Below are 72,089 nucleotides of genomic sequence, written 5' to 3'. Positions count from 1 at the left end.
TTAATCAAAAAAAATATCATTATCTAATTTATTACTATAAACATGTTCAATACGAAGTTTAAACAAACCATCATCTAAATACCCCTTGCCAATAAATGTTCCAGAATGTAAAATAACAACTTTATTACATTTAAAATTAAACTCATAACCCTCTCTAACTAGACATGAACCACTTAAAATATTCCTTCTAACTACAAACACATGGTGCACTATGTGTAAAGATAGAACACGTTCTGAAGGAAACTTCAGGTCCATGCGTCCAATTCCCAACACCTTTGCAGTCGTGGAGTTGCCCATAGTCACAGATCTGCCTGCAGCAGCCTGGTAAGAGACAAAGACGAACTTATTAGCACAAACGTGCACATTTGAACTAGTGTCAATCAACCACTCAGTTGGCTCATAAACATGGTAGATTTGTGGGCTAACAGAAACATATCCAGTACTGGTCCCAACGACCTCAGTCACCATGTTGACTTGAGGCGTACTATTTGTAGTCCCATGAGCCTTGGTCTTTTTGGAAGGACATTCCTTGGCCCAGTGCCCAACCCGTGCACAGTTCCAGCAAGGTTTGTTTTTTGTCTTTTTCTGGATTTTGGCCTTAGGTTTAAATTGGTTTTTCATTGCAGCTTTAGCCTTTTGTCCCTTGCCTTTAAATGATCTAGTCATCATATTCACTTTAGGTTGTTCAGTTGGCATCACAACCTATTTCTGACAACTATGCTCTTCCTCAATGGTTATGACTACCATAAGATCATCCAGGGAGATCTTTCTTCTATGGTGCTTTAGAGACATGCCAAAGTCTACCCAAGACTTAGGAAATTTTTCCACGATGGTCATTACTTGAAACTTCTCAGGAAGTTTCATATCAGCCTCAGCCAAACTATGAAGCAACAACAGAAACTTGTGTGTTTGTTCAGTGACCGACTTGCCCTCAACCATCTGATATTTCAGAAACTTGGCAATCAAATACTTCTCAAGACCTTGGTCTTCGATATTGTACTTTTTATCAAGTTGATCACATAGGGTTTTTGCAGTGGTAAAGGAGGAACAATATACGTCAAACAAAGTGTTGGACAGGGCCAACATAATGCAACTACGACATATACCATCCTTTTCTTTCCACTCTACAGCCGAATTGACATCGGCAGGATCAAGATCAGACTAAGAAACGGAAGAGCATTTGAGTTCTAGAACAGATAACATGCCTATAGTCGTGAACTAGATTTTCATGCATTGTTACCAGCGCTTGAAATTCTAGTCGGCAAATTTTTTAGGCTTACCAGACATGCCTACTTTCGGTATAAAACCCGATGAAATTGACGTGCTTAGAATTTTCTCTAAGACAATTAGAATAAAAAATAGTATCATGTTGTAAAACGAATTTACAAATAACATGATATGCAAATAAAACATTTGATTCAAATTGTAACAGGGTTCAAGCATGTCATATATAGTTTTAAACCAAAATCCAGACAAGATCAACAGATCAAACATATGCATTAAACAGAATAAAAACAACAAAGAAAATATATTATTCTGCAAAAGGCTAAGGCATATAAAAAATACTCTCTTTAGAGAAGATTTGCCCCCACATATGGTGCAAAAAGGTCTGGCGTCCTTCCCCCAGAATACAGTAGCCTCAGCGATCTGTATCGATGCACTCTGATGGTAGATCACCCTTCGAAGACAGCCTCAGTGAACGACTGATGCAAAACTTCCCTTTCTGGGAAACACCCACAGGGAAAACATGAGAGAAAGAGAGAGAGAGAGAGAGAGAGAGAGAGAACAAGGAGAGAAAAAACAAAAATGTGAGTCACTTGCGTCTTTGTTTGTATAAACGTGGCCCTCTAACCACATTTTATAACCCCCGAACGGGTACTAAAACGTGGAAGAGACCTGTTACCGTTACCAATTGTGAAATAATGTGACCTGTCAACAGAACGATCCGTTAACCATTTACAAAGTAATGTAACCCGTTACCATTTCTCTTTTCCCATTATTTAATCCAAATGAAAACAATAAATGCTGGACAAAAAGAACATTGGACTTAGAATGGATATGACCTTAAAGGGCCAATTACCCAAACTCAGCCTGGCGCAGCATGGCGTGACAAGCGTGTGTGTGTATGGTAGGCATCCCATCCCCTTGTTCTTTGGAACAAGTGATAGAATCTCCATGTAAGTTATAAATCCTATAACCTTTTTGAGATTCTTCAATATGGGACTATTCCACATCATCAAAGTCCAAAAGTACTCCATAAAGGAGTGGTCCCCAATTGTTTTCTTTATTTTAATTAACTTATCATCTCTTCTTACATCCAACAGTAACTTCTCTTAAGAATACAATTTATTGTTGTACTAAGCAGATAGAAAGCCTGCTACTGCTAATCTTCTAAATTCCCTTTCTCATGCTATTTTAGGGGAATCATGGTCTAGTCCTTGTGCTTTGCCTGATTTCATACAACAAAAAGCTCATCTCTGTTGGGCGAAATTGGTCAAGGATTTCATGCCCAATGGTGTTGATGATAGCTGGAACAATATGAATAAACCTGTCATTTTAAAGGTAATATGGATCATCGAGTTTTTAAATGTCCTTTCTCTCCACTGGTTTTTGGTTTTCAGGATGTTATCTTCTCATAAAATCAACTTTTCCTTTCCTTGAGGTTGTAACAAAAACAATGCTAGAGCAACATTCATAGAGGGAATAGTGAGCTTGGTGAATGCCAAAATCCACTTACATTATCACAATATAATTTTCTCCAATCCCATGATCCATCTACTTGTTTTCTGTCATTGTTATTCAATGCGTGGTACTGAGAGCCACTGGTTAATTTCTTCATATGCCAACCAAAATATTTGTTTTATATGTTTCTTAATTCGTTTGACATTTAATCATTATTCAGATGAATTTTAATGCTTGCACAAGTTCTTTTTTCTTTTTTTTATTTCTCTTTTCTTGACAGACCAATTATTTATAGGTTTATGGGATGCTGATGGCAAAGTCTACATACGAAGGAATGAAGTTCGGCTAATGAAAAGAGACACCCTTTTGTTCTCACAAGTGTTGGTTACATTGGCAACCGATATTGTGCAACATAGACTGAGGACAATGGTACTTTCCTTGGTATGTAAGGCACGTGTCATAATTACCAGTTCTATAAATTCTATTTTATTTTATTTAGTAATGACATTAGAAGAAGGTAGTGTTTTGTCTCATAGACTTATGACTTCTCATAATTCTTAATTTGTAAAATTTTAAAAAAATTAAAATGTTTGGTAATCGATCTTTTTTCAGAGTTGAAAATGATAGCTTAGCAAAAATAGCAGTTTATAAAGACCAAGTCACCAAACCCTAGGCAAATTACAGACAAGATTTCTACCAAATGAATTGGGTCCTCAAATGTCTTGGATTTGGATCCGTATTTTTACACATCCATTAAAATCATGAAGATTCAAAACAAAGTTTTATACTGAAACAAAGTTATACAAAAGTCTTCTTACAAAAAGTCAATATGTGCTCAGGAACGAACAACAGAAAGAATAGATTATTGATAATGTTATGTCATCGCGTCTACTCATCACCTAGATCCCATAAAATGGTTTAAACTCATGAAAGTCTAGTAGGTACAACAATGTTAAACAAAAAGAATAAGACTAATACAAATATTTATCATGCTACAAAACATTAGATCATATGCGAATAAATGAACCACGAATTTGTATAGACGAGGTATCATTTCTGTTTTGAATAAGCAGGGTGTACATCACAACTTTGTTTTGATATTTACATACATGTGGGGACTCACATGATGAAATCGTAGAAACAACTGAGACCATTTGAGGGTTTATTAGTTCATAACTCGAATGGCTAGCTCAGTTTGATCCAAATGAGATGATTTTAGAGACCGAGAGAGAATTCCCTAGAGGCAGGAAATAAATGGAGGATACATCTTAACTTTTATAGAAGTTGTAAAATCTACTACCTAGGATAATAATTGGTAGCCATGACTCCTAGCTCCACTGATTGAAAACGTCGAGTCATTGTCACTCGAGGAGCATAATTACTAACATCGTCTATCAGAGCTTGTATCTCCTATCCTCTCTCTTGATAGAACTCAAGGATGAATGGGTGTGTCGAATCTTTTTTTATCCAACAACTAATTCGCCATGCTTTGTTTTTTTAAACTGAATCGAGCATCATGTCTGTGAAGGTGATCAAAGTATTTGTACGTAATTTTCCTACAGTACTGTGCATTATTGCACAATGAGGTTTGTCATAAACTTTAATTCATTTATTGGCATATGAGCATGTCTTGCATGTTTGATAGTACCACTGGGATGAGAATTAAACTAGTTTATCATAAAAGAATTAAATCAAAAAATTTGAGAATTCATGATTTCCTGAAACCTCATGTCAGAGGCATATTCATGTCATTTTTGAATGAAAAATGGAAGGACTTGACGTAAGTATGACTAAAGTCTACGTAGTTGAAGTCTTGTGTTTGTCCGTTTGAAGAGAAGACTCAGTTGTGAATACCTGGGTTGTGACAGTCTCATCTTATTTAAAGTTCAAACCAGGTAGAAATAGTATTTCAAAGAACACTCTGACATTTGAATGATGTCCAATGCATATGAATGAGGAATCTTTGATGCATGTGAGTATTATAGACCTATTTTATATGTTGGATAGACATCACATATGAACTTCGAATATCTCGCGCATGCGAATGTAAAATACTTGTTTTATTTTGTGAAACGCCGGAGGCATGCAAACTTAGAACTTCACATGTGAGCACTTTTGAAATCGAATTCAAGCAGAAGTATGCAAAACTGTGACTTTAAATAAATGCTCGCATAATTTAAAGTAAGCAGGAGTACACAAAACTGTGAATGAATGAGTAATTTAAATAGAGCAAGAGTATGCAAAACTGCGTACTCTGAATAATTATATATGTATATATAATTACATATATAATAAAGCAGTGTTCACCGAAAAGCTCATTATAAATAAAATGAAAGTATGGAAAACTATGTACTTTAAAATAGAACAAGAATACGCAAAATTGTGTACTATGAATAATTATATATGTATATATAATTACATGTATAACAAAGCAACCTCTGCCAAAAGACCATCGATAATAAAGTACTTTAAATAAATGCATAATTTAAAGAAAGATAAAGTATGCAAAACTATGTACTTGAAGTAAATACATATGTATATATGTATATATACATATAATAATACTATATTTATATTTGATGTAAATATAAATACATATATTTAAATGTTTAATCGCCATCATCGCATGTGTTTTTTTTACCTAAGAGAGACTGAATGTTTGACGATTCTGAATGTAGGTGCTTGTTTGCTCGTGCTTCAATATTCATGTCGGGGGTACAAAATCACGTAAATCAGAAGATTTTATTGAACTGTGAAAAGACAAAGGTTAAAAACCCATTTTTGGCAAAAGAGGCAACCATCGCATTGTAGGGGTCAAACCCAAACCTAGTTCGAGTCATCGGGACTGAGCCGGACTCGCTTTAAAACAAAGACTCGAGCTTGGCTCAGTATTAGCGGACTGAGTTAAACTCGGTTTATGAGTCTCAACCCTAAGATTGAGCCGAACCCGAAAGAAAAGGGAAGGGGGCTTGGCTTGGCTGGGACTCAACCATGTCAGGCTTGGTTCAGTCTGAGTTGAGCCCACCCCAAGAGGGAGGTCCGGGCCCAAGTGGTCGAGCCGAGTCAGATAGCAAGCTGAACCAGGTCGGTTCAAAAGATGACAAGGGGGGGGGGGGGGGCTTGATCGAGCCATCACAGTGACAATGGACCAAGTTGAGTTCGGTTTCAATGGAGTCAGACTTGGTCCAAGGCTGGGTAGGGTGACTGAGCTCAGCTTGGCCTTGGTCTAGCTCAAGGCAGCAAGAGCAGATATTGATGCTCGAGAGGGGCAGAGGATCGGGAAGGCACGACGACACATATGGCACCGCCATGAGGTGGGATCCTGACTCCACTGCATCCCAGGGTGGTGACCAAGCCGGAGAGAGAGGGGTAAGATAGAGGGTGCCACGATAGCGCAGGCATCGCCACCACCCCTCTGCCATGGGCCAAAGCCCCTGCCCGCCACAGGCGGCACGACAAGGGGGGCTAGAAACCTGATCTCAGCTCAGGCTAGCCTTTACTGGCAGAAAGGACCCTTAGAAGAGGGGGGTACCGTGGAAGGGCGGCAGAGGCACCCAAGCTTGTATGGCCTCTGACCGATCCCTTCCGTCTGGCCGGTGGCAGCAGTAGCTGGTTTGATCTCCAATTGAACACAACTTAACCCTTTTATATTATATCTTTTATATATATATATATATATATATATATATATATAGAGAGAGAGAGAGAGAGAGTATAAGTGGTTTGGATTTGGATATTAATCCAAATTCATTTCAAAAAAACCTATTTCTAAGTTTTGAATATGGAATTGAGATCGAATTGGATCCAATTCCAATTTCAAGCACGTGTTTTGTTCTTTGTTGGATTGGGTCCGAATAGGCCCAAACCCTATATTATTTTATGCGAAACACATTTTGGGTCTTGTTTCGATCTCACATCCAAACACAAGCATTCACATTTATATATAATACGGTTTTCACATGCTTGAGAATCGATCCAAATTTTTTGATCCAATTTTGGACTTATAAAGTTTATCAGTATGAATCTCATTCAGATCCAATTGGTTTTGGGGACTGGATCCTTCTAACAAATCCAATTTTTTTATTTTAAAGGTTTTGAATGATCCAGATCTCTTTAGATATTTGGATCTAAATTATTTTGTACCCGGACCGGGTCCACTAAAATGGATTCGAGTCATTGTTATGAGGTTACATAGATTCATATTATTCACTGGATCAAAATTTGTTTAAAGCAGGAGCTTCAGTGGATCCTTCACATTTTAAGTGTACAGCTGGAACTGGGTTTCAGGGGGATTGATCCTCGTGAGTCCCCTATCAAGATCCAGATCTATAATGTGTATGTATAATCTAAATACCCTTATAACATCCAAAAGTTCATTAATTATTCATGGTCGATGAATTTCTTATAGAAATACCAGGAATAATCTATTATCTTTTCTGAAATCCCAGAAAATTCACAAAATTTACATCATATCCCTCTTAAAAGATTTTTGTCCTCAAAATTATAAACGCTAGGACAATTCAAACAAGCCAGGGTATTTTTTCTTTATGTTTGATTCCAGTTCCCAAGTATATTCCTCGATCTCATGATATTGCCATCGAACCTTGACTAGAGGAATAATTTTTGTCCTCAACACTTGTTTTCGTGAGTCTATGATCTCCACCAATCTTTCTTTAATCGTTAGATCCTCTTGAATGTTCATGTTCTCATGTTGAATAATGTGTGATAAGTCATGAATATATTTTCTTAACATGGATATGTGAAAGACATGAATTTGCACATACTGAGCAGGTAGCACTATACGGTAGGTTGTCTTACTGATTCGATTCAGGATCTCAAACGGTCCATTGAATCTAGGACTTAGCTTCCTTTTTTTCTGAATCGAAAAACACTCTTGCTCGGGGATACTTTGACAAACACCCTATCTTCGACAACAAAAGTGAGTTCTCTACGCCATTGATCGGCATAGCTCTTTTGTTAACTGTGAGCAGTCCACGGTCTTTCTCAGGTTATTTGAATTTGTTGAGTATAGTGCTGCAATATAATTGGTGAGTCTATCGTTTACTCGTCAACTTCATTTTAATAGACAAGTGATCGACAAGGTCTCCCATATAATACTTCATACGAAGCCATCCAAATACTAACATGATAGTTGTTGTAGGCGAACTTGGCAAGAATTGTATGTGAATCCCAATTGCCCTTTCAGTCTATCATACATGCTCAAAGCATGTCCTCCAGAGTATGTATCGTTTATTCAAATTGTCCATCGATTTGAAAAAAAAAACTGTATTGAATTTTAACTTGGCACACAGGGCTTGTTATAATTGTCTCCAGAATCGAAAGGTGAAGTGAGGGTCACGATCAAAGATGATTGAGACTAATACTCCATGTAACCTAATGATTTCTTTGACATATAGGTCTGTCGAACTTTTCAACATTTGATTGATATGAATCTGTAGGAAATAAGCAAATTTGGTGAGTCTATCAATGATCACCCAAATTGTGTCGTGTTAATTTCAAGATTTTGGTAAACCTACAATGAAGTTCATGGTGATGTCCTCACACTTCTATAATGAAATTTCTATATGTTTGTGATCATCACAAAATTTTTCCTTTCTTGTGGTTTCTCTCTCTTTCTTCTCTTTTTTCTTTCTGACCTCTATTTCTCCTTTTTGAGAGGAGAAATAAGAAGACAGAAAAGAAGAGAGAAGAGAAAAGAAAAGAGAAGAGGAAGAAACTCTTTTGCGGGGTCTCACTTGACCTTGATTTGAAAATATTTAGAAATTTAACTCACCTCCGTTTTGAAAATTTGCGGGAAAATGGAGAGACGAGATTCGCTCGTCGGTATAAGGTTCGATCGTTCCCGGCGCCTTTACCAGAGGTAATCGAACCAAGGATCAAATTTATGTCTTTTTGCTTTGCCTAAATATTATCTAAGGATTTATCCTAGAGATCTAAATGCACAAAGAATCATGCTTGTGCAATACAAGGATGTATGCTCTTTTGAAAGATGTTTTGAAAATTTCTAAGTATTCTGAGATGAACTTGATAATGGAGTGAAGAAATGGTTGAATCTAACTTAGAACTTGAGATAGATCAGGGATTTGAGGTTCTAAGTCTTTGAAATAATCAGAGCTAGGAAAAATAAATCTTTGAATTTGGAAAGAGAATGATTTTTTAAAAAAAAGGAAAAGAAAGGAAATTTCAAAGTTTAGAAGATGGACTTTGAACTTGGATTTAGAAGAAGAGATAGAATGAAATTAAATTGAATTTAAGATTTGAAATCAGGATGGATTTGAGAGACCCAAATGGTTCAGATGAGGTCTGAAATTAGAATTGGATTTGAAATCTAGAATTGAGAATGAAGTTGAATTCTGGATCCTGAATAGAATTGGATCCAAGATCGGAAATCCAAGATGGGATTAGATTCTGAATCCTAAAATGGATTTTGGATCTTAAAATGGGTTTAGAATCTAAAATCTGAGATCCAAGATAGAGTTGGACTCTGGATCCTAAGATGGATTTTGGATATGAAGTCTGAGATCCAAAGTGGAATTGGATTCTGGATCCTAAAATGAAATTTGGATCTGAAGTCTGAGATCCAAAGTGGAATTGAATTCTGAATCTTATAATGGATTTGGATCTGAAGTCTGAGATCCAATGTGGAATTGGGTTCTCGATCCTAAAATAGAATTGGATCTGAAGTCTGAGATCCAAAGTGGAATTGGGTTCTGGATCCTAAAATGAATTTGGATCTGAAATCTGAGATCCAAGATGGAAGTTGATTTTTGGATCCTAAAATGGAATTGGATCTGAAGTCTGAGATCCAAAGTGGAGATTTATACTTGAAAATCTAGGTCCAAGTTGGGATTAGGATCTAACTTTGGATTGGGATTCTAAAAGTCCGAATGGGACTTTTTGAAGATGGATCTGGATTTTGAAAACCCAGATTAAATATAAAGTTTAAGAAGGGTTAAGTTTTGAGATTCAGAATCAAACTCAAGCCTTGATTTTGAATTTTGAGAAAGATAAACTTGGTTTTGAATTTGAAATCAGAAGATGAATCAGAGATTTCAAAGTTGATATTGAACTTTGGAATTTTGAGATATTGAATTAAGTTTAAATTTGAATTTTGAATCTTGAAAATGAATTTGGAATTTGATTTGGAAATTGAATTTTGAGTATACAAATGAATTTCAAAGTCAGATTGGATTTTTTGAATTTAAAGTTTGAATTGGGAATCAGAAGATGAATCAGGAATTTCAAAGTTAAATTGAACTTTGAAATTTGATTTGAATTAGAATTAGAATTTTGGATATACAAATGAATTTCAAAGTCAAATTGGACTTCGAATTTGAAGTTAGAATCTGAAAATGATATTTGAATTTACAAGAATTGAAAATTGATTTGAGAAGTGAAGAAGACATCTCAAGGAAATCACTTGGATTTATGAAATGGGATTTTGAAAATATGATGCAATTCTATCCTAAATGATGAATGAATTTAAAAAAAATTTGAAATTGGATTTTGAAAACCATATTTCATTCTTTACATGAATTGAAAATAAGATTGAAAATATAATACATCTTTGACTATGGTCATTGAATGTATTATATAATAATCTATATTTAAATTCAAGTGAAGAATAAAACATATTTTGGTGCTTTTATAGAGTTTAAAATGAAATTAACTCTCAATATATCCTGATTATGGTCATTGATATATATTTTGAGTTAATTTTAAGTTAAACTCTAATAAAAGAAGGAAATATTTGAAAAATATGATGATTTTTTAAAAGGATCCAGTGTGGATCCAATGTTTTTTTATAAAAGATAAAAATCCTAAGTTTTGTTTACATCATGACTATGGCCATTGATGTAAATCATCAACTTAGGATTAATTACCTCTTATGAAATGGTGCACGTGCCATTCATGTTCCCGTTTATGAGATTTTGAAATAAAAGACAAAATGAGATGAAAATGAGCAATTTCTAAGATATGTATGCTCATACATTCTAATTTAATGTAGGAATGAAAATATTCTCATTTATGGTCTAACTATTACATCATTTGGATGGGAATTTGAGATATCAGAATTCCTAACTTAAGAGAGAAATCAACATTCTCTGGATATTCCTGCAAAACCAAGTTAAAAGAGGCAAACATGGAAAAGAAATGTTATATTAAAATTAGCATATATATGATTAGACCTAAGTTAATGAATGAGTATATACAGCTCTAACTAAGGGTGGCATATATACTAAAATGGGGAATGCACACGAATTTACCCAAGGCGGTATATAGATAATGTACTTAAAGTAGGGGGATTTATACTGATGAGACAACACACATGCATCTTAGTAAGATATTTAGTATATCTACTATGTATTGGAATGTTTATGATGCATCTTAAATAATGCAGGGCTTAGATATGTACATGACATGGTAAAGTATATGAACAAGTCATGAAATGGAATAAGGGGGACATGCTGCTGTAAATGTAATATGAGAAATGATTTTACAGATAATGGGAATGAAGAGGCCACAACAACCAGTGGGTTGTTATGCTAGGCAATTACAAGGAGCCAACACAGGTAGTATATAGCAGGAAATATACACAGTGAATAGGAGGCACTATATATAAAAAAACTATAGTCAGATGGGGAAGGAATACACTGGATGCTGAAAATGCATTTTGTAAGGTTAGCCTAACCGATAAATGTGTGTGCTTAAGTGAAGGAATGGAGTGACAGTGCATGTTATGGCAGGTTTGCAATGATGGACAGTGACTTTTGCAGTATGTGCAAAAGAGGATGTGATGGAAGCTGTTACAAATATGCAGCAGGAGGCAATTAGTATAACTAACTGTTGTGCTGGAGATGGGGTAATGAGCTGGGTAGTAAGTTGCAGCTGTAATGGAGATCAACATATATTAATCTAATATCATTCAGAAAATGCAGGTGGCTGGGAGAATCTCACATACACCCATTCAGATTTTTAGACCAATCCATAGCAGAATGGTATATCCTATGGACGGCAACATTAAAAGCTACTGCAAATGACTTACAACAGGCTGATTTGCTACAGAAGAATGATGGGTTGCTTAGCAGCTAATTGATCCATAGTGAGTCGATTTCCCCTAGCGAATATACACCTGTAAACCGACTTCTGCATATTGATTCAAAAGGGTAGCCATTAACAGTAGATTAATTCAAATCATGGGGAAGGACATAACTATACAGGACCCAGTTTTTACAGGGATTTATCAGCCATACGTGGCATTGCAATTGCAGCATAGGCTGCAAGATGTCAAGATTTATCATGGAACCTCCTCCAGAACACCAAAAGAAATTTTGCACTGGAGTCATATAGCAGTAGATGAGATAATTCTATCGCATCATGTTTCGCAGAGACTGCCCTCTGATGAAGGGTGATAAGTTGCTTTATGTGCTGAAGTGATAGATCGCTGGAGGCATATATAGACGTAGCAGGGTTAGGAAAAGGTTGAGCAACAGGACCCAAATTCGATTTATTTGACGCAAATCCAGCAGACTCTTTAGCAAACGTGATTCAATAGGTATTCATTCAATGAATACAAATCGTTAATCGCCTCAAGCTAGGGGCTAAATCCTACTGTATCATGCCCTCCTTCAGAAACGTGGATCATTGTGGAGCTCAAAGTGACACAGGATTCATTATGCCAGCGAAATGGATGAGGAATACTTGTGCAACATAGCAAATTACCACAATAGTGAAATATATCGAGTCTAACAGGTAGCCCCAAAATGAAAACAAGAAGTCTATAGAATGATGACTGAAACATAGTCCAATTGCCAAAGGAAATCAGGTATAAGACATAATAGAAAATAGTATTGAATGTAAATTGAAGTCGTGGAAGCATAGTGATCCAACTTATAATGAAGAAATATTGATAAAAACTTTGGAAATTGAAATGTATGAACTAGCAAATAGATAACATAAATGTATCCCATAGAGGGGCTAAAGTTTTATTGCAATACACAATTCGACACTGCTATGAGCAGGTCGTTAGTGTGTATATTGCTTTTGCAAAAAAAAAAATGGGAAAAAACAGGCAAAAGGATCTAAAGAAAGGAGACAGAGGTAGACCCATAGAGGGAAAGTGGAAGGAAGAGGTGACTTACCGTGATAGAGATGATCGACCTTCTTTGGCTTTGTAACTGAGATTCAACGGAGGAGGGAGGAGACAAATCTCTGGAGTTCTGAAAGAAAAGCATTGATCTCTTGTGTTGCAATGTGATGCCCTTTTGTTAGCCGATCAAGAGGGGAATTTATCCTCTGTAGTCGATCCTAGGAAAAGACATGGCTCTTTCGAACTAGAGCGGAAGATCGAAAGGGGGAAATGCAATGGAATGTGATGATTATGGATGACATGATGGCCATTACAAAGAATATTATACAAAACCAAAAGTAAGACGATGATTTTGAATTGAGGAAAAGCAAATTTGCGATAAGGAACAAACGGGGACACGATGAATAACCACATTTGACTAATATATTGTAAATTTAAACAAAGAGTCAGCCCGAAAAGAAATAGCAAACGTGTGATGGTGTTATACAATTTTCTGTAGCCTCAAAATGTAATAAGCATTTGAAACAGAGGCGATATTTTTGTTGCAACGTAGATACCATCGAGGCTGCAATAAGCAGATCGGTGATATACGATTGGTTTTAGTGAGAAGAAAAAAAAAGGAACGAAAGAGGAAAAAGCATAGAAAAGCGGAGGATATGATACTTACCTGTGGTTTTCTGAACCACGATCGACCTTTGGTCACTCCAAGGGGAAGCACCGGGAATATGAAAAATAAAAGAAAAGTAGGAAAAGGAATCGAGGAGAAGGGAGGCAATGGGAAGGTGAAGGTGGATGAAGTTGACAGATGGAAAATGGATTGAATGGATGCTCGATGGCGTTTCTGGATGGGCTGAAGACCCCTGCGCCTCCTATTTTATAACAGGAGGCCGTTACACTTTTTACAAGGGAGGTCCAAAAAAATATTTAAAAACTTTAAAAAGTGGTTCTCTTTTAAGGATTTTCTGAAAAGATGGTTTTTTAAGAAAGAAACTTTAAAAAAAGGGGTTTCTAAAACCCATTTTTTTTTGTATTTTTCTTTTTCCCTTATTATTATATTTTTACTCGTTTGTCTTTGCATTTATATATATATTTATATGTATATATACATTTGATGTTTTTGATATAAAACTCTAAAAACTAAAGGGTTTTAAATTAATTTGGCAAAATTTAAAAATAGTTTATCAAAGAAGTATTTTCTGAGAAATTGAGTTCATTTTTTGAAATTTTCTTCATAAGATGGGTTCGGATCCAGGTTTTGAGAAAATGTTCGAGTTTTGAACCTCGAATTGAGAAATATAACGTGATGGATCCAAACGGATACCAGACAAACTATCTGAGCCTTTCAAAAGGTTATTTTGATAATTTTGAGAATTTGTTTTAAAAATTGGATGACAAGGCTCAGATTTGGATCTTGACAATGGATCTGAATCCGCAATCAAGTCAGATATATAAAATGAATTTAATTTCAGTAAAACTTTGAGAAATGGATTGGAATTTTAAAAAGTGACTCAATTGCTCAAAAAATGATATGAGGGGCAAAAAAAGGGAATATTTAAAAGATTTTAAAAAATTTGGGGCGTTCACATATGCCCCTCTGTGCTATTAAGCCGGTTAAAAGCCGAGCTTAGTGACAAAGATAACACTCCAAATTTTGAAAATGCCCGAGTCAGCAGGCCTGAACTGGGTGTGGAAGAATTTATTTGAAAGACATGGCTTTTCAGACTTAAAAACCTTATCCTGAATGACTTTGGGGAGACGAAATCCTCGAAAATGATATGACTAGATAACAAGAGTGAGGAAATCGTGATGGGACTTTGGGGATTCAGAAATGATGAAAGATAAGCATTTTGATCAAGTCTCATGGGTGAGACAAGATCAGCCTTTGGGATGACTTAGGTTTATCCCTTAACCTGGATGGGACAAAGATATATCAAGATAATTTGGATGGGGAAAGGAATATATGAGGATCTTGATAGGACATTTTTGAGAAAATGTCTCGTGAGATGAAGCTCAAGTAGGATCCTATCCTGGGTGGATATACAAAGCATGGATTCCTCGACGAGAAGAACCATGATGGGACTGAGAGGAGAACACCTCGTCTAAACGAGGAACCTCGTCGAAACGAGATTCAGGTTTAACCAAAACCTGAAAAAGGAAGATACCTCGATGGGCGAGGTTCATGATTAACCCTTAACCTGAAGGGGATGACCAACTGGAATCCTCGGATGAAGAAACCATAATGGGACCTTTGGAGTTTGGACGAACAAATCCGAAAGGGGTTTGCGAAAGGAGGAAGATGGGGTTCCCTAAAGCTTGAAACATGGATGATCTTGGGCGTCTCATTGCTGAGACTAAAATAGCTTTTGAAATCAATTATTTCTCCCAGAAAGTACAGGTTTTACCCTTAACCTGAGCGGGTACGACCATACGGAATTCTCGAATGGAGAAACCGCAATGGGACAGGAGAGATACTTCAGCTTAATGAGGCAACTCTTTTGGGATTGTGAGAGATGATAAAATGAGGAGATGTAAGACAATTCTTTCAAAAAAATGAACAATGAATAAGGTAACAGGAGGCAAATCTTTCGATGGTGTGAAAGATGAATAAGGCGATCCTTTTATCAAGGAGACGAATCTCTCGATCAAAGCGAAAGATGAGGAGGGCAATCCTTTTAGAAAGGATAAAGTGAATCTTTCGATCAAAGCGAAAGATGAATAAAGCGACCCTTTAACAAGGAGAAGGAGAATCTCTTGACAAGGCGAAAGATGGAATAAGGTGATTTTTTTAGTGGGGAGAAGGCAAGAGTGAAATATGAAGATGACAATCCTTTTAGCAAGAAGAAGGAGAATCTTTTGATCAAAGCGAAAGATGAATAAGGCGATCCTGTTTGACAGGAGAAGACAAATCTTTTGACAAGGCGAAAACATGAGGAAGGCAAGCAAATCTTTTGGCGATGTAAAAGATGAATAAGGCAATCCTTTTATCAAGGAGAAGGCGAATCTCTCGATCAAAGCGAAAGACAGAGAAAATAATCCTTTTATCAAGGAGAAGGCAAATCTTTTGATCAAAGTGAAAGATGGAGAAGGCGATCCTTTTATCAAGGTGCAGGCGAATCTTTCGATCAATGCGAAAGATGGAGAAGGCGATCCTTTTATCAAGGTGCAGGCGAATCTTTCGATCAATGCGAAAGACGGAGAAGGCGATCCTTTAATCAAGGAGAAAGACAAATCTTTTGACAACGCAAAAGATGAATAAGGCAATCCTTTTGGAAAGGAGAAGGCAAGTCTCTCGACAAAGTGAAAGACGGAGAAGGCAATCCTTTCATCAAGGAGAAGGCAAATCTTTCGATCAAAGCGAAAGACGGAGAAGGCAATCCTTTTATTCAAGGAGAAGGCGAATCTTTCGATCAAAGCGAAAGATGGAGAAGGCAATCCTTTTTATCAAGAAGAAGGTGAATCTTTCGATCAAAGCGAAAGACAGAGAAGGCAACTCTTATGAAAGAGGGGAAGGCAATTCTTTCGACTATGCGAAAGAAGGAAAAGGCAACACCCAGATGTATCAAAAAGAGATGTTAAGTTATTATTTCGTATCAGGAAAGCTGGAAAATTTTGCCAAAATGATAAAATTTATAGCTGATTCAAGATAATTTTTAAGGTAAGCACTTTTAAAAGAGGTTCCCTCTTCCATCTAGAGTATTACCCCCAACTGGGTTAACTCTATAGAGTCCAGAATCAAAGTCAAATTATTGTTGTTGATTTTCTTCAAGGAGGCTATCAATTTCCTTGATATGAAAAGAGAGAAAATATTCTTAGCTTCATAAAAGATATTGATAGAAAATTTTCACATAGATAAAGAAGATTCTTGACAGTTTGGGCAGTTTGATATCCTGGGCATTTTCCCATGATGATCTTTTTGCACTCTTTTGAGTCATGGAGCTTTCTTGGGCTTTTTACATCATCCTTCATTTTGGAGATGTCCTGACTTTTCTCTCTTTTTCGAGGAAGGGTACGTCACAAACTTCTTCATCTTGGAGATGTTCCGATCCTTCTTTTCTTTCTCAGGACTTAGGCTTGATGACACAGGTTCTAAAAAGGTCTTTAGATGTTAGCAGAAATCAAATATCTTTTAGGGTTTGTCGGTAAGTTCATCACACTCGCTTTCATCTCGACGATGATCTGAACTTTCTCTGAAAGGATCCTTCACAAACTCCTTCATCTCGGAGATGATCCAAATCTTCTTTGGCCCCGGAGATCTAACTCGCCTATTCGTCTTCATCTTGACGACAATTGAGAGATTCCTTTTGCGAATATTTGATTGCAGCTCAAATGACTGAGGAGATATGGATTGGGTAGGTTCTCTTTACTGCCCAGGATATTTTCACTATCTTACTGCCAAAGGATAATCTTTAAGAATACGCCAATAGCTATAATCAGTATCAGCTCACTTATGGCTTTTCAATGTCATTGAATTTTCCTTCGCCTGTTATATCGAAGATTTTTCTTCATCCTCTTGGTTGACCAACATAAAATTTGAAGTTTGAGTCTTTCTTCACAAAAGCTTCATCCTTTTGGAAGGAATACTAAGGAGATTTGAGGAAATTCTTTATGTAATAAAAGTTTGAGATCAACAACTATTTTATGGCGATTTGGCAAGATATTCTTGAAATCTTTGATGACGAAACTTTGCTTAACATCGAGTTTTGATATATCAGTGGGATTCTGGAAAAAAATCCAACACGAGGTTGAATTCTGAAGGTAAATATAAATTTAAAGTTCTGAAGGCAAGATTGGCATAAAACTGGATTTTGAAGGTAAGCCTAATTCAAAAGTGGGTTTTGAAAGACCAACTGAATCATGACTCAGATCTTTACAAGGAAAGCTGGAAGATTTGAGTCAAAACCCGAGCCTTCAAAGGAAAGCTAGGAAGTTTGGTTTCTAAGGAGAGAAAATTCAGGTCGAAACCCAAATCTTCAAAGGAAAACTAGACTATTTCAGATTTTTTTGAAGGAAAGAAAATTTGAGTCGAAACTTTAAAATTCAAAGGAAAGCTGGATTGTTCGAGTCAGGGCTCGAATCTTAAAGGAAAACTGGGAAGTTCAGATTTTTGAAGGAAAGAAAACTCGAGTTAAAACTCAAATCTTCGAAGGAAAGCAGGAAAGTTCGAGTCAGGGCTCGAATCTCAAAGGAAAACTGGGATGCTTTAGATCTTGAGGGAAAGAAGACTCGAGTTAAAACTCAAATCTTCAAAGGAAAGCGGGAAAGTTCGAGTCAGGGCTCGAATTTCAAAGGAGAGTTGATGAGAAGGAATAAAAATTGATGAAAGATGGACAAAATTTAAGAAAAAATGAGGAAATATTGTAACCTGAAGGCTTGAAATTGAGATTTAAATAACCCAAAGGTCAAAATTGGATTTAGAGCTTTTTGATTTTTGGTAAATGGTTAGTGGAAAGACTAAACCTGAGAGGCTAACTTATCGGTCAACCAGACACTAGCACGAGCGCTAGGCTTACCTGTACGAGTACTGGATTTTTCAAAAAAATGCCCCAGTATAAGTACTGGGTTTTCTGACGGAGATTTTTTAAAAAAAAAGGGAACACCGACATTCTTAAGATACTTGAGAATTGAGCGAGAATGATTGTCGGTATTTTCAGGATTTTCTCTCATTTTGAAGAGGAAATAGAATAGACATTTGATGAGAATTTAGAAAAAAATGATTCGGGTTTATCCCTTAACCTGAAAGGGGAAAAAAAATAAAATTTATAAATCGAAAGTACACAAAACTGTGTACTTTAAATAAATGCATAATTTAAAGTAGGACAAGAATATGCAAAGCTACATACTCTGAATAATTATATACATATATATAATTACATGTATAACAATGCAACATCCACCAAAAGACCATCGTAAATAAAGTGAAAGTATGCAAATTGCATAATTTAAATAAATACATAATTTAAAGAAAGCTAAAGTACACAAAACTACATACTTATAGTAAATGCATACATACATATATATATATATATAAATATATATATATATAATACTATATTTATATTTGATGTAAATATAAATACATATATTTAAAAATGTTCAATCGCCATCATCGCATGCATTTTTTCCCAATCTCAAAGATAATATGAATGTTTGACGATTTCAAGCATAGGTGCTTACTTGGTTGTGCCTCGATATTCATGTCGAGGGTATGAATTCACGCAAATCAGAAGATTGTTTATGGAATCTAGCATACTGCAACAAACAATATGGAATCTAAACTTGAATTCTAGCATACTGCAATGAACAATACGTAATCTAAACTTCAAGTTTTTCTTAAGGTAGTTCCTTTTTGGATAGTCAGATCAATTTACTACTTGTTGCTTTTCCCTTATGCCTTATGGTGATTCTGTAACTGGAAGCAAATTTCAGAAATTTGCTGAAAAAATAGCTTCATAACATCTTAAAATCCGTGAAAGAATTTGGTGGGGATATAATATGATAAATTTTGTGTTCATGAACCCAAAATAAGGTACTCGCACTTAATAGGTAAACATTATTTAGAAATGCAATAAGCAATTTTACTTCACTTTATATTTTCTTGGGCTTCAAAGTTTGAAAACATGGTAATGTTTGATGCAATATAGAAACCAAGAATGAAGATATATCTTTGAAATTTTGCTTAAAAAAAATAAATGATGAAAGATTTTAATTATTCTACCTTAAAGTGTGGGGGTGCCTTGCAAAGGTATTTGTCCCATAGCACAACAGGAAAAAGTTGGGTCCTAAAATCATAGATGTTGTCTTTTTGGGTTATGTAGAGAACAATTATGCCTACAAGTTTTTAGTAATTAAGTCTGAAGTATCTGACATAGATGTAAACTCTATTGTTGAGTTTCGAGAAGCTACATTCTTTGAGGATGTATTTTTCATGAAAGTTGGTGTACCTCAAGACCTTTCTTCTTTAGATATACCTTCAATTTTTGTTTCCCTTCCCGAACATGTGGAAAGAATGACAGATGTGGGGGTTGAGCAATTTTGTTCCCACTCTAGACTAATTGAGTCTGAGGAAGTGGTTGAACCAAGAAGAAGCAAGAGACCTCGGATTACCAAGGATTTGGGAAGCGATTATATCACTTACCTTATCGAGGATGAGCCTCCCACTTTTCGAGATGATATGGCTTCACCTGAAGCAAGACATTAGAAAAAAGCCATAAAGAGTGAAATGAACTTCATTGTCTCTAATGGCACTTGGGAACTGGTTGACTTCCCTCGTGGTAGTTCCACTATTGGTTGCAAATGGATCTTTAAGAAGAAGTTGAAACCAGATGGATCTATTGATAAATACAAGATGAGACTGATTGCCAAGGGGTTCAAACAAAAGAAGGGAGTAGATTATTTTGACACATATTCTCCGGTTACCCAAATGACCACAGTTAGGGTGCTTATTGCACTGACTTCCATTTATGATCTCTCGATCCATAAAATGGACGTGAAGACTGCCTTTTTACATGACGATCTTGAAGAAGAGATCTATATGAATCAACCTGAGGGTTATGTGACTTCTGGTAATGAAAATAAAGTTTGTAGACTTGTTAAGTCATTATATGGACTGAAAAACGCCCCTAAACAATGGCATGAGAAGTTTGATAATATTATTTTATTATTTAACTTTGTTGTCAATGAATCTGATAAATGTGTTTATTGCAAAGTTAAAAGTGATGCATGTATTATTTTATGCCTGTATGTAGATGATATTTTATTGTTTGGTTCCAATATAAGAATTGTGAATAAGACGAAGTCATTTCTTAGTAATAAATTTGATATGAAGGATATGGGTGTTGCAAATGTGATCTTAGGCTTAAAGTTGACTCGTTTAGCTAATGGTGTAGCTATTTCCCAATCTCATTATGTTGATAAAGTACTTGAGAAATTTGGCTATAACCAAGAAAGATCTATAGCAACTTCATATGACCCTTCTACTCATCTCTATAAGAATACGACTGGTGTCCCTGTATCTCAATTAAGATATTCCCAGATTATTGAAAGTTTGATATATCTTGCAAATTGCATGAGACCGGATATTTCGTTCTTCGCGACAAAATTAAGTAGATACACAAGTTGTCCAAATCACACTCATTGAAAGACATTGACATGGTACTTAGATACCTGAAATGAACAATTTCCTTGAGTTTGCATTACAAGAGATTCCCTGCCTTTCTTGAGAGATATAGTGATGCGAGTTGGATAGCCATGAACTCTGAAAGTTATGGCGTAATAGAATATGTATTTACCTTTGGTGGCGGCGCAGTCGCCTGGAGATCAGTAAAGCAGACCATCTTGTCACGATCTACTTTTGAGGTTGAGCTCTGTGCTTTAGATATCACAAGAATGAAAGCTGAGTGGTTAAAGAGGCTTCTTGAGGAACTTCCTTTAATGAGCAAACCAATTTTCGCAATATATGTGCATTGTGACAATATGGCCATAATTGCAAAAAACAAAAGCACAAAATATAATCAAAAGCAGAGAAGACACATCCAAGTCAGAATAAAATCTATAAGAGAACTGGTGTCTCAGTTAGTGGTTGATATGGACTATGTTGGATCCAAAGAGAACACAACTGATCCATTAACGAAAGGACTAGATAAGTCATTAGTCCTGAAATTCAGAGACAGGATGTGACTGAAACCCATCAGTAGTTCATCTACAATGGCAACCCAACCTATCTGAGTGGAGATCCTACAAAGTAGGTTCAATGTGGTAATAACAAATTGTAGGGTGAACTGGATAACACCTTCTTAATGTGATACTATGTATCTGTGTCTGTTCTCCTGATTACTCTGGAAAGGTGCTGTAGTTGCATGTTAAGGAAGAGTTAAAACTCTGAATGAGTTCAAAGCCTTCTTGGCGAGATGTTAGCAGCGCATCTCTAGAAAAGCCCACCTATCTGAGTGTGACCGCAGTTTAAGGAATTAGGTTATTCTTGAAGTCACTCATGAAACAGAATTCAGACACATGGCCATTAATGCGTCGCATCTAAAGATTACAACAAGAACATTTATCATGTTGTTGCTAATGAACACACCTACACCAAAGGTTCAAGTTCAAGACTTTAGTTCACTTCGTTCCTGTGTGAGTAAAGTTAGTCAACTAACATAGTGGTTCAAACCGGAAGGTACCATTACTGAAAGCATAATATGTCCTATTGCAGATTACTCCATCTTGTATCATGGTTTCCTCCCATTTTCATTCTTTGAATTTATGGGAGAATGTTGGGCGTAGGAAGAGGATATAAGGGAATTCAAATAAAGAAAAACAATGGGGACCACTTCTTTATGGAGTGTGTTTGGACTTTGATGATGTGGAATAGTCCCATATTGAAGGATTTCAAAATAGTTGTGGGATTTATTACCTACAAGGAGATTCTTACACTTCTTCCAAATAACAAGGGAGTGGGATGACTACTACACATGCATGTGCACACCCACCCGCCCGCCGCGCCGTGTCGTGCCGAGCTGATCCGAACTAGGCTCAGGCTTGGGCTCCGGTAATTGGCCCTTTAGAGCCATATCCATTCTAAGTCCAATGATCTTTTTGTCCTGGATTACTATTTTTTATTTAGATTAAATAATGGGTTAAGAGAAATGGATAACGGAGAGATCAGTTATCAAGTCACGACCCCTTGTATTCTGTAACGAGGCTCTTTCACATTTTGTAACTGTTCGTGGGTTATAAAACATGGTTAGGGATGGGGTTACAGATACACGAAGTTGCCTGACTCTTGTGAACTTCATTTTTTCTCTCCTGCTGCTATCTCTCTCTCTCGCTCTCCTGCATTTCTCAGAAAGGGGTTTTCTGCAATAGCGGTTCAGAGAGGTTGTCTTCGAAGGATGATCTACCGTCGGAGTGCACCTATATGGATCGTCGAGACTATTATATCCTGGAGGAAGGACGCCAGACCCTATTTGCACCGTATGTGGGGGCAAATCTTCTCTAAGGAAAGTATTTTCATACGCCTTACCCTGTTACATAATACTAACATGTTACTATCATTTTTATTATGTTCTATGCATCTATTTGGTCATTTACATTTGTCTTGATTTTGGTATAATGTGAAAATCAACATGTTTACTGCTTGTTTATGTTTTGATCGACTGTTAATCATGATTATCGTGTTGATACCCATTCTGAATTCTATCATGATGTTGATTGTGAAACGATTTGATCTGAAATTTGGTTCAACACTACCATCAGTGTTGCAAAGCTATGCCTATCATCTCAGTGGAGGAACTGCTGAAGGCTCATCCCTATTGCCCTTGTTGCTAGACAAGGACTTTATTTGATTTCCCACACCATTGGCCCACTTTATGACATTGATCCATTCAGTGTCGTGAAATTTTGTGCATGCTTCATTCCTATGATTTGTAGGAGCTTGTCATCTCATAAGATACTAGGAAATGAAGGGCCTATCTACAGGAAAATATACTCTAAACCATGAAATTTAAGTATTCAACTCTCTCTCTCTCTCTCTATATATATATATCATACAAAAAAGAAAAAAATGACAAGATGCACTACTGTACTTTGTTTTATAATTCATTAAAATCATGAAGTTACTTTCCCTACCAACTTTAGTCCTATGTCACATGGATAGAGTTTAATCTATCCTCCACTTCTTCCATGCTAAAGGCTTAAAAAAATGCAAAAAAAGAGTGCTAGAAAGGAATTCTTCAACAGTATAAAAGTGACCTTTCAAGATCAAATAATTTGCAATCTTCATGTTAATATCTTGGTTCTTTTGGGAGCTGAAACATTACTAGATATGTACTGCATTTCATTTGCTGGGGCATTAATTGCGAGGTATCTTATTATGCATGCTTATTCTCAGAATAGGTGCATATTCAAATAATGCCTTCTGGCAGTTTCACTGGGTCATATTCTTGGTCTTTATTTTTAACCTACCATGTGTCTGTCTTCATATTGGACTTTCTTTTGTCTAATTATTAGTTAACATATTCACTCACCTCTTGGCATTGTGTGCACATGTGGCTACAACATTTCTTGAGAAGAGTATGCCTTGTGATGTCATGTGGATGGACATCGACTACATAGATGGCTTCCGTTAGTGTTTCTTATTTTTTACAATGAATTCAGTCTATCGAATTCATCCACCAGAGCCCAATGGGCAATTTAGTGTTAGATAATGGCATCAATAATTGACGTATAATAATGAAAGTTTTGTTTTCTTACCTTTATTATTTATTTTTACTTTCAATTATCAACTTGAATTTTATTCTACTTTTTTATTTTATTATTTGTTTGAATATAATCACTGCAGACAAGTAAAAATGTGTTTGAATGAATTTATGTTTGTATTTAAGTACTAGAAGAAATTTATGTTTGTGTTTGAACTTTGAATGTTTGTAGAAATTTATAAACATAAAGTGATTTTATATTTTTATAAATGAATTAATGAGAAGTTTGCAATTTTTTTTTAATATTATTTTATCATGTTTTAAGGTTTTAAGGTTTTATTGCAATAAAAACTACAAGTGCTAAATTAAATTATCAAAAAATTAGCTTTATTTATTACAAATAAAAAATTCCGTGTCCTCGTATTTTCTTTTCCAAAAAAAAGTGATTTTTTCTACTCTAATCCACGACGCGCGTCATCGTGTGCCATGCTTTTGAAATGACAGATAGGACGGAGGACATAGTTTGTTATTATTTATAAAAAATATATTTATTATTACAAATATTAAAAAATTCTTAACATTTATTTTAAAACAAATAAATGATTATCTATACGTGTCATACGCTGTCTCCATGCCGTGTCCTCATGACATAGAATAAAAGCCATCGGTTTTGCTTTCAGAGGGATCGTGTCTCCGATAGCGAAAAGATCACGTGCAATATGATTGCACAAATATTTGTGCATTAAGCACCTGATCACCCTCTCTCCTTCAAAGATTCAGAGGCAACCCGCTCTGGAAGTAAAAATGGTGGCGGTGAGACCCTCTCTGGTGAAGATGAAGAAGGTGGTGGTGTGATCAGAACGATTCAGAAGAAGAAGAAGAAGAAGAAGAAGATCATGTGGACGCTGAGGAGCGTCCAGGCCCTCCGCCGCTTCAGAAGCGTTTATCCTCTCTGCAGCAGGTGCTTCTTCCATCCCCCTCTCTCCACGAAACGGTGCATAAGAATCACGGTTTCTTTCCTTCTCATTTCTTCTCTCTTTCTCTGGTTCTTGAGCGTGTTTGGCGTTGTTGGTTGCCATTAGGAGTTGGGTGGTGAACGATATTGCTCCTGCACAACCGAACGATGGGGACCTCCCCAGATCAATGGTGGGTGGTGGGTGTCTCCCACCATCTGATTCTGCTTCAAGTGCGCATTCGGGACTTCGTTCATGGGTTCTTCTGTCTCGGTCGATGTCGACGAAGGGGAGGAGTATGAGGAGCAAAGTGGAGAAGAGGATGAGGAGGGAAACTGGAAAAACTCTTCGAGAGATTAGGCGTGCGAAGAAATTGAGAAAGAAATTGATGACCGACGAAGAGAGGCTCATTTACAACCTTCGGAGGGTAAGCTCCTTTCATCTCCTTTTTTTTTCATCCCCTTTACTGGTGTTCTCTGGCTGCGGATTTCATTTTTCAAAGTTCAGGCGATTTTGGTTGGTTTTTGTAATTGCCCACAAAAAAATATTGCAAATTGGGTATTCTTCACAAAAATTATTGCAAAATAGGTAAAGAAAAACTGTAACATGGATTGTTTGTCATTTGCTACTCTCTCCATTGTGCCCATATTATTGATTCTGTCCTTGTAAATGTGTGCATTTGTATTAACATATTTATATAATTACTCGTCGCATGATATACATATATATGCCACATGTCTTTGTTGTCCAACAGCCGTAACCATATAACAGTGAAGGTTTTGTTTTAGCCTTATATAAAATCTATCCTACTAGATGTTAAACAACTGGCTTGCCTCCACTTTATCCTTCCGGGGGTAATCATGTTAGCAATTTCCTCATTAAACTGGCCATGTTGTATCATAGAGTTTAAGTATTGAAAATTATTGCACCATAGTGCTAAGTCTCTTCAATCTTAATTATGGTCTCTACCATGTTTTTCTTCCTGCTGAGCGTGCATGTTATACATTCAGTTTTTGTTATAATGTCTTTAAACTTCTTCACTCAGAGTTTTCCTTATTCTCCAAAATTTTGGCTTGTGTATCCCTGGTTTGGTTACTAATTACTAAATACTATATCATCTATCAAGACATACAACATAACTAATGTAACTGCATCTATAACTAATGCAAATAAGCATGATTAAAAGTAGATTCTTGATATACCAGGGCCCTAATTCCGATCATACTCAATAGTGCATCTATAACTAATGCAAATAAGCATGATTAAAAGTAGATTCTTGATATACCAGGGCCCTAATTCCGATCATACTCAATAGTGCATTGCCTCATTACTATTGACTAGACTAGCTCAGGAATTCACTCCCAGCTTTCTCTGTTTTTTTTTTTCTGAAGCAAAAACGTTCTTGGAATTGATGAAAACTGTATTCATATGATTTTTCCTTTCTCTGATGCTTGTTCGCACACTTCTTGTTTTTGACATTCAAAACCATTGCTTGATGATGTAATGTCTAGAAATATAGACTTTTCTAGTTTGAGCACCAATGCTCCTATACTGAGAAACTTACAAGATGCCTTGAAAGATAACTTTCACATTAATTTTTATCACTAGCTTGCAAATCTAATATTTGTGAGTTCTGCTAACCTTTATGTGTTCTTTTTTAACTCCTTTATTGACTTATTTTTCACTTGGTATATTGGTCTTCAATAATTTCGTTGTGCCTTTTAAGATGTCTTTGCTCCTTATTGTTGATTGAGTTGCCTCAATTATGTCTTCTCTATGTCATTAAGAAAAAACTATGATTTTTTCCTACATGAAAATTTCCACGCGTCATCTTATTGGAAATATGATTCATAGTCTTATTTTGTCTTTCCTAGCATGAAAAGGGACTGATTTTCTGACTGTTAAGTCTCTACTATTTCTCTTGCAGCTTCATTCTATGGCTGATAAAGTCTTGTTACAAAAACAAACCCATTGTATACTATTTGTGTTTATATATTTTCATTATATCTTTAGCGATATCTGATTTACTCTCCGTTAATCATTTGATCTTGTCATGCACTACACTCCCTTTTTAGAAATGGGAAGTGACTCTTTAAGATAGATAAAATGAAAGGTGTAGTAGCAATTTGTTCCATTTAGCTCTTGGATCTCATCCTTAAGTAACCTTCCATGTAACTTTGTATACATTTTCTTTATTAGTTGTTCTTTATGTTCTTTGTTCTTATCTTTGCTTATAGAGGATCCTTTATGTTTTTGAATATGCTCTGCATCTCTTATCAAGTTGTAAGGGCAATAGCTTTTTCAGGTTTTTGTTTTCCTTCTTTGGCATTCTCATGGGGTTACATGGTAATATATTCTGCAGTATTTACATTTTATACGAAGACTTGGTTTTTAAATTTCATTTAGCTTATGAATTGGCTAACTTGTTAGCCCTTGTGGTTCTTCTGCGGTTTCTATTTTGCTGCTATTGTCACTGTTCTTGTATCAAACACATGGTGTCTATTGACATTCACATCATGTCTTCTCCACATTGAAGTTCTGATGTCTCCATTGCTATTCTAAAGGACCTGCCCATTCCCAAAAAATACGCTGTTTTACAATCTCTAATTTTCCATCTGAAAACATTTTTCTGGTAGAGTTTGTTGTAGAAGAATCTGTGCTAGTTCAAGCTTTGGTAGCCTTTGTTTCTCTCTTTCTACAAATGGAGAAACCTTAAAAATTGTCAGAAATTTTATTTTTCCTACCAGTAAATTGTTAAGTGTACATATATATCTATACATATGGTGCATGTATATATGTGTGTGTACATACCAATGTATGTACCTGTATTATATACATATGTGTATATATGTATATATGTATATATATAGTATATATGTATTTATATATATTTTTATATTGAGGAGAAAATGATTCATAGTACACAAATGTATCTGGAGGTCTAGAGTCCCTAGTGGTTCTTCTAATGGAGCTACATTCCCAAGACTCGAGGTTAGAGTATTTTTCTAAAGCACTAGGACTTGTAATGAAATGGTGGTCTTCAACAAATGCACAAATAACTCACAAACAAGTGTCTATTGGAGACACTACAAGCATGACCCTTGAAAGGGTATAAAGGGAAGAACACTTGAAAAATAAATAATACTTTATTCATGAACAAAATGCTTAAGAAGCATGGTTATATACATTGAAGGGGTTCACCCCTATATATACAAAACAATGGGAGAGAGAGGAGAGCTCATTTTGAGCTCTCCAAAAAGAGACGTTGGATTCCAACGTCTCTTAATATAGCTGTTGGACTACAGTCCAACAACATTTATTATTATAGCTGTTGGACTATAGTCCAACAACATTTATTATAGCTGTTGGACTACAGTCCAACAGCTACTTGCACAGTCAAGTTCCAAATCAAAATATCTAGTTTCTATTGAACTAGATGCTAAAAAAGAAAATAAAAAAATAGAAAAAGAAAATAATAAAAGAAAATATAATAATATATATATATATATATATATATATATATATATATATATATATATTGCAGTTTACATTTTAACACTCCCCTTCAAACTTACGGTACAATGAGCGAAAGTTTGTCTAAGAGGAAGTGAAATCTGGGAGCAGCGAGAGGCTTGGTGAAGAAGTCTGCTAATTGATATTCTGATGTAACATATGGCAGATCAATGGTTCCATGTAAGTATTCCTCTCTGACATAGTGACAGTCCATCTCAATGTGTTTAGTGCGCTCATGGAATGTCCGGTTGCTTGCAATGTAGATCGCACTTTTGTTGTCACAGCACATCTTTGAAGCTTGCGTTGCTTTAGCTCCCATATCTGCTAGCAATCGTCTGAGCCAAACAACCTCCATAGTGGTGGTTGCCATGGCTCTGTATTCAGCTTCGGTGGAGGAAAGAGAGACTTTCTGCTGCTTCTTGCACCTCCACGAAATTAAGGTTTCACCTAGGAACACACAAAAACCAGTAGTTGAGTGTCTATTATTGGGATCACCTCCCCAGTCAGCATCAGTATATGCAATTAAATTTAATGAAGATGAAGCAGACAAGAAGAGTCCTCGTGAAAGAGAGGATTTTAAGTATCTAATAATACGCAAAATCGCTCCCATGTGCACGGAGGTGGGAGCATGCTGAAACTGACTAACTGTATGAACCGCATGAGTTATATCTGGCCTAGTAATGGAAAGATAAGAAAGAGCTCCAACAAGTTGTCTATAAGGAGTAGGATCATCAAGAAGTTCTCCATCATCAATTTTCATTTTAACATTGACAACTTTTGGAGTGTCTACTTTCTTATCATCTGTAATTCCAGACCTGGAAACGATATCAAGAGCAAATTTAGATTGAGATATCAAATACCCCCGAGGGGAATAAGCAACTTCAATGCCTAAAAAATATCTTAATAAACCTAAGTCAGTCATTTCAAAGTGAGTTTTAAGAAGAGATTTGATATTTGCAACTCCCTGTTTGTCGCCTCCGGTGATGATCATATCGTCCACATAGAGAAGAAGAATAATGATGCCTGCATCAGATTTCTTAACAAACAAAGCAGTGTCAGTTAAACAAGGTTGAAAACCAATATCAAGCATAACATGACTAAATCGGTCATAATAGGCTTTTGGAGCCTGTTTAAGACCATAAAGAGCTTTTTCTAGACGAAGAGCTTTACCCTTAGGGATACTAATACCAGGTGGGGCTTCCATGTATACTTCTTCAACGAGATTCCCATTCAGGAAAGCATTTTTGACATCTAATTGAAAGATAGGCCATGTTCTAATGGAGGCCAAGGCTATTAAAGTTCTAACAGTGGTCATACGGGCCACAGGAGCAAATGTTTCTTCATAATCGATGCCATACTCTTGGGCATATCCTTTTGCTACTAAACGGGCCTTATATCTTTCCAGGGTCCCATCACTTTTGGTTTTGACTTTGTATACCCACCTACAACCTATAGGTTTCTTACCCGGAGGAATATCTTGTATCGTCCAAGTATTGGCCTTTTCTAGTGCATCCAATTCTATTTTCATGGCTTCTATCCATTCTATATGATTTTTTGCTTGAGAATAGGATGATGGTTCAACATATGATTGTATTAATGTAATGGCGGCCCTATACGTGGGTGAAAAAGATTCATAAGACACAAATTTTTCTGGAGGTTTAGAGATTCTAGACGTTCTTCTAGGTGGGACTTCAGAGTATTTTTGTAATGCACATGGAAGATTTTGCTCTCTACGTCTTGAATATTGTAGACTAACATCCCTATGGATTTGCTCTTCATTATCATCATTTTCAACAACAATAGGACTTTGATCATTGTCAAGGTCATATCCAACATCACATTCATTGGATTTTGAAGTTAGATCAATTAAAAACGAGTATTCAGTGACATCCTTGGATTTTTCAAATTCAAAGAAGCTTTCTTTTTCCAAAAAAGATACATTTCTTGACACATATAATTTGTCATTTTGAAAATCGAAACACCTGTAGCCTTTTTGATTATCAGCATATCCTAAAAAGGCACATGGGATTGCACGAGGAGAGAGTTTATCATTTCTGTTGGTGAAAACAAAACATTTGCATCCAAAGACTCTTAATCTAGAATAATCTGGAGTTAAATTAACAAGCTTTTCTATTGGAGTTGTATTCTTTAATGAGGAAGATGACATCCTATTAATGAGGTAGGTGGCAGTTAGGACCGCTTCAGCCCAAAAACTTTTTGGAACTTGATTTGCAATTAGCAATGTCCTAGTAGTTTCCATAATGTGCCGATGTTTGCGTTCGGCTAGGCCATTCTGTTGTGGAGTGTGTGAACATGATCTTTGATGTGTAATACCATGTAAATTGAGATAGTCTTTGAATTCGTTGGACATAAATTCTCCCCCTGAATCAGTGCGAAAAACAGAAATATCATTTTGAAACTTATTTTTAACCATTTTATGAAATATTTGGAAGTTAGCAAAGACATCAGATTTATGTTTAAGAAAATAAATCCAAGTATGTCTAGAAAAGTCATCAACAAAAATGACATAATATGTATAACCACCTTTGGAAATAACTGGTGCGGGGCCCCAAACATCCGAATGTATTAACTCAAGTGGTCGTGAGGAAACAAAAGTTCTACTAAGAAATGGTAACCTTTTCATTTTGCCAAGAATGCAGTCTTTACAAGAAAAATTTTCAGAATTACAAATTTTTTCCAAACTTGGAAAATATTGAATTTTAGACATATGAGGATGGCCAAGCCTTTTGTGCCATAAATCCAATTCTAATTTCTGAATATTATAACAAAATGCATTCTTGGGTAATTCCAAAAAGTCCATGTAATAAAGTCCTCCTTCTCTATGGCCTTCCCCAATCAGCTTCCCTGACTGGCGATCCTCTACCCAACAACCATGAGAAGAGAAGGAGATATTACATCCATAATCAGATATTTGCGAGACAGATAAGAGATTCAAATTAAGTTTAGGGATATATCTAACTTCTGGGATAAAAAATCTTTTGGATTTTTGAAGATTTTCAAAACATCCTATTCCTTTTTACTTCGAGAGATGTGCCATCGACTGTAAAAACCTTTGACACACTTGAGTCATTTTTAAGACATTCGGATAGACTATTAACATTTGGGGTCATATGAAAAGAAGCACCAGAATCTAAAAGCCAAGAAAAGTTACCTGGACCGGAGAAAGATGCAACTGCCGCTCCAGTTGAGGCTTCGGTTGAGGAGGATACCCCTTTGAGAAGAGGTTGAAGGATTTCCATCAGTTGAGCCATAGACACAGGTGCATCTTGATCTTTTGACTCAGATTCAACAGATGCAACTCTTTTTTCTTCTCTTCTTTTTAACTTTGGACATTGAGGCCTATAGTGCCCCGGTTCATGACAATGATGACAAATAACTTTTCTTTTATCAAAGTCGCCGTTTTGCCTTCCAAAATGAGGCGGCTTGTAAGTACGAGTATGATTCCCCGGTCTAGATACAACTAAAACGGAGTCATCATCAACTTTTGGAGTACTTTTTCTAAGTCTATTTTCCTCCATAGTGAGCTCTTCTATAGTATCAACAATAGAAGGAATTTTTCCACGATGTAAAAGGGCCGATTTGGTGGATTCAAACTCCGGCCTTAGACCATTCACAAATTGATAGAAATGTTCCATATCGAGTTGCTTTTGGCGAAGCTCGATGTCTTCGGCACAATGCCATTTGGGCTCAAGAAGAGCCAACTCTTCCCAAAGTTCGGACAACTCATTATAATATTCTCGAATAGTTTTATCTTTTTGAGTCATTGTCCGAACTTTATCTTGTAAATTGCATACATGTGCAATATCTTTAAGGGAATACATGTTTTTGAGGTATTCCCAAGCCTTATCGGCATGCTCAAACTTAGCTAGACTAGAGCATTTTTTAATGTCTATGCTATTGATGAGCCATGACATAATTTTTGCATGCCCTATCCTCCATTCTTTCCATTTCTTTTCATAAGTGGCTAACGCCTTACTCTTCTCTTCTTCCGTTAGAGGAACCTCTTTATCACCCTCTTTCTTGGTAAGAGATAGTTTAGGTTCCAAATCGGAACCATCCACTATACCCCATAAACCTTTTCCCCAAATGTGGTGCTTCATAATCGAAGCCCACATTACATAGTTAATATCATTTAGCTTCATAGGAATGATGGTGATCTTATCATTGTCATTCATCTTTTACAAGGGTAAGAGAGGAATAAATAGGAGGAGAGAGAAAAAAAGAAAAAGAAAAGAAAAAGAGTAGACAAAGGAATAAGAGAGGATACAAAACCAAATTTTTTTGTAGCACAAGTTCGCCTTTCTTCAAACAAATCTTCTTGAGCCAAGAACAAGGTGATGAAACACCTTTTGTAAATGTGGCACGGAAATCGAGGCGGAAGCACTTCAAGATCTAAGGATTTCGTAGCTCTGATACCATGTAATGAAATGGTGGTCTTCAACAAATGCACAAATAACTCACAAACAAGTGTCTATTGGAGACACTACAAGCATGACCCTTGAAAGGGTATAAAGGAAAGAACACTTGAAAAATAAATAATACTTTATTCATGAACAAAATGCTTAAGAAGCATGGTTATATACATTGAAGGGGTTCACCCCTATATATACAAAACAATGGGAGAGAGAGGAGAGCTCATTTTGAGCTCTCCAAAAAGAGACGTTGGATTCCAACGTCTCTTAATATAGCTGTTGGACTACAGTCCAACAAAATTTATTATTATAGCTGTTGGACTATAGTCCAACAACATTTATTATAGCTGTTGGACTACAGTCCAACAGCTACTTGCACAGTCAAGTTCTAACAGGAACTTGATTGGATCAAAATATCTAGTTTCTATTGAACTAGATGCTAAAAAAGAAAATAAAAAAATAGAAAAAGAAAATAATAAAAGAAAATATAATAATATTAAATAATATATATATATATATATATATATATTGCAGTTTACATTTTAACAGGACTATTATCAATGCCTCTTCTTTTATTTTGCATAACAAATGGTTCACGACTATCTATGATATGGTTCTCATCACCAGGAGTATTTAGTTGATGTTCTTCATTCACAATATCCATGCTTAATGAATCTTCCTTTTCATTAGGAAGCAATTCAAACAGAAATGAGTAATAATTGGATTTCTTAGGCACATCTTGAACAAAGAAACTTACTTTTTCTAAAAAAGTCATATGTCTAGAGATATAAAGTTTATCATTTTTGAGATCATAGCATCTAAAGCCTTTCTGTGCTATGTCACATGGGTGCAGGTGCGGGGATTCAGTACTTCCAAAAAACTTGGGTGCGGGGGTGCGGTAGGGGCAAAAATGTAAAAATAAATGATAAAAAAAAAATATATATATATATATTAGAAAAGGGAATAATAATAATAATAGTAATGTAATAATAAACATATATTAAAAATCTAGAAATAATTTTAATGTATGGATCCACAGTTGGATCCAACATACGGATCCACACCGCAAGAGAACCGCGGATCCACCTCGCTGCTGGATCCTGGGTCTTGGACTCGGCTCGTACCCTACAAGGGAAAAAAAGTATAATTTAAGGCAATCCGATACAGGTTGCTTGATAAAACGAGGGTGGTTCCCACAAGGTGAAATCGCAAAGGGGGAGGGGGCCGGAGCATAGCCACCAGGAGGACGGGGCGCTCCTACCTTTTCGGGGACCACCGTCCTCAAATAGGGGTCCCAAACCCCTTCTCTTCCACTCTCTGCCTCCCATGCTCTCGTTCTTGCGCACACCAACAGGAGCAATCGATGCCCTCTACATTTCCCTCTATCTCTTTTTCCCCCTGCCTCTCATCTTCCTTTGTTTTTTCGTTCTCCCTCTCGGCCCGAGCTCGACAGTAGCGGCACCGACAGACCTCCACTCTCATGACAAGAGCCTCCTGGCCGGTTAAGGTAGGTTTTACTGTGATTTCGCACAACTACTGAGTTTTCAAGCATGCTTTGGATTTGCTGTAACTCTCAACTCGAAAAATTGGGGGTTTGGGTTTGCCGTGAATCCCCAAATCAAAAATTTGGGATTTAGGGTAGGGTTTATTACGATTGTTAAGGGTTATTCTGTTTCAAGTTGCAATGGGTTGTAATATGTTAAAATATATGTAATCATATATACATATATATGTATATATATATGTATGTATTTATCTCATCATACCCGATAAAAGGTATTTTTGTAATTTTGCCCATTAGGGGCATTTTAGTCTTTTTACATCTTTTACATGTATTTTATTTTACATTTTCTTTTTCCTTTTTATTTTTCATTTATTGTAAAATGCATTTAATGCATTGCATTGGGGGTCCCAATCAAAGGAGTCGTTGGACCCCCAACGGTCACAAATGTGACCGTTGGGGGCCCAACGAGTCCCCTTTTGGGCCTCCCAATGTTCTCTCTCTCTCTCACTCTTTTCTCACTCTTTTTCTCACTCCTTTGTGTATAAATAGAGGGGTATTCCCCCATGTAAGGGATGGCCTTTTAGGCCCTCATTCAATAAAGTTTATGTAACTTATACCTCTTCGTAGGCTTCTTGTGGTGTCCCTTAGTGGACCATTGTGTTATTCCCCATTATGGGGTTGTGTTTGTCCAATGTTGGACCTTATGAATGCATTATGCATTCTTGTAATTCATTTTCGCATACTTTCCAACATGGTATCAGAGCAAAGTTATGACCGAGTTGCTCTTTGGTGCATCAGAAAACGTGTTATTCAAGAAATATTAAGAAAAATAGTGAAGTTTTCTTGTTCTTTCTCTTTTCTTTCTTAAAGTTATTTGGTATGTATTCTTTTTCGTTTAGTATCATGCATTATAAAGGAATATCTACTTCCTTAATAATCTATATGTATGTGTTTTTTTTTTTAATACTTGTGTTATTCGGTTCTTCATTGAGCCTTTGCTTTTGTGTATATCACATTTTTAAAATCTCTTAAAAGATAATTAGTTAAATCGGTGAACTTGTTTGTCATTGCTTAAAACTTCCTTTAATAGGGTCGTTAATCATGCTTATCTTTCAAGCATAAGTTGATGTCAATCTTGAACTCGTGTGTATGGTTTTAGGAGTCTTTGTGATTTTATTGTTGTTTTTCAAATCCTACATATGATTTAAAAGCTTTGTATTGATGGACATCTTTGACTCCTTGAATTTAAATTTTTATCAGATAACTTCGGTACTTTAAAGTTATCTCTTGCATGTTTGCTTAAAAGCATGAATTATATATGTGTGGGAAGTTTTTTAAAGAAAAGTTGAGTTGAGTTGAGATTGAAATTCTTTAACATATAAAAGCTTGTGATAATTCACATTCTTTTCTACACACTTGCTATCATATATTATGAGTAGTGATGTTTATTAGAGATTTCTCATGTAGTGATATTTTTTAAGAATCTCAAAAATGATTTCAAATCATGTGTGTTAGTGCATTTTTTTGTAATTAAAGATTCTTCATGTAGTGATGTATGAATACCTCTAGTAACTCTTGAAGTATGGTTTTCTTCTATTTGGAGTTAAGTTTTTTCTTCTTTGCTTTACATACTCATTTTTGAGTGTTGTGCGGTTCTTATTGGTGAATATTATGTGTGAGACTTCCACAGTTCTTGTAAGAAGAGTGTTTGTTCTTGTAAAAATCCTTCAAAGTTTCGGTCTTAAAAGGATTATTCTTTTGGGAAGTTTCGTTGTGGGCATTTGAAGGTCTAATTGTAGAAGTCCAATTCTTTATACAAGCTTGGTCTTTTAGTTTTTGATTTTCTACTAATATTGCAAGTTTTACAAACTTGTTCTTTTTGTGAATGCATGAGTTTTTCCAAATTTTACCGTATCTATTAAAGAATGCCCATATTAAACTAAATTTGTTATATTGTCATTCGACATCTTATATTACATAAAAATTGCATCTATTATCATTTGGTGTGCATATAATTGCACTTTATATCTATCATGGTTAAAGCTTGTGGGATTATTGCTCAAGCTCTGTTAATGAAACTTATGACTTTTGGGTTCGCATTTGCGAGTTTGTATTGTGCTCTTTGTGCACAAGTGTTCTTTTTGTGCATGTGTGCTCATATTTGTTTCCAAGAATATTGTAATATTGTTCTTGGTATCTTATTGAAGATACTTTTACATGAGTATTTAAGGTTTGATTTGACTCTTGGATTATTCCAAATCAGTTCTTGCACATGATGTTGCTTAATATTTTATGTTGTATTTGTTGTATAATAAACCTTTTTGGTATAAATAACTTCTTTGAAGAATTGATCATGATAAAGCATAATTCGTGTCTATGCATAATCGTTGTTATAAAGCATATTGTTGTGATTGATTATATTGGACCTTTGATTTGATTTTTTCAAATCGGCCCTCTTTATAAAATCACCTATTTGGAAATTGATTGCCTTTTTATGGCATTTCTATTTATCCATCATTTAATGCATCATTTATATGGCCTTGTTATTGTGGTATTAGAGATGTTTGTTGAGGTGAGTTATGTGCACCTCGTGTTATGTCATTTTAGTTTGTCAATTTGTAGTTTGACTCTAAAATGACTTGTTATGTGATCTCTAATTGTGAGTGCGACACTCGTTTTCTTTTTGGCCATTGATTTTATGGATGCTCTTAATTATGTGTACCTGTGATGGATGTATGAAGTTTGAACCTTAAATGTTTTAAGGTATATTAATGTTTTATTTGTTAAATGTTTGTCATTGCAAGTCTTATTGCTTCAAAAGTCTTCTCCTTTTATACCTTTTATCTAAGTGTCATCATATGTAGACAACATTTTTATTACACCTTTGTGTGTTGGTAGGCCTTTGTTGGCTTTGTTCTCTTGGTCTAGTAGCTGAACACACTTGTCTTGAGTGTTATTATATGTAGACAAGGCACGTTGATTCACACCATGGTGTGTGATTTTAGTCCATGTTGGCATTTGTGCCCTTGTTCTAGTCGCTGAGATGTATGCCCATGGTTGGCTTCTTTCACTCATTTCAAGTGCCATTTTATGTAGACAAGAGATGTATTTGTTTTAACCCATGGTTGACTTGATACTTTTATTCTAGTAGCTAAACATACTTGATTTTGAGTGTCTTTTTACGAAGATAAGAGATGCTTTTGGTCCATATTGGCATGTATTCTCTTGTTCTTGTCATTGATACACTTATTTCAAGTATTATTACATGTAGACAAGAGGTGTTTATACACACTTTTGTGTGTGTCTTTCGACCTTTAATGGCATTATGATTATGTTCTTGTTCTAGTAACTTATACACTTGATTTGTGGGTTTTGGAGGACTAATGAGGTAGTTGCTTTGTAGTGAATGAACTATTGTTGAAATTTGTGAAATTTCATTTATATTGCCTTTTAAAGATACAAGTAAATCATATCATTAATATGCATATTTTAAAATCATTTTTTTGGCATTTAATCTACATATTAAGTGCTTATGGTTTTGGCCACCTTTGTATTTAATATGCAAAATGATTTTTTGTAATTGCAATCATTTGAGTGAGACCTTACTAAATGTGTAAGGTTCTCTACTAAAATAACATTCATTATCTTGACTCTTGGGTGAATGTTTTTTTAGTTCATGTCCTTGCAAGTTCACATATGACATTTGTTTGACATAGAGTTTCTTCTCTCTAAGATGTGAGAGAAATCATTAACTCATCTTTTGTTAATAAAATGTCTTCTTATTGGTGATCTATGTGTGTTAAACATGCTTTCTTTTGTATGCTCTTGTACACTTCCCTTGGGAGCAATTTGTTCTTATTGTCTTCGATATATTTCTAATGCATGAATTTTTTTACTTGATCTTAATACAAATCTCATATTTTGTGTCTTTGTGCACTTATGAGTGTTCTCCGTGCACACACTCCTTATTTCCAAATATTGATAAAACCCTTTGTAAGAATGATTTTATGAGTCTTAGTGCTCACCTATTCTAAGAAATTCAATCTTTTACATGTGTGGGTGTCTTCTTATTGGTGATCTATGTGTGTTAAACATGCTTTCTTTCGTATGCTCTTGTACACTTCCCTTGGGAGCAATTTGTTCTTATTGTCTTCTTAGATATATTTCTAATGCATGAATTTTTTTACTTGATCTTAATACAAATCTCATATTTTGTGTCTTTGTGCACTTATGAGTGTTCTCTGTGCACACACTCCTTATTTCCAAATATTGATAAAACCCTTTGTAAGAATGATTTTATGAGTCTTAGTGCTCACCTATTCTAAGAAATTCAATCTTTTGCATGTGTGGGTGTCTCCTTTGTACCTTTGGGTACTTTTATTCAAGTGTTCTTGGTGTGTCTTTGCACACGTATTCCTTTGTGGTGTTGGTGCTTGAAATGCACATCTTTAAAGGCATTTTTACATGGTTCTTAGGGATATTTTTGGTCAAATGTTCTTAGTGTGGCCTTTGTGCACTTATCTTTCTTCAAGAACTTAGTGTGTTTTATCAATATTTAAGGTTAATTCATGTTTTGCATAAATACTCAATCAAAATGCATAAATTATCTTTTGAATTATTGTCCTTCTTAATCAATGTTATGGTCTATTATGCATTTTTTGATATCTCTTATTTGATTAAGATACAAAGGTACTTTTTACTTGGAGTTCTTTTGGCTTGTTCCATAGGATCTTCAAGATGGGATGAATGAAGCATCTATGATATATCGTGAAAGGAGCTTGAGGATGATCATTAAAGACAGTTAAAGGCTGACATATGCAAAGTTCTTTCATGTGCTATAATGTTGGTGACTTTCATTGAAGATTTTTTTTTTGAAGACTGGAACCCTCATTTTGTATCTTCAAACTTCTCGTTATCCCCACACAAAGTTTGAGGGGGGGTGTTAAAATATATGTAATCATATATACATATATATCTATTTATCTCATCATACCCGATAAAAGGTATTTTTGTAATTTTGCCCATTAGGGGCATTTTAGTCTTTTTACATCTTTTACATGTATTTTATTTTACATTTTCTTTTTCCTTTTTATTTTTCATTTATTGTAAAATGCATTTAATGCATTGCATTGGAGGTCCCAACCAAAGGAGTCGTTGTTTGTGACCGTTGGGGGCCCAACGAGTCCCCTTTTGGGCCTCCCAATGTTCTCTCTCTCACTCTTTCTCTCACTCCTTTGTGTATAAATAGAGGGGTATTCCCCCATGTAAGGGATGGCCTTTTAAGCTCTCATTCAATAAAGTTTATGTAACTTATACCTCTTCGGAGGCTTCTTGTGGTGTCCCTTAGTGGACCATTGTGTTATTCTCCATTATGGGGTTGTGTTTGTCCAATGTTGGACCTTATGAATGCATTATGCATTTTTGTAATTCATTTCCGCATACTTTCTAACAGTAATACACCCAAATCGAAAAGATTTTGAAGTTTTAGAGGGGTTTTCGTGTGGATGCAACTGCGGGCCTTTTCGTGTGCTGAAATGGCCCTGGGTGTGGTCAACGCGCCCAGGGTCGGGTTGACCGCACCCGCACCCGCACCCGCACCCGCACCCGTGTCGAGTCGCGTCGACGCGGGTGCGGCACCCTGCTAGCCGAATCCCTGTGACATAGTTTTTGTGTTTCACGGTTTCACCATATCCAAGAAGGACACACAAAATGACTCTAGGAAATAATTGGTCATTTTTTGTTGTAAGAACAAAACATTTGCAACCAAAGGTTCAGGAGAAATTTTGTAAAGTTTTTCAACGGGTGAAATATTTTAAAGCTTTACAAACGACATTTTATTTATGAGATAGACAATAATAAGTGCAACTTCAACCCAAAATTCCTTAGGAACATTTTTTGAAATGAGAAGAGTTTTGGTAGTTTCTATAATATACCTATGTTTTATTTCAGCCAAACCATTTTTTTGAGGTGTAAGCACAAGATCTTTGGTGTGTAATACCATTGATTTCCAAATATTTTTTGAAATCATTTGACATAAATTCCTCGTTGAATCAGAGCGAAAATTAACAATAATAGTTTTAAATAAATTTTGGACTAAATTGTGAAAATTTTAATTTTTTTTAAATACCTCATTTTTTGTGTCTAAGAAAACGAATCGAGGTATAACGAGAGTAGTCATTGACAAAAATCACATAGTAAGCATAACCACCCTTAGAGACAATCATAGCAGGACCCCATACATCAAAATGTATTAATTCAAGTGGTTTAAAAGCGAAGAAGGTTCTTTCTTGAAAGGGAATGACATTCATTTTACCAACAATATAATCAGTACAATAAAAAATTTCATTACAATTTTTTTTTTTAAATGTGGTACATTGGTAATTTAAATATGCTAGGATGACCTATCATTTGATGTCACAAAACAATATCCAAATCTTGTACATTGTAACAAAAATTATTTTGAGGAATGATCAACCGGTCCATGTAGTAAAATCTTCTTCTCTACGACCTTCCCCAATTTGCAACCCAGATTGGAGATCCTTCACCAAACATTGGTTCGATGAGAAGGAGATTTTACAACCATGATCAGCTATTTGAGAAACAAAAAGATTTAAATCGTGTTTTGGAATAAATCTAATTTTGGGTATAGAAAACTTTGAAGAATTTTGCAAATTGCCAATTCCTTTTATATCAAGTGAAGAACCATCTGCACTACAGACATTAGACCCACTTGAATTATTTTTATATTCGAAAGGCAAAGAGATATTCAGAGTCATGTGAAATGAAGCACTGGAATCCAAAAAACCTTATCGGGGGGAGAAGAAGAGGAAACCACGACACCCGAGATGGAAGATGACGAACCCTTGAAAAGCGGTTGTAAGGCCTCCACTAGTTGGGTCAAAAGCATGTTTTCAACGGATTTTGTATCCCCATCGGTTTCATTCTTGTCCCTTTGAGAAGCTTCCACACTCGCCACTCTTCACTCATCCTTTCCTTTGAATTCAGGGCAATAAGGCTTAATGTGTCCCGATTTTCCACAATTGTGACAAATAATATTTTTTCTCCCTTCATCACTACGTTCCCTCCTGTAATTAGGTGTGAAATAATGAGGAGGCTTGTAGGTGTTGGTGTTGGCTTCGGGTCCTGAAACAACAAATACATTCTCTTTGACTTATGCTCTGACATAGCTTTCAACATAGTTTCCTCCATGCGAATTTCGACTAATAGTGGCATCCCAAATGGGCTCAAATTTGGCCATTTTGTCCCAAAGTCCCTTTAAAACACCATAATATTCTCACACACTTTTGTCACCTTGAGTACATTTGTGGATTTTGTTACGGATTTCCCATTTGTGAGTGACATACTTTTGGGTGTAGGTTTGCTTGATAAAAATCCAAGCTTCGTACACTCTCTCAAACTCTAAAATATTTTCACATGGTTCCTTGCATATGCTCCCCATGAAAATAAATAGAATTTTAGCATGGCTTACTTCCCATGCTTTATAGGCCTTTTTGTACTCCAAGAGAGCATTTTCCCTCTCTTTTCCTTTAAGAGTCTCCTCTTTAGTTGCACCATCCTCTCCCATGACAATTTTAGTAAAAATGGGTCAAGGTTTCAGAGTAGAACCATCAACCAAGTGCCAAAGCTCCTTCCCTACTAAGATTTTTTTTACCGCGGTGGCCCACAAGTTGTAGTTGGTCTCATCAAATTTGATGGGAACAACGATAACTGTAACGCCCCAAAATCTCGAACTTGTAACTTTTTAGGAAAAATTTGAAAGCTTTGTAATCGATCATTTTTAAGAGTTTAAAATGACAGTTCAACGAAAAATGATGTTTGAAATAACAAGTCAACGGACCTTGGGCACATTACAGGCGAATCTTCTTTTACACAATAGATTTGTATCTCCATATAAGCATTGAAACCACGTGGATTTAAAACAAGGTTTTTGATAATTTAAAGTTTATATAAAAGAGGATTTTTCGAAGGAAACCCTTACGCAAAATTTCAAAACGTGCTCAGGAACGAAACGTCAGAGAAAGAGTGGGATCTTGATATCATCACGTCATCGCGACATTGCTTGTCGTACCGACCTAATCATTACCTGTACCCCATAAAACGGGTTAGACTTATAAAAATTTTGTAAGTGCATAAATATCAAAATTTAGAACAAGACTAACATATACGTTGTTCCTTTCGTGATATGCAGTTCAAAATATGCAAAATGAGCATGATAATCTTGTTTTCATATTAACTGTCCTAAGGGTATATACATGAGAAACGTAAAAATAACTGAGACTGCCCGGGGGTTTGTTATTCTATATATTTTGATACCTTGAACAACTAGCTGAGTCCGCTCCTAAGAAGACGACCAGTGATCGATAGAGAATTCTCCAAAGGCATATATGGCAAGAGATGCATCCAAACTTCTGCAGAAGTCCATGAGATCTACCACTTAGGATAATTTTTGGTAGCCTCGTCCCCTAACTCCGATGACTGGAGATACCGAGTCAATTGCTACTCGAGGAGCGTAGTTATTAACTTGTCTATCGAAGTTTTTTTACCATCCCATTATCTTCCTTGACGGAACCAAAGAGACGAATGTTATGCTCTATTTTTAACTGACGACCCATTCTACGCACTCTGGTCTTTCAAACCAAATCGAGCATCTTGCCTGTGAAAGCGAATCATCACCATTTATGTGATTTTCTTTTAATCATTGTGCATTTTCATGTTATGAAGTTACCATAAACCTCTCATCCAATCACTGTAGTACTAACATGCCGTACATGTCTGATAGTACCACTATGATGACAGGGATATCAGTTTCTCAGAAAGAAACCCTAACATCATTTAGAAATTTCAAAGTCCCGTGTTTTAGGCCAGGAATATCCGAATCATTTTGGATACCAAAACAAAAGACTGAACGTACGTACCACTTAGGGCTACGTAGTCGAAGCCTTTCCGTTACGCAGGTTCTAGAGAAAGACTCGGTTGCGAATACACAAATGCCAAATACTTGTTTTTGCTTTTCGAGATAACGAATAATACGAGCTTTGAAATCTCGCATGTGAAAGCTCTTTAAAAATAGACTTGGCGAGGATGCGCAAATCTGCGTCTTTAAATATACGCATAATCTAAAGTAGGCAGAAATACGTGTACCTTATAAAGTCATATATATATAAAATGCATATATAGTAAAGCGTAAGCCTGTGCACATTGCAGCATGGCGACAAAGTAAATGACATAAAACAAGGCTCGATATGCGAAATCACACATCGAGCTAAATAAATTGTGTAAGCAATGCATGATGTACGAAACCGTATATCGGCTAAATAAATTATGTAAGCAATGCACGATGTACGGAACCGTACATCGGCTAAATAAATTGTGTAAGCAATGCACGATGTACGAAATTATATATCGGCTAAATAAATTGCATAAGCAGTAGCCTGTGCACATTACAACACGACGGCAAAGTAAATGACATAATTTAAATGGAAAATACACAAAACTACGTCCTTGAGTTAAAAGCATATATATATATATTATATATATATAAGTTAGAAGTATTCCGTCATTTGTTCTCGTATGCAACTTTCCCTTACCTCGGGGATGGTCAGACTTGCTGACGATTTTGAGCGTAGGTTTTTAAGGGCTCGTGCTTAGTTGTGCCAGCGTAGAGTGCTAAAAAGATTATGTAGCGCTACATAAAGGATGGTATTAAAACCTTATTGTGACGATGATTGCATCGTAGGGGTCAAACCTGAACCTAGTTCAAGCCGATCAGACCGAGTCGAGCTCGATACAAGAGGTGTGTGTGTGTGTGTGTGGGGGGGGTAAAGCTCGATTAAGCCAGACTCAGTTTGCTAACTGAGTCAGCTCGATCTGAAAGCGGGCTCTACTCGGCTGGCTACGCGACCAACGGGAGGCGGTGGGCTCGGTGGTCAGGCCGAGTCCGACCTGGTCTCAATCTTGCGACAAGGCTCTCACCCTCTCTGGCGCCCCCGATTAGGGCTACATTCCCAAACAACCCGACTCATTGACAACGCCTTGTGGTGCAATAGGGGAGTTGACACTCCCTGTCGGCTATCTCAGAAAAGTAGCAGCAGCCATAGGCTGCTGCTGAAAAAGGAGAAGGACAAGGATGCTGCAGGGGCTTGCCCTATCAGGGCTCAGCTCGACTGAGAGGGGAGCATAAAGGGGTGCGACAGGGGCTGGCCCTATCGGGGCTCAACTCGGCAGAGGGGGGACGACAAAGGGGTGCGACAGGGGCTGGCCCTGTCGGGGCTCAACTTGGCTGATAGGGGAGCAACACAAAGGGGTGTGGCAGGGGCATCGACACCCCCTGTCGGCTGTCCAGGTAAGGTAGCAATAGCAGCCTACGACTGCTGCTGAGAAAAAAATAGGGGAAAAGGGTGCTCAACACCCTCCCCTTTAGACGAGCCAGAGCCACCCTCGTAGGTGGCTCAAGGTGGCTCTTGCTTGTCTGTTGTAAAAGTAGAAGAGAAAGGAGGGAAGAGAGAGGGAGCAACAGCCGTTTGACTGCTGCTGCCTTCGGGGAAACAAAGGAAGAAGAGCGTAGACTTGCTTTGAGCACTCTAATTTCTTCAAAGTAACAACACTGGAGTTACGACCTGGCCAGTTAAGGCCAAGAACGCATACTCCGATCCCGAAACACAATAGGACCGAAATCCTGTGATGTTATCTCATGCTAATATATGCAAAGCATAGGCTTGCTTCTGGCATGGGAGGGCGAGAGATCGGTTCGAGCATGGGAGAGTCGAGAGAGGGGAGGGGCTCGGGTGGCTTCTGCGTGAAACAGGCGAGAGTCCTCGTTGTTTTACGAAAAGGAAAACCCCCCTGTGGGGGGTTTAAATAGAAACACAGGTGTGTGTGTGTGTTGGGGTGTGTGGACCCAGATCCGGGTTGGGTCCGGTCGGATCCAACCTTGATCCAAAATGTTTTTTTTAGGAAAAATGCGAGTCTTACATTCTACCCCTCTTAAAAGAATTTCGTTCTCGAAATTTTCTTTGGAGATTATTTGCAAAGATCGTAGTCTATGTTAATCGGGGTTAACGTGGATGCACAACTCGTGTGCGTAAATCCAACCATATAAGCTCTTAAAGTGATCAAGACAACTCATAATGAGTTCCTAGGAAAAGTTTTGGGCTAATAATTCGGTTGAACAAAATTTATATGTGATTTCATTGATGAACTTTTGTTTGTCAAAATTCGTACCGAATCACAAAAAATCTTAAACGTATGACTATTAGAGTGTCTATTCACTATTCTCTACTTGTTCAGGTATGGTGGCATAGACACGGCCAGACATTTCTCTTTGTGGTTGTTGCTGAGGTTGCTGTTGACCTTCAACTGAGGTTCGTCTCTGCCAATCTGTCGCCTTCTTGAGACATTTTTGGATGTAATGCCTCATATTTCCGCAATATTGACAACCTCCATTGTCTTGAGGGCATGGTTGTCCATGATGAACATAATTGCATTTTGGGCATGATTGATTTGGTTGTTGTTGCTGCTGCTCGATTCCTCTATCATGATTTTGCTTCTTGAATGGGGGTATCTGCATTTTGCCATTAGCAAGTTGTCGTTTGTTGCCTCCATCATTCCCAACAGACTTTCTGTCTTGTCCACCCTTAACTCGCTCTCAATCATCATTTAAAAGGGTGGTTGGCGCAACTGCTACAAAGAAAGTTGAGGGCATACTGGTCAGGACCCGATGACGAGTCCTTTCTTCAGTCCTCAAATGAATTTTTCGGCCCGCTTACGATTATCTTCAAACAAGCTGGGGCAATATCGATCCAAGTTTTGAAACCTTGTGATGCAATCCACCAGACTTGAGTTACCTTGGCATAACTCCAGGAATTCAACCTTCTTTTTGTCTCGCACATGTGGGGGAAAATAATTTCCCTGAAAGGCACTACGAAAAACTTCCCAAGGAATAACTATCACTCCTAGGAAATGGATACCCCGGGTTGCGTCCCACCATTTTCGGGCGTTATCCTTAAGCCGATAAGTACCGAAAATCATCTTCTTTTCCTTGGGTACCGACAATACTTGAAAAGCTCGCTCGGCCTCCTCAACCCAGTTTTCGGCGAGCTCCGAATTGGCCTTGCCAACAAAAGTCAGGAGATCTAGTTTCAAAATTTTTCATAAGGGATTATGCCTTGATGATGGTTCACCTCAGTAGTTGCAGATCCCTCTGAGAATGAACTTGACTTTGAATTGCGTTGGCCAAGGTGCTGAGGGAATCCATGACAAATCTCCATTGTTCAGATCATTCATCATGTGATTCACCATTCGTATTTTGCGTCATCCTTTATTCGCACTAAAGGATCGCGTAAGTCTACATTTAAATTAATCGTGGTAAACAAGTAAAATAATATTTCTATATACTATAGCACTTTATAAAAACCCAACATTGTTGGTTGATTTTACAGAAGTTTAAAACCTGTCGGATAAGAGTTTGTTGACTCTACAAAAAGCATCAAAATCCTAGCATTCTCTACTTCCCCCTAAGAATGGTTCGGGTGCTGCTTAACACTGTTACTCGCAATACTCATGCGTCTAACCTTGCATAGAGGAGAAGGGGGTAAGGTCGAAGTGTTAGGTATGTCAGGAGAACCTCTTAAGGAGGAAGCTTCGTCCTCTAGGCCTTGCGCGACCAGCTGTCTCTTATCATGACCTTGTTTCAGATGACACTCTTTCAACCCATCTCACCACAAAAGATACAATTTATAGGATCCCGAGGGTACATTTGACTCGGGTGAGCTTGATGGTTAACACGTCGTCTTAGGTTGGTGATTTCGTAAGCCAACCTATCCACCCTATGATTCAGGTTCTGGACCATTGATTGGAGTTGTTCAACTGCTCCGATCAAGGCATCTATTGCCTCGATCATCTCATTGTATGACATCTGAATGCAGGTACCGGATGATCAAGTCGGATGATCAAGAATCGTTGTTTTTCTTGTCATTCTGATACTAAGTTGTAACACCCCAAAATCCCGAACTTGTAACTTTTTTAGAAAAAATTTGAAAGCTTTGTAATCAATTATTTTTCTGAGTTTAAAATGGCAGTTCAACGGAAAATGGTGTTTAAAATAACAAGTCAACGAACCTGGGCGCATTACAGGCGAACCTTCCTTTACACAATAGATTTGTATCTCCATATAAGCATTGAAACCACATAGATTTAAAAAAAGGTTTTTGATAATTTAAATTTTATACAAAAGAGGAATTTTCAAAGGAAACCCTTATGCAAAATTTCAAAACATGCTCAGGACCGAAACACCAGAGAAAGAGTGGGATCTTGATATCATTACGTAATCGCAGCATCGATTGCCGTACCGACCTAATCATCACCTGAACCTCATAAAACAAGTCAGACTTAAAAATTTGGTAGGTGCATATACATCAAAATTTCGAACAAGACTAACATATATGTTGTTTCTTTTGTGATATGCAATTCAGAATAAGCCAAATGAGCATGCTAATCTTGTTTCGATATTAACTGTCCCGAGGGTATGCACAAGAAAAACGTAGAAACAACTGAGACTGCATGGGGGTTTGTATTCTATGTATTTTGATACCCCAGACAACTAGCTGAGTCCGCTCCTAAAGGAACGGCCAGTGACCGAGAGAATTTCCTAGAGGCATACATGGCAAGGGATGCATCCAAACTTCTGTAGAAGTCCATGAAATCTACCACCTAAGATAATTTTTGGTAGCCTCATCCCCTAACTCCGATGACTGGGGACACCGAGTCAATTGCTACTCGAGGAGCATAGTTGTTAACAACCAGTCTATGTCACATGGATTCGGCTAGTAGGGTGCCGCACCCGCGTTGACGCGACTCGACGCGGGTGCGGTCAACCCGATCCTGGGTGCGATGACCGCACCCAGGATCATTTAGGTCGATTTTTTTTTAAAAAAAAATCTGCCCTATGAAATGGGCTGCGGAATTTAAAAAAAAAAAATTCTGCTGACAGCTGCTGCTGCTCCTGCCTTTTCAATCCAGATCCTTCTTTTTCGTAAAGGTCATTGGTAAAACGCTAAGATAAAAATGTTCAAATAAAATCTATGTAACCATGAGCACATGTTTTGAATCACAAGACAAGTAAAAAGAATTCTTTTCCCTGTCCATAGTCAAATGCATTAAGCTAGTAAAGGATTAAAGGATCAAGATTGACATAGTTTTGTTTATACCTGCAAAAGAAAATAAATTAAACACAATACAACATTTTTGAAAAGAAAAAACAATTGTAAAGCGTTTTAGCCCGTCTAAATTAATGAGAGTGAGAGAACTCATTATGAAGAGAGTTCCATAGGAGATAGGAAAACAGGATGAACCTGCTTGTGCATCCACCTATACCGCCTCTTTGACTTGGTGGTAGCTTTGCTGATCCTTCTTTTTCGTAAAGGATTTTCTCTCTCCATAATAAATGATAATGATGGTGGTAGCCTTGCTAATCCTTCTTTTTCGTAAAGGATTTTCTCTCTCCATAATAAATGATAATGATGGTGGTAGCCTTGCCGATCCTTCTTTTTCGTAAAGGATTTTCTTTTTCCATAATAAATGATAATGATGGTGGTAGTCTTGCTGGCTATTAATATTCACTGTTCTCCTGACGAGATGGGTGCGCTGTCGTGCAATTGTATATAAAATGAAATTTGAAGAATCCTATGGCGTGGCAGTGGAGTCGTAGGCCTCATGAAGACTCTCTCTCCAACAAACCACATCAAACCTTGCGCTTATATTTTTTTTGTGAAGACCAGGGAGTTTCAGACATGATTGAATCATGAAAATCAGCAGAACGCAGCAGGCTGCTCCTGGGTCGATCAAATTGCCAATCCTTTCATTTCATCAATTTTGTCCCGTTGCCTCAAAGTACACAACAAGTAGAACGTGGGTGACGAGTCTTCAAACAAACACACCAGCAAAAAAAATTGGACCCCCAACCCGCGTTGGGGGAACCCCCCGACCCCCTTTTATATATATATATATATATATATATATATATATATATATATATATACATTTTTGCCCCTGCCACACCCCCGCACCCGGGTTTTTTGGAAGTGCCGAATCCTCGCACCCGCACCCATGTGACATAGCAACCAGTCCATCATAGTTTTTGTACCATCCCATCCTCTCCCTTGACGAAACCAAAGAGACGAATGGGTATGTCATGTTCTATTTTTAACTGACGACCCATTCTACACATTCTGGTCTTTCAAACCAAATCAAGCATCTTGCCTGTGAAGGCGAATCATCACCATTTATGTGATTTTTTTTAACCATTCTGCATTTTTACGCTACGAGGTTACCATAAACCTCTCATACAGTCACTGTAGTACTAACATGCCATGCATGTCTGATAGTACCACTACGATGAGAGAGATATCAGTTTCTCAGAAAGAAACCCCAACATCATTTAGAAATTTCAAAGTCCCGTATTTTAGGCTAGGAATATCCGAGTCATTTTGGACACCAAAATGAAGGACTGAATGTAGATACCACTTAGGGCTACGTAGTCGAAGCCTTTTCATTACGCATGTTTAAGGGAAATGCTCGGTTGCGAATACGCAAACGCCAAATACTTGTTTTTGCTTTTCGAGACAACGAATAATACGAGCTTTGAAATCTCGCATGTGAAAACCTTTTAAAAATAGACTTGGCGAGGATGCGCAAATCTGCGTTTTTAAATGTATGCATAATATGAAGTAGGCAGGAGTACGTGTACCTTATAAAGTCATATATATATATGATACATATATAGTAAATTGTAAGCTTGTGCACATTGCAGCGCGACGACAAAGTAAATGACATAAAGCAATGCCCAATGTGTGAAACCAAACATTGAGTTAGATAATTTACGTGACACATGATATACGAAATCATATATCGGCTAAATAAATTGCATGAGCAATGCAAGATGTACTAAACCGTATATTGGCTAAATAAATTGCATAAGCAATGCACAATATACCGTACGAAACCGTACATCGGCTAAATAAATTGCGTAAGCAGTGACCTGTGCACATTATATCGCGGCGACAAAATAAATAACATAATTTAAATGGACAAAAATACGCAAAACTGCGTCCTTGAGTTAAAACCGGATCGAGCCGAGCTCAGTGCAAGAGGCGGGGGAGGGGGGTAAAGCTCGACTGAGCCAGACTCAGTTTACTAACTGAGCTGGTTCAGTCTGAAAGCAGAGACCAAGCTGAGATTGGTTATAGCACCGAGCTTAGCTTGGCTGGCTATGCGACCAACGAGAGGGGGTTGGCTTGGTGGTTAGGTCGAGCCCGACCTGGTCCCAATCTTGCGACAGCAAGGGGGGAATGACAGGGGGCTACAAGGGAGCGATAGGGTCCGGACACGATAGGGATCTCACCCTCTCTGGCACCCCCGATTAGGGATGCATTCCCAAACAACTCGACTCGTTGACAACGCCTCGTGGTGCAACAGGGGAGTCGACAACCCCTGTCGTCTGTCTCAGAAAAGTAGCAGCAACCTACGACTGCTGCTGCTGAAAAAGGAGAAGGAAGAGGGTGCTGTAGGGGCTGGCCCTGTCGGGGCTCAACTTGGCTGAGAGGGGAGCACAAAGGGGTGCGACAGGGGTTGGCCTTGTCGGGGCTCAGCTCGGCTGAGAGGGGAGCACAAAGTGGTGCGGCAGGGGCGACCCCCCCTGTCGGCTGTCCCGGTAAGGTAGCAGCAGCAGCAGCCTACGCCCCTCTGTTGAGAAAAAAAGGGGGAATGGGTGCTCGATACCCTCCTTTTAGGCAAGCCATAGCCACCTTCGCAGGTGGCTCTGGCCGGCTAGCCGTAAAAGTAGAAGAGAAGGGGAGGGAAGAGAGAGGGAGCAACAACCGTTCGGGGAAACAAAGGAAGAAGAGCACAAAGCTTGCTTTGAGCACTCTAATTTCTTCAAAGTAACAACACCGGAGTTACGGCCCAACCAGTTAAGGCCAGGAACACATACTTTGATCCTGAAACACAATAGGACTGAAATCCTGTGATGTTATACCATGCTAATGTATGCAAAGCATAGGCTTGCTTCTAGCAGGGCGGCGACACCAGGCGGTGCTGCCACCACCGAGAGAGAGGGGTAGGCGCCCTCTGGCCGGCATAAGGGATGGAAAAAAAAAGGGGCCAGGAGGGCGGCACCCTCCTGCCAGCAACAAAGAGAGGGGTAGGAGTGCATCGCCCTCCTGCCGACAACAGAAATGGGAGGGAGAGGGGTAGGAGGGCAGCGCCCTCCTGTCAGCTACAAAAAATGAGAGAGAGAGAGCAGCGTACCGGGGGGGGGGGAGAGAGTCTCCGTACGTCGGCGGGAGGGAGAAGACGGGGGGAGGGGGGGCGAGAGATCGGGGTTCGAGCAGGGGAGAGTCGAGAGAGGGGAGGGGCCCGAGTGGCTTCTGTGTGAAACAGGCGAGAGTCCTCGCTGTTTTACAAAAAAGGAAAACCCCCTTGCGGGTGGTTTAAATAGAAACATAGGGGTGGTGGTGGGGGGCGTGTGGACCTAGATCCGGGTTGGGTTCGATCAAATCCAACCTGGATCCAAAACATCTTTTTTTTTTAGAAAAACCACGAGTCTTACAATAACAACTTCCTTGTCGGCCATGGAGGTAAAGAGAAAGAGGTAAAGAGAGAGGGAGAAAAAATAAGAAAGGAGGTTGAAGAAGATAGATGACATGCTTTCCAAAAAAATGAACCGACATTGCTCTGATCTTCACGGTCCACCACACAATCTTCAAACTCAAAAAACAATAAGAGAGCACCAAGGTTCTGATACCATATAATGAAATACAAGAAATACAAAGAAATGCCTCTTAGGAGTTTGGAAAATATACAAGTAGGAACACCACCAAGGACCACTTATGGATCAAGATACAAACATAAGCACAATGCCACTAATGGGCAACACAAAAGCATAAATAATATGTATTTGTATTCCAAAGAGAGCTTGAAACAAACATGCAACAAGAAGGGGATTACTCCCCTTTATATAGAGAAGAGAGGCCATATAGAGCCCTTGGGAACTACCCCACGATAGTACTCCCCTTTATATAAAAGAGGCCATATAGAACCCTTGGGAACCACCCCCAACAACTATAAATATAGTTGTTGGAGAAGTCCCAACATCTCTAATGGCTAAGGACCATTATGTCCTTAGCTAGAAATAAAAAGACAAACAAAAAAATAAAAATGTAAAAATACTAAAGTGCCCTTAATGGGCACAACCTATTACACAAAGTGAAATGACAATAATACCCCTAATGGGTATTATATATGCATATACAACCATATTATACACCTATATATGTACAATTTAACAGCCGACGAGTAGCCATTGGTCTCATGACGAAACAAGCAAGAGAAGAGACTTTAATTTTGAGAGAATTTGGTGGGCATCTTTGTTCTTGAATTTCTTTTTTTTTGTTGAGAATTCACAACTTTTTGTAGATACTCTTTTAAAGCTCAAGGCGTTCTTATCTCATGGACAACCCCGATGATGAACATGTCTAAAATGAGACAACTTGTTTTGAAACAAGATTGAAAGACAACTTGGCTTTCTTTTCTTTTGTTGAGAATTCACAACTTTTTGTTGATACTCTTTTAAAGCTCAAGGCATTCTTGTCTCATGGACAACCCAAACAATGAACATGTCTAAAATGAGACAACTTATTTTAAAAACAAGATTGAAAGAACTGGATGTCTTTTAGAAACATTTTTGCGAAGGTAATGAATGTACTTTAGGGAAAGGGGTACCTTCTGAGGATCTAAATATATACTTTTGAATTTTTCTTGCATTTCTTGGATTTTTTTTCAAAGATTTGATCATGACTTTAAGGTTTTCAAGATTTTTTATGGATTTACAAAGTTTTTTCTTGAAATTTGCTGACATTTATCATGTATTTTGAATTGAAATGAAATGGGGTTATAGTTTCTTTAATGATTTTTACCCCTTCTATTGTTTTCTTTCTCCAAAAGATGTTCGTGATGGGACGAAAGTGAAGAAGTGAAAGTGAAGGTGGAGGTCTTGGAGGCTTACCTTTTGGGCAAATCTATGATGGGACAAAAGAAAGAATTTTCAAGGAACTCTGATAATGTTTTGAAGATTTGTTGTATTTTAAGGATTTGTGCTTGAAATTTTATCTAGTATAATTGATTTTGGTACTTATTGCAACTGTGATGGGATGCAACAAGTTTGAGACTTTTTCATGAAAATTTTAAGGATTTTATAATGATTTTGAATTATTCTGAGATTTTTTATTTTTGACTTGATGATTTTCCTTGATTTTTCATGAATTTTGATGATTTTTCAAGGATTTCTTGTGACCCATGATGGGACTTTTGTCAAGAACTTTCAAGATTTTTAGATGAATTGTGTACTCTTGATTTTTAAGGATCGACACTTGAATTTTTTAGAATTTTCCAATGATTTTCTCTGGATTTTTGATGATTTGATTTTAATAATTTTCCTTTATATTTATGCTTTGGAGCCATGAATAAAAGGATGAAATATTGGAGTAATGGAAAACCTCCAAGATTTTTTAAAACATTTTGGAGGAATTTTGTGAAAGATTTGGAAACAACAAACTTTTATGGGGAGCCCCCAATGGATCTCCTTTTTAGCCTTCTTTTTGTATAAATAGGGGTGACTCCCCCTTGTATTTTTTCAAGCCTTAGAGCTCCTCTCTAATAAATCTCTTATTATTTTTATGTGTTGCCTTTTAAAGGCTTATGGTGTTGTCCCATAGTGGACTTCTCTCTTGTATTTGTCCATTGTAGGACATTGTGAATGCTTTTAGCATTCTTTGTATTTTCGCATACTTGATTACAATCTTGTCCTTTCAAAAGCTGGATTTTTTCCAATTCAGTGACCCCTTGACTTGGACTCATCAAAGATTCTTCAAGGTCTGAACCCTCCTCTTGATCCTTATTTCTGAGAAACTCTGGCTCTTCCCAACAGTCGGCTTTTCCTGACGCTGTTGATTTTTCTTCATTGTGCTCTGGCTTTTCTTCCTTCTAGGCTTGGTACTCGAAAATATGGGTTTAGGGTTAGGTCCTTCTTGTAAAGTTGTTCTTGGTCATCTTGGGTAATGGGCAGTTTCATGGGAATTGTATCATTGACCGAACTCCTATGTTCGAGAATTGTGATGGCAATGGCTTGGTTAGGGAAAATAAAAAGTTCTTGGGAAGCTTCTGGTTGGATTGAGTCTGGAAAGCAAAGTTTCGTAGGAAACTTCAGTTTCTAAAGAAAGATTTTCATTGGAAAAGAATTCATCAAACTCATTTTTAAAAGTGAAAAGTTCATAGGAAATTTATGAAATTAATGAGTTTGGAAAAGTGAATGTCTCGTAGGTTGGTTTTTCGTTCAGATCCAGGAGAATTGGGGGATTAAAATAATTTAAGTTAGATGTCTCTGAGGGGAAAGAATTTAAAGAGGCTTTTTCTAAGAAATTCTCTTTTACAAATAAAGGAGTAAGGGTTTCATCTGAAATTTCTTTTTGAGAGGGTATAGTTATAGTTTCATCTTGAGCCAATAGTGTTGAAATTTCAAGAAGAGTGGTTTGAACTGGCTCAGAGTTTTCAAACAGATTTGAAGAATCCTCATTTTTGTTTAATATTTCTGAAGTAGATTTTTCGCAACAAGGTTTTGAAAATGGTTTTTAATAAAAATTTTGTAAACTCGCCTTCGTTTTTCAAATGGTGATGGGATTCACTTGCTCGGTACAAAGTTGAACCGTTCCTTCCCAAATGGCAAACGATAATTCAACCAAGGTTGAGATCTTTTACTTGGAAAAATCCATTCTTGAGCTTTCTTGATCCTTCTCGAGTGCCTGTGAGGTAAGCTTGGATGGTGGTCTTGATAAAAATGTAAATGTACACACACACACATATATATATATTGTCATATGTAATGTAACTAGGAATAGTCTCTTTAGGTTTTCCTTTTTTGGTTGCATTTGAACTAGTCAACACATCAACATAGGGAACCTTTGGGGTCCCAACAACTCCCTATGGCCTCCTTTACTTGTGTATAAATATGGGGCAAAGCCCCACTACAAATGTATGAACCTTGCATATGTTGAGATAAATAAAATCATTTATTTTTTATCTCTTGTTTCTATTTCCCTTTAGTGGGTGTTTGTAAGAAAGCCCATTTTGTGGTTCATTGAGTGTTCATTTTGGTATTTTGGTGAAACTCTCTTGAATGTCCACTATTGGTGATTGAGTGAACATCTTTAAAGGAACTCATTTTCTTACATGGTATCAGAGCTTGGTGATCAAGCTGAAATTGTTTTCGGTACATTGGGAAGTGTGCCACTCCAAATTTGAAAGTGTTGAAGCTCTCTTGCAATTTCTATTCGAAGTGCTTGTGATTGGTGACATTTGCTTGGTGGTAGAGTGCTCGTGACTTCCACCTTTTCTCTCATTCTTTTCTTTCCTCTTTCTCTATTCTTTTCTTTTGTCTTACCTTTGTAAAAATGGATGACAATGAAAATGTCACCATAAAGCCCATTAAGCTCAATAACATGAGCTTCAATTATGAAGTACTTTATATGGGGAAAAGGGTTGTGGGGATTAGTGGATGTGATCGATCCAGAACCCAAACTAATCCTTACCAAAGTAGAAGGTGAGAAAGAGGTACTTCTTATGAAGGTTAAGGCAATAGCCACTTATTAGAAAAAGTGGAAGGAATGGAGAATGAGATATGCCAAGATTATGTCTTGGCTTATTAGTAGCTTCGACATTAAGAAGTGTTCAACTCTTGCTAAATTTGAACATACAAACAATGCATGAGATTATCTTAAGGGAATGTATTCTCTTAAACATATTGCACATGTGTGCAATTTGCAAGATAAGATACAAAATATGGTTCAAGGAGACAAAAACATTAGAGAATACTATAATGGTTTGTCCGAACTATAGGAAGAGTTGACTCTTCTTGAACCAAAGTGGCATTGTCCGGAAGACATAAAATTCTGCCAAAATCAAATAGACGTAGAACACTTTTACCAATTTATTAATGGATTGAGATTGGAGTTTGAATCCACCAAATCCGCTTTTCTTCGTCGAGGGAAAGTCTCTTCAATAGAAGACACTATAGAAGAATTAAGTATTGAGGAAAATTGGCGTAAAAAGCGAATCTCTAAGAGTGATGATGACTCCGGTCTAGCCGTACTAGACCGAGAAACTATGTTCGTACCTACAAACTACCACACTATGGAAGGCCAGATGATGAGAAGCAAGGAAGTGAGTATGAAAGGAAAAAAGTTATTTGCTACTATTGTTATGAACCGGGACATGTAAAAACATATTGTTCTAAATTGAAGAAACTTTATGAGAAGAAGGTTGCCTCTATTGGACCTCCACAAGAGTCAAGTGAACCGTCTATTGGAAACATGTCTTTAACACAATTAGTGGAGGCTCTTCAACATCTACTCAAAGGAGCATCCTCATCCACTAGAGCCGTGGTCTCTTCCTTCGGCCTCTTCGATCCAGGTAAATCTCTTTGGCTTCTTGACTCAAGTGCCTCTTTTCATATGACACCAAATGGTGATATGTTATCTGAATGTCATAACTTAAGTCGTTCAAATGTTTTCACTACTGATGGAACATCTCTTGAGATAAAAAGAATAAAAAGTTTTGAAAACATTTCTCAAAACTCAAAAAGATTTAGTATTCCAAAAATTAGATATATTCATAAACTAAACTTAAATCTTTTATCTGTTTCTCAATTATCTGACCATGAATATAATGTTTTCTTCTTATCTCATGGTTGTTGAGTGTAGGATCGCCAGTCAGGGAAGCTAATTGGGGAAGGCCATAGAGAAGGAGGCTTGTACTACATGGATTTTTTGGAAATACCCAATAATACATTTTGTTGCAATGCCCAAAAATTGGATTTAGATCTATGGCATAAGAGACTTGGCTATCTTAGTATATCCAATATTTAGTTTTTTTCAAAGATGATTTTTTTTTGTAATTTTAAAAATTTTACATGTGAAAATTGTATTCTTGGTAAAATGATGAGATTACCATTTTAAGAAAGCGCCTTTGTTTCTTCCCGACCACTTGAGTTAATACGTTCGGATGTCTGGGGACCTGCACCTGTTATATCAAAGGGTGGTTTTATGTATTATGTAATTTTTGTGGATGATTTTATGAGACACACTTGGATTTTTTTCCTTAAACATAAGTTTGAATTTTTCTCACAATTTTAAATATTTTACAATTTAGTCAAAAATCAATTCAAGAATGATATTTTCATCTTTCACACTGATTCAAGGGGAGAGTTTTTATCAAAAGAATTTAAAGATTACCTAGACTTATACGGTATCACACATAAAAATCTTGTCCTTATACCCCTTAACAAAATGGTTTAGCTGAAAGGAAGCATAAACATTATAGAAACAACAAAGACTTTACTTATTACAAACAAAGTACCTAAAGATTTTTGGGCTGAAGCTAGATTAACTGCAGTTTACCTTATTAACAGAATGCCATTTTCTTCCTTGAAAAACATTTCTTCTATTGAAAAACTTTTCAAACAAGTCCCAGATTACTCTGGATTGAGAGTTTTTGGATGTAAGTGTTTTGTTTTTACCGACAAAAATGATAAACTCTCTTCTCGTGCTATTCCTTATGTCTTTTTAGGATATGCAAATAATAAAAAAGGCTACAGATGTTTCGACTTTAAAACTAAAAGGCTATATGTTTCAAGGCATTTTTAGAAAAAGAAAGTTTTTTTTGAAATTGAAAAAAAACTAAAGAAATAAATGAGTATTCTTTTCTTTTGAATTTAATTCCAAAGATTAGGGATTGTGATATTGTTGAAGATAAAAAAGTTAAAAGTGATGTGATAATTGAAGAACAATCTCATAAAGATCAAGATTGTATCTAATATTCGAGGCATTGTAATTTAGAACATCCATGTGCTCCTGAAAAGTATGCCAATAATGAAAAACAGGTAGAGATACAAACAGGTCATTTAGAGTATAAAAAATCCTTGAAAATTGTGTCCTATGAGTCATTTTCACCTAAGTATCAAGCCTACATTGCATTAATACATTCCTATGTAAAACCTTTCAACTATGCTGAAGCAAAGGAATATCCTTAGCGGGTAGAAGCTATGAGAGTAGAATTAGATGCCTTAGAAAAGATGAATACTTGGACTGTTCAAGACATTCCCTCAGGAAAGAAACCTATAGGTTGTCGATGGGTATATAAGGTTAAAACGAAGAGTGATGAAACTCTTGAAAGGTACAAAGCCAGATTAATTGTCAAGAAATATTCTCAAGAGTATGGAATAGATTATACGGAAACCTTTGCTCCAGTTGCTAGAATGACCACAATTAGGACCTTAGTGGCTCTTGCCTCCGTGAAAAGATGCCTATATATCAAATGGATGTTGGAAATGCTTTTCTTAATGGAAGCTTGGCTGAAGAAGGTTATATGAAAACACCGTCTGACATAGTTATCCCTAAAGGAAAGACTCTTCGCTTAGACAAGGCCCTGTATGGTCTTAAACAAGCAATAAAGGCTTGGTATGACAGGTTTAGTCAAGTTATGCTTGATGTTGGATTTCAATCTTGTTTGACTGACACAATTTTATTTGTTAAGATTTCTGATGCAGGTATTATTATCCTTCTCCTATACGTGATTATCATTGTTCATGATAAACAGGGAGTTGAACATATTAAAAAGTTTCTCAAAACAGATTTTGAAATGCTTGATTTGGGTTTTTAATTTTTTTTTCTTGATATAAAAGTTGCTTATTCTTCTAGAGGTTATTTGCTGACTCAATCTAAGTTTGCTTTAGATATTGTTGCCTGGTCTGGTATCTCAGATGATTAGAAGGTTGACACTTCTGAAGTTGTCAATGTCAAAATGAAGATTGATGATGGGGAACCACTTGAAAATCCAACACCATACAGACAACTTGTCAGGCATTGTCATATCTCTCAATTACGAGACCCGACATTGCGCATGCAGTTCACACAACAAGCCAATTTCAGCATGCTCCTACCACTATTCATTTGGGAGCAATTTTGCGTATTATTAGATATAATAAAACTTCTATTTTTTAAAGACTTTTCTTGTCTGCTTCTTCATCTTTAGATTTAATTGCTTATACTGATGCTGACTGAAGATGTGATCCAAATAACCAACACTCAACCGCTGGTGTTTGTGTATTTTTAGGTGAATTGTTTATTTTTTGGAGGTACACGAAACTACAAAAAGTTTATCTCTCATCATGGCTACAACTACTATGGACGTGGTCTCGCTAAAGAGATTGTTGGCTGACATGAGTGTTCAGAGTAAAGGAGCATCACGTCTATACTGTTACAACAAAAGTTTCATATGCATTGTCAACAACCGGATCTTCCATGAACAAACCAAACACATTGAGATGAATTGTCACTATGTACGAGAGGAATTCCTACACGACACTGTTGAGAATAGGTGGTTTTTAGGTTAAGTTCTCCTATATTAGAGGTTTTCTGAAATATTATTTTCATAAGGACTTAGATGTAATTTTTTTGTTTTGCCTCTCTCTATTTAATATAGAGAGAAGCCCTAATCTTAATTAACGAGTTCTATTATGCAGCGGTCTCTCTCTCTCTCTCTACACTCACAGGTGGTTGTACACCCCCATCTCATTCTACATGGTATCAGAGCCCTCGATCGTGGGAGCGTGATTTTCATCAACAGGGACTGATTTTCATCAACGAGGAGCAACAACCCTATGACTTCTTAAAATCAGGTTCGGTGGTGGTTGACTGGGGAAGATCTGATCACAGATCTGGGATGTTACCCAGATCTGTCGTCAGATCTAAGGAGAAGATCTACTGCGACCTAAGTGTTGCCGAGACTTGTTTCTACTATGACGTGATTATTTTTTTTTTCGTGGTTTGTCGAGGTGTAGTGAATACTTTGGTTTGCAACTGCAGTCTATCATTTATCGTGATGTGTTTGGGCCAGCAATGTTCGTGATTTCTGTGGTATCAACAGCAACTGAAATTTAGTTGTTTTAGTGGGTTTATTTCAGAATGTGGCTGCTGTGTCGAGTTTTTTTTTTAAGGAAACATGGTAGCTTAAGTTACTGTGTCGTGGAAAATAGCAGGTGTGATTTCCTGCTGGGTTGAATTTTATTTCGTGTGTGGGCTGCTGTTTGCTGTGGAAACAGCAAGTGTGGTTTCCTGCTGAGTTGAAAAAAAAAATTCCTCTTGAACACTTGATGTTCAAGTGAGGTATTCTGTTTTTTTTTAGTATGGCTGAAACTTCGAAATGTGATTCCAAACTAGAACATATTGGGGAGTATAAGGCTTTTGCCAGCCCCTTCTCATATGGCTCTTCCGTAAGGTTGAATAAAACCAACTATGCCAGGTGGTCCAGAACTTTTATGATGTCGGTATCTGGACATCGTCAAAAACATATTTTGTTGGAAGGCGAACCCACTGAGAAATTGGGAAAATATGTCACTTGGGATGAAGATAATGACATAGTTATGTCATGGATCATGAATAGTGTCGAACCCCATATTGCCGATGGATTGATCTACTATAATACAGCCAAACTAATGTGGGACAATCTTCATGATACATACTCACAAGAAACGAATGTAAGTCGTATCTTGCAAGTTGAACAGGAAATATATAACTTACAACAGGGAGATCAGACCTTGGCCCATTACTATGCCTCTGTCAAAGCTGCGTTTGAAAGACTTAATGCTCACATGCCTCTTTGTTGCTCGAAGCAAAAGGATCATCAAGAACAAACCATGGTTGCTCATTTTCTTACAGGTCTTTCTTCAGATTTCTCTGTTGCAAAAGTTCAAATGTTGACTGGTTCAGATGTTCCCACTCTTGCTGATGCTTACAATCGTCTGAGTAGACTTGCGATCTCTCTGCCACAATCTCAGCCTGTGACTCAGTCATCTGCTCTTGTTGTCCCATCTAGTTATGGTCATGGAAATATTCAGAATATCAGAGGACGAGGACGTGGACGTGGACATGGTATGGGAGGCAGAGGAAAGCTTCAATGTACATTCTGTGGAAAATTTGGACATTTAGAAGATCGTTGCTGGGATAAGCATGGTCGGCCAATCTCTTCTTCATCAAAGTCATATACCCCTAAAGCAAATGTTACTACTATTGAGGCAACAAATGCACCAGAGAATATCACTGCAAATGAAAGTAGTATCACCCTTAGTCGTGCGGAATATGATGAGTTGATTGCTCTTCGACCTTTGAGTTCCCCCACTCCTATAGCTGGAGTTGCCTATTCAACCGAAAATCATCTCCATCCGAATGATAGTAAGTGGGTTATTGACTCTGGTGCATCCAGACATTTGTGTGGAAATTCACGTGTTTTTTCAGATCTAAAGGTCATTAAGGCTCAACTTGGAGTCTCATTAGCCGATGGGAGCTCCTCCCCGGTTGTTGGTCAGAGAAATATTTCTATATCCTCCTCATTACAGTTGAAAAATGCTCTTCATGCTCCAAACTTTCCTCAAAGTTTACTTTCTGTTAGTTGCCTTATAAAAGAACAAAACTGTAGAGTAATATTTGATCCAATGGGTTGTCATTTTCAGGATTTGCTGACGGGGAAGAAGATTGGTGGAGGCTATGAAGAAAATGGACTTTACTACCTACATCATCCAATGGGTTCTGTTCATGCTGCAGTGGAACATTCATTCAGTTCTGTTTAGTGGCATCGTCGTCTTGGTCATCCTTCATTGTCAAAGCTTCGGTCGGACTTTCCTCAGATTCCTTCCACCACATCATTTCAGTGTGAAGCATGTCAGTTGGGCAAGCATCATCGAAGCTCGTTCCCTTCGAGTCAGAGTCAGTCTAGTAATAAAGTTTTTGAACTTCTTCATGCAGATGTATGGGGTCCTAGTAAGATTCCTACTAGGACTCAGTGTCGTTATTATCTTGTTATTGTTGATGATTTCTCTAAGTTATCATGGGTATTTTTAATAAAAGAACGATCTGAAGTTCCAAGTCTTATCAAATCCCTAATTCTTGAAATAAAAACTCGGTTTGAATCTATTGTCAAGATTGTTCGCACTGATAATGCTCTCGAGTTTAAATCAAAAGGTTTGTTACAATTTTACCAAGATCATGGCATCCAACCCCAAACTTCCTGTGCCTATTCATCTCAACAAAATGGGGTGGCTGAGCGAAAACATCGGCACCTCCTTGATGTTGCCAGGACCATTATGATTCAATCAAATGTTCCTGCCTTATACTGGGGTGATGCGATTACCACTGCTTGCTATCTGATCAACCGCATGCCTTCGTCTTCTGTGGGTGATCAAATTCCATTACATATCCTAAAACCTGATGCCCCACTTTTTTCCTTATCACCAAAAATATTTGGATGTGTTTGTTTTGTACACAAACTTGGCCCTGACCGTGATAAATTAGCCGCTCAAGCTACAAAATGCATATTTATTGGTTATCCAAAAAATCAAAAGGGCTATCAATGTTATGATCCTATTTCTCGCCGAGAGTATGTCAGTGCGGATGTATCTTTCTTGGAATCCTCTCCATATTACTCTAGTTCCGGTTCCCCGCTGCAGGTTGATCCAGCTGAATCTTTTCCATTACCTATCCCTCCTTTTCCTTTGGAATCTGTGCCCTCGTTACCGAACCAAACTTTATCTTCTTCCAGATTTAATAATCCTCCATTGGTATATGTGCGTAGAGCTCCACTTCCGCAAGAGCCTTCGTCTTCTTCTTCTCCTGAGGTAAGTTCTACTGACAATAGTGATCTTCAGGATGATGATAGCAGGCCTATTGCTCTACGAAAGGGGACAAGACAATGCACCTTATATCCCATATCTCATTATGTCTCCCATGCCAGAATTGGACATCAAATGAAGTCGTTTATTTCAGCCTTGTCTGCTGAAACCATTCCTCTGAACTATCACCAGGCAACACTTGATAATCGCTGGAAGCTGGCTATGCAAGAAGAAATGACAGCTTTGGTCTCTCAGCATACCTGGGATCTAGTTGATTCCCCAGCAGATGCTGACATTGTTGGATGTAAATGGGTATATACAATAAAGTACAAATCTGATGGTTCTATTGACAGGTACAAGGCCAGATTAGTCGCAAAAGGGTATAGTCAGACATATGGAATTGACTTCTTTGAAACTTTTTCTCTTGTGGCACGGATGGGTACCATCCGTCTTGTTCTCTCAGTAGCTGTTCAACATGGTTGGAGCTTGTGTCAATTAGATGTGAAAAATGCATTTCTGTATGGGGATCTATTTGAGACCGTTTACTTGCAACAACTTCCAGGTTTTGAGGTTGAGGGGGAGTGTCAGAAGGTGTGCAGATTGAGAAAGGCGATTTATGGCTTGAAACAAAGTCCTCGTGCATGGTTTCAAAAGTTGTTTGAAGTGATGTCAAGCTTTGGCTTTAATAGATCGGCAACAGATCATACACTTTTTATAAAGAAAACTAGCTCTGGCATAGTTGTTATGGTGGTATATGTGGATGACATCATTCTTACAGGAGATGATGTGAAAGCTATTGAAGCCACAAAGGCTCATCTTCAAAAACACTTTGTTACAAAAGACCTTGGTTCAGTCAGGTATTTTCTGGGTATAGAAGTTGCTAGAAGTCGTGAAGGGATGGTTTTGTCTCAACTGAAGTATGTTCTTGACTTATTAAAGGAAACAGGCATGTTGGGAGCTAAACCAACAAATATTCCCATGGACCATAAAGTTCAGTTGTTTGAAGAAGGGTCAAAACCTGTTGATAGCAAAAGCTATCACTCCCTAGTAGGGAAGTTATTATATGTAACTGTGACCAGACCAGATATTGCTTTAGCAATAAGCAAAGTTAGCCAGTTCATGGACAAACCAACTGAGGTACAATGAAATGCAGCCATAATGATTCTCAGATATCTAAAATCCTCTCCTGGAAAGGGGTTACTGCTCAGGAAAGGTGGAACTCTGGAGATAGTAGCCTATTCTGATGCTGACTATGCTGGATCTGTAGTAGATAAAAAGTCTACCACAGGATTCTGTGTGTTTTTGGGAGACAATTTGATTTCATGGAGAAGTAAGAAACAAAATGTGGTTTCCAGGTCGAGTGCAGAATCAGAATATCGGGCTATGGCCCAAACAGCTGCTGAATTGATATGGGTTCGCACTGTTCTTAATGATCTCCAGGTGAAGGTTTCCTCTCCAATGACCATGATGTGCGATAACAAAGCGGCAACATATATAGCAAACAATCCTGTCTTTCATGAGAGAACAAAGCACATTGAGGTTGATTGCCATTATGTAAGAGATATGATTCAAGCTGGTCATATCACTACAAAATACCTAAAGTCTGAAGACCAAGTTGCAGATATGTTTACAAAGCCTCTTGCTAGGCCAAATTTCTCCAGATGTTGTGACAAGCTGAGCATGATAGATATCTATGCTCCAGCTTGAGGGGGAGTGTTGAGAATAGGTGGTTTTTAGGTTAAGTTCTCCTATATTAGAGGTTTTCTGAAATATTATTTTCATAAGGACTTAGATGTAATTTTTCTATTTTGCCTCTCTCTATTTAATATAGAGAGAAACCCTAATCTTAATTAACGAGTTCTATTGTGCAACCATCTCTCTCTCTTTCTCTCTCTCTCTCTTTCTCTCTCTCTCTCTCTCTACACTCATAGGTGGTTGTACACCCCCATCTCATTCTACACACCATTGATCTTCCTTATGTTACTTTAGAATATTAATTGATGGATTTCTTCATCAAACCTCTCGCTGCTCTTATATTTCATTTTCTCTTGGACAAACTTTCGGTTTTCCAACCATAAGTTTGAGGGAAAGTGTTAAAAATATAAATGTATATATATATATTGTCATATGTAATGTAACTAGGAATAGTCTCTTTAGGTTTTTCTTTTTTGGTTGCATTTGAACTAGTCAACACATGTTGACTAGTCAACATAGGGAACCGTTGGAATCCCAACGACTCCCTATGGCCTCCTTCACTTGTGCATAAATATGGGGCAAAGCCCCACTACAAATGTATGAACCTTGCATATGTTGAGATAAATAAAATCATTATTTTTTATTGCTTATTTCTATTTCCCTTTAGTGGGTGTTTGTGAGAGAACCCATTTTGTGGTTCTTTGAGTGTTCATTTTGGTATTTTGGTGGAACTCTCTTGAGTGTCCACTATTGGTGATTGAGTGAACATCTTTTAAGTAACTCATTTTCTTACGGGTCTCACCCAAGCAAAACCCAAAGCAAGAAAGTGTGTATTCGAATTAGAAAATGTGTGCTATCAACTAGAACTCTCAAGAAAATGAAAAGTTTATGCAAGAATTTAAGAAAAGTAAAGAAAGAGAGGGAAAGAAGATTTACTCGTGTTTTTTGGAAACCCTAACCCCTTCCTTGCGATGATCCGACTTGATGACGACGTCTTGAGCTCTTGATGGTGATGGCCTAGTGGGAAACTGGGCTTTCCTACATAGGAAAATGATTCTTAGAATGAAAATTCCAAGAAAGAGCGGTTTCTTGGGAAAAGCAATCCAAGAAAACCAAAATCTTCAGAAAAAGAACCCAAGAAAGCAATGAAATATGATAAATATTGGAATTTTAATGATAATTTAAGAAAGATTCGAAGTTAACTCAGCCCCCCCCTCTGGATCACAAAGGTTGGTTGATCGTGGAGAGAGAGAGAGAGAGAGAGAGAGAGAGAGAGAGAGAGAGAGAGAGAGAGAGAGAGAGAGAGAGAGGATTTTTCCCACCTAAAATCTCAAAACCCACAATTTCCCGAAGGGACAAGGGACTCCAAATGCTCAAGAGAGCTTAGAAAGCTTTGCTTGAGTGAAGAGGGACTTGGGATTCGAAGAAGATGGGAAGTGAATGAGGGTGAGGAGGCCTTTTTATAGGCTTGGGAATCCCCACCCCACGTTTTTCACACTCAAAACACATGAAAAGCGGCCAAAACAGGCAAAAATGCCCTGGCTTGCCGACATGCTGTGCCAACAAGTAACATACTTGCCAACACAATGTGTCAACAAGTTTGAGACTTGCTGACATTGTGTGGCCGACACAATGTATCGGCAAGTCTGGGACTTGCCAACACTTGACTTGCCGACATGTGTCTAGGTCTGGCCGGTTCTTGGTGTTTTAACCATAACTCCTCAACTGTGCATTGGATCGATGCGCGGTTCAAATCGTTGGAAAATAAACCCAATGCGTAGTTTGAATCGTTGGAAAGTTGACACCCTCCTCTACGAAATCCGTTTTGGGCAGAAAAGGCCGTTTGGTTGGTCAAAATTGTGTTGAAAGTGGGCTCTACTTTTCGAAACCATTCTCTGAAACTCAAACTTGTTTTGTTCATAACTTTTCACTCCCACATCAGATCAAAGTGATTTTTGTTTGGTTGGAAAACTTGAAACCTCTAGTTTTTGAGGAAATTATTTAGGAGAATGTCATTTTGAAAGCCAAATACAATTTAAACTGATTTTTAAAACGTTTATGAAATGATTTTTTACTCTGTGGGGTTTTTACGTAAAGATTCTTGATTTTTGAAATGATTTTTCTTGTGGAATGTGCTTGAAGTACTGATCAACCTTGCCAAAGGGTCCTTTGCGAAGTATCTAGCTCCTTGCATGTGAGGATACTTCAAGTTCACATCCTAAAGCTTTGGAGTGTGAACAAAGCATCCTATTTCCGATGAGTCATCGGGGTGACTTTATGGTGTTGGGGCCAACATTTATGTTGGTTGGGAACCCATAAAATTTTGGTGTTAACTGGTCAAAATCAAATACTCAAATTTGTCAAGGTTGTAGCTCTTGATATTAGAAATCACTCCATGACTCTTCTTAATGATCCTCGTATTCATGAAAATCCTTCTGATGACAGATGAGAATGTGAATATCTGATAATATTATTTAGACTTCTACGAACTCAGAAATATGAAATTCTTGATATTTTGTTGTAATTTTTTCATAGCCAAGCTTGCTGGTAGATGGATTAAAGCCATGAGTATTGAGATGCAAGCGTTACTTGAGTGTGGCATGGGGGAGACTATGGGCTGCCCCTAAAAAAAATGCAATGGGCAACAAATGAGTCTACAAGATTAAATGCAAGGCTGACCACAACATCAACACATTTGTGGCATTGTTAGTGACTAAAGGATATAACCATGAGCATGGCATAGTAAGAATCAGAGAATTGTGGCCAGGTGGTATGAAGGTGGAGTACTGAATGATGGCTTCACTAAATGCAGAAGTTATATGGGTTAGACACCTTACTTTTCTATGTTGGTGTGTTGGAAAGTATTTCCTTTATTGTGATAATTAAAGCTCTATTTCCATATTAGTAAATCTGCTATAGCACAACATAACTGAACATATAGAAATTAATGAGCATTTTGTTCGCAAGAAGGTTGAAGTTCAAAAAACTGAACCACTGTTTATTCGAGCCATATTTCAAGTGGCTGATATCATAATGAAACCTTTCTCATGCATGGAATTGATGTTTGAACACAAACTCTCCATGGTCATAAACCATTCTTAGTTTGACAGGGGCATAAGATAAGATTTCATGTCTAAGAACTGTAAGCAGACACATGCACTTAGGTATTTTCTTTTGATCTGTTATTACTGCCTTCTAATACTGTAATGTGCCTGTATTTTTAGTGCTTTCTTGTAATTATGCATAACTGTATAGATATGTAACTGTAAGTATCTATGGGTAAAAGGATAATTTAACAATCCTACTGTTGAAAGGATGTCCCATGACAGTAATTGCTGGTCTCTTTTTCAGCATTTGTGGTCTCTCCATCCTTCTCATCTCTTCAACATGGAGGGAACATACTGTCTAACCCTTTATGCATGCTGTGCTTTTGTAACTGATACATGTTCTATCGTTCCTCTTAAACATGTCTAATAGTTATCTCTGTTGTTTGTGCTATTGTAAAATGCAGGCCAAGAAGAAAGTGGCTCTACTGCTACAGAAACTAAAGAAGTATGAGCTTCCTGAGCTACCTCCTCCTCGACATGATCCTGAACTATTGACACCAGAGCAGCTTCAAGCATATAAAAAGATTGGCTTCAGAAACAGAAATTATGTACCTGTTGGAGTTCGTGGAGTCTTTGGTGGAGTAGTCCAAAATATGCATCTTCATTGGAAGTTTCATCAAACTGTTCAAGTATGCTGTGATAACTTCCCAAAGGAGAAAATTAAAGAGATGGCAACCATGCTTGCACGGTTAAGTGGAGGTATTGTGGTCAATATACATGATGTAAAGACAATTATCATGTTCCGAGGCAGGAATTATAGGCAACCAAAGAATCTAATTCCTATCAATACACTTACAAAAAGAAAGGTATATCCATAAACTGTTCCTATATTTTATTGCTTTCACCTAGGGGGCATGTGTCCTAAAGATTTATCATTGTTTGGATAAATGTCTTGTAGCACCAAGAACACTTGAACTATGCAGGGAGTTTATGTTGTTGGGGATAGGCAAAACTAGTATACATGTTTTTATTATGTCCCATTCTTCCTGCTTTTGACTGCTGCGAGCATTCTCAAGAGGGAAACCATATTTCTGTGGGGCGTTGATTGATTGGTTGCAGTAGAGGTCAGATATTGAGTCTCATAGTGAAACCAAGTAATAGATTCATGGAAGACCTCAATGATTCTAATGAGGCTCTTGGGCTTGGCATTAACACTATATGGTGATCCTGGGTCTTGGCCCCATGATTTTAATAATTTTAGAATGCCAGATTGAAGAGGGTCGCTAGGAAATTAATTAGCTCCCTGATTAATACCTGTTTCAGTTGACATCTATGCGTGAAGCAAGCTGGAAACTTATATGCATTTAAAATTTTTCATGCATGTGTAATTGCAACTGGTTCCTTCCCAATTTTCCCATGCATCTTTCCTCTTCCGTGTATCACAGTCGCTTTTGTCATGTTAAAGGGTCCCACTTGTGCAAGTTTATATGGTGAGCATTTTGCCAAATGACAGACTATCTCTAATGCAAGCTACTTTTGCAGCTATATTGATGGTCCTCTATTTGCACTTTGTGTTTTTTTAGATGGTAAATGGTTTTCATTGATTTATGGGGATTGCTGAGATGCCATTTCTGATATTTCCCACTTTCTTTTTCAAAATTGACAAGGGACCCACCAGATCAGCACTAACTTGCCCCACCCTGTAGTGGTAAATCCTGGGAGAGTGGACCAACTTCTCAGTGCTGCTCCATAACTGTTGTGGGTTTGATCCCAGGTATAATCAAACTCGCGACGTCTGGGGCCTTTGGTCATACCAGTACTCACCCTAATTGAGCGACCCTGCAGTGGTGATATTGCTCGTACTTAGTATACAATTGTGGCAACAATATTTGATCTATTAAGTCACCAGATTTTCCCTTGGGTTCTCCAGTGACTATGCCTATTCTTGAAACTTGCTGACTCTCATAACATTTAACTGTTCTCTGCAGGCACTTTTTAAGGCCAGATTTGAGCAAGCTCTTGATTCTCAGAAACTAAACATAAAGAAGCTGGAGCAGCAGCTTAGGCATATGGGTGTAAATCCAGAAGATCCTATTGCAATAGCCAGTGTCCAAAGAGTGGCTTCTACATTTTTCCGTGCGATTGATGAAAAACAAGGTACACCATATGTCTTCCATGGTGATAGACAAGATCCATCTGAGTCAGATGAACATGAGGAGTCAGTTGTATTATCTGAAGATAGTGACCAGGAAGAGCTTGACAGATTTATCGCTGAAATTGAGGATGCAGCAGATCAAGAATGGGCTGCAGAGGAAGCGGCAGAGAAGGAAGAGCTTGGTAGAATAAGGTATTGGAATAAAGAAGACATAGGTGGTAGAAGCAGTAAATCTTTGCCAGTGAATAGTGGCGATTCTGATGATGAGACAAATGGCCAGAGACGAGATCGGAAAAGTGCACGTGGGAAAATTCATAGTGCAGATATTCGCAGATGGAACAGTGATGATGAGGTTGGTCAGATTTCAGGAGGTGAAGAATGGGATTCCGATGATACTGACATGACAGATCAAGGTCAAATGGACAGTGATTTGGATTCTGAAGATGTTAATGATGAGCTTCCAAACAGGGGACAGAAACGTAACCGGTTCATGCATGATAAAACTTACAACAGAGCTAACAGAAGCAGAACAAGAGGAATGATGCCAGATGTCTCAGATACTGAAGATGGGAAAGCTGCCCATCATTTGGGAGATGATTGGAAATCTGAAGATGATGATGAAGGAAGTTATAAAGTAGACAGAAAGCCAGAAAAGACAAGCAAGGATAGTGATTTTGATTCTGATGATGATGACTTATCAGAGCCTACAAACAGGGGACAGAAAAGTAACCAGTTCATGCATGATAAAACTTACAACAGAGCTAACATAAGCCGGACAAGAGGAATGGTGTCATGTGATTCAGATACTGAAGATGGGAAAGCTGCCCATCATTTAGGGGATGATTGGGCGTCTGAAGATGATGAACTTGAATTTGATGAAAAGGTAGGCAGGAAACCAATAAACAAAAACAGTGACAACCAGGACAGATATGTCAAACAGGCTCATGAGATCAGGGATAATGATTGATTTTGCTGTAGTTGCAACTGATTGTTGGGATTATTTACCATATTCATCCAGGTATTTATTTCTTCAGTCTGTTCCCTAAAATATTTGATAGCACTATAAGATGCTTGTCTTTGAGCTTAAAAACCAAATGGTGGCAATTTCCTTGGTGATTCAATGGACCGGCTTTTCATTAGATCCGAAGCTACATGTATTCTACTTTTACAGTCAAGAAGAGGATGATTTTGTCTTGTTAGGAATTGAATTCGACCTTGTACATGCAAAATTGGTTGATTTTGGTTTTGACTCAAAAGCAAGCCCCTACTGTCCTGTGAACACTCTGTAGGTTGGACAATGTACTCCTATTTGAATTTTCATATGAATGAAATGGTTCACAGCAGAGTTATTGGATTTTCTGTGGAACATGATGGGCTGCATTTTCATGTTTTCTTCCCACATAATTACAGGTATATCCTCCTGACCCGGCTTTTTTGGACCATCACCATCCCTACTCTCAGTAGTGTTCACCATATCGTCTATTACCAAGCCTGGTACTAATAACCAAAATTCATTTGTCCTGAATGTCCTGTGCTTCTGTTTGTGTTAACTTCTGATATGCCTGCTTTGTATATGTGGTCCCTCCAAATCAATGCTTTAGCACATTCATTGTATTTCTGCTTGGAAAAAGAGTAGCTATAAGAGTGACTACTGCCAAAAACCTGGGCCAAAACTGTCTTTCTACGATGGGTGCAAACTCAGGGATGTTTTTGGAATTAACAAAGCGGAAGGGTATCTTTTTTTTTTATGGAAAGAATCCCTCGCCAAGAACCTGGCCACTTAATTGACCCGCTCCCCATCAAGGCAAACTCCGGGTGCCGGGTGGGGCTCACGACCACCCTGCCTTCAGTTGCCCCACCTTCGAAAGCTACGGACACACCTGTGCGCCAATGGGGTTTGATCTGGTGCCTTCACAACCACTCCACTGGCAACCTCAATATCTTGATCCACTCGCAAGTTCGAGGGCTCAGCAGCTATCTAATGTCACCTGTAAAATTATGAAAGTTGCCACCAAAATTTC

At 37.4% G+C, this 72,089-nt stretch overlaps 1 protein-coding gene across 1 annotated transcript; it reads left to right on the top strand.

Annotated features, from left to right (window-relative positions):
• Nucleotides 1-24,775: 24,775 nt before the first annotated feature.
• LOC149843230 (RNA-binding CRS1 / YhbY (CRM) domain protein) lies at nucleotides 24,776-71,417 on the top strand. The gene is made up of 4 exons (XM_090001747.1): nucleotides 24,776-24,943; nucleotides 25,065-25,362; nucleotides 68,378-68,779; nucleotides 69,902-71,417. The coding sequence occupies exons 1-4, from the start codon at nucleotides 24,879-24,881 to the stop codon at nucleotides 71,033-71,035; spliced, it is 1,899 nt and encodes a 632-aa protein (XP_089857873.1). The 5' UTR covers nucleotides 24,776-24,878; the 3' UTR covers nucleotides 71,036-71,417.
• Nucleotides 71,418-72,089: the final 672 nt, after the last annotated feature.

The sequence above is a fragment of the Nuphar pumila genome, chromosome 3 (assembly GCF_984573655.1).
Source record: "Nuphar pumila chromosome 3, dmNupPumi1.hap1.1, whole genome shotgun sequence".
Lineage (NCBI taxonomy): Eukaryota > Viridiplantae > Streptophyta > Magnoliopsida > Nymphaeales > Nymphaeaceae > Nuphar > Nuphar pumila.
This window is presented reverse-complemented; position numbering and strand designations above follow the sequence as displayed.

What these genes read in the sequence shown, in the direction of transcription:
- LOC149843230 (XM_090001747.1), top strand. Translation starts at nt 24,879, where the DNA reads ATGTGGACGCTGAGGAGCGTCCAGGCCCTCCGCCGCTTCAGAAGCGTT. An exon ending in GTTTATCCTCTCTGCAGCAG is followed by an intron (nt 24,944 to 25,064) that starts GTGCTTCTTCCA and finishes GGTTGCCATTAG; the next exon opens with GAGTTGGGTGGTGAACGATA. An exon ending in ATACACTTACAAAAAGAAAG is followed by an intron (nt 68,780 to 69,901) that starts GTATATCCATAA and finishes TGTTCTCTGCAG; the next exon opens with GCACTTTTTAAGGCCAGATT.